The sequence below is a fragment of the Schistocerca piceifrons genome, chromosome 5 (assembly GCF_021461385.2).
Source record: "Schistocerca piceifrons isolate TAMUIC-IGC-003096 chromosome 5, iqSchPice1.1, whole genome shotgun sequence".
NCBI lineage: Eukaryota > Metazoa > Arthropoda > Insecta > Orthoptera > Acrididae > Schistocerca > Schistocerca piceifrons.
Window position 1 is genome coordinate 206,964,676 of NC_060142.1, and position 72,089 is coordinate 207,036,764.

Here is a 72,089-nt window from a genome sequence, read left to right on the forward strand (position 1 = left end):
CTCAGGGATCGAGACGTGGCTGCACGATCCGTTACAGCCATGCGGATAAGATGCCTGCCATCTCGACTGCTAGTAATACGAGAACGTTGGGATCCAGCACGGCGTTCCGTATTACCCTCCTAAACCCACCGATTCCATATTCTGCTAACAGTCATTGGATCTCGACCAAGGCGAGCAATCGCGATAGGCTACAATCCGACCTTTATCAAAGTCGGAAACGTGATGGTACGCGTGTCTCCTCCTTACACGAGGCATCACAACAACGTTTCACCAGGTAACGCCGGTCAACTGCTGTTTGTGTATGAGAAATCGGTTGGAAACTTTCCTCGTGTCAGCACGTTGTAAGTGTCGCCACCGGCGCCAACCATGAGTGAATACTCTGAAAAGCTAATAATTTGCATATCACAGCATCTTCTTCCTGTCAGTTAAATTCCGTCTACGTGGTGTAGCAATTTTAATGGCCAGCAGTGTATTATAACTGACCTTGAAAATCGTAAGTCATGAAGTTTAAATAAATGTTACGTGATGGGTGTGATTTTGAGGTATTTCTGGATAAAAAATGATTATTGTTGGCATTATTTAGGATTTGTGAGCCTATTTTTTAAAAGGTACAAATTTGTCAACTTAGACACTCATAGGCAAACTGTTCTTTTTATTTAAATACTGAATCCTGCAGTATATTACGGAAAGAAGAGGAATGTTGTTGCTTTTGAGACTGGTGGAGAGAGTGATGACTGCTTCATCAGTGCCTCCTCTAGTTATACTGCGAAGTAAGATGAACCGTTTGGATAAGAAAGCCAAAGAAAGGCTGAAAGTTGACTGTCTATCAGTTATTCTTCTCCACAGCGAGATTATGGGAGGAATGGACCTCTTAGTTTCACTAACTGCATTATGCAGAGTCAACATCAGATCAAGGAAGTACTGTCATCGGCTATTTTTTACCTTCTTGATATTATGGTAGTAAATGCATGGGACGAGAAACTCTGACTCTCTTGTCGTACACAAAAATAAGGCGAAGCCACTTTGTCGGTTCAAAGCTGAAGAGCTGATAATGCCCTGCGCGAAATGAACAAGAACGTAAGTGGGAGAAAAGGAGAAGACCTTCTTCTAGCGTAGATAATGAATACGCAAAGAAGAAGAAATTGGGGCACGCATCAAAGACAGTTCCCCAAAAGATTGTTCGTCAGCACACTGTTGGACAGTGACCAGTTGTTCCTGAGAAAAGAGATGGGTGCAAGACGCCAAACTGCAAAGAAAGTCCATTAGTTATCTGCCAGAAATGTAATGTTAATTTCTGCACTGAGAAGAAAACAAACTGTTTTCAGGACTTTGATAAAGAATAAAAACTATGAAGATCAAAAGTTTCATATTCCTAAATATCCTCATGTCAGAAAAGTGTACATGTACACTACTGGCCATTAAAATTGCTACACCACGAAGATGACGTACTACAGACGCGAAATTTAACCGACAGGAAGAATATACTGTGATATGCAAATGATTAGCTTTTTAGAGCATTCACACAAGGTTGGCGCCAGTGGCGACACCTACAACGTGCTGACATGAGGAAAGTTTCCAACCGATTTCTCATACACAAACAGCAGTTGACCGGCGTTGCCTGGTGAAACGTTGTTGTGATGCCTTGTGTAAGGAGGAGAAATGCGTACCATCACGTTTCCGACTTTGATAAAGGTCGGATTGTAGCCTATCGCGATTGTGGTTTATCATATCGCGACATTGCTGCTCGCGTTGGTCGAGATCCAATGACTGTTAGCAAAATATGGAACCGTTGGGTTCAGGAGAGTAATACGGAACGCCGTGCTGGATCCCAACGGCCTCGTATCACTTGCATTCGAGATTACAGGCATCTTATCCGCATGGCTGTAACGGATCGTGCAGCTACGTCTCGATCCATGAGTCAACAGATGGGGACGTTAGCAAGACAACAACCATCTGCACGAACAGTTCGACGACGTTTGCAGCAGCATGGACTATCAGCTCGGAGACCATGGCTGCGGTTACCCTTGACGCTGCATCACAGACAGGAGCGCCTGCGATGGCGTACTCAACGACGAACCTAGGTTCACGAATGGCAAAACGTCATTTTTTCGTATGAATCCACGTTCTGTTTACAGCATCATGATGGTGGCATCCGTGTTTGGCGACATCGCGGTGGAAGCGTGTATTCGTCATCGCCATAATGGCGTATTACCAGGCGTGATGGTATGGGGTGCCATTGGTTACACGTCTCGGTCACCTCTTGTTCGCATTGACGGCACTTTGAACAGTGGACGTTACATTTCAGATGTGTTACGACCTGTGGCTCTACCCTTCATTCGATCCCTGCCAAACCGTACATTTCAGCGGGATAATGCACGACCGCATGTTGCAGGTCCTGTACGGGCCTTTCTGAATACAGAAAATGTCCGACTGCGGCCCTAGCCGGCGCATTCTCCAGATCTGTCACCAATTGAAAACGTCTGGTTAATGGTGGCCGAGCAACTGGCTCGTCACAATACGCCTGTCACTACTCTTGATGAACTGTGGTATCGTGTTGAAGCTGCATGGCAGCTGTACCTGTGCACGCTTCCAAGCTCTGTTTGACTCAATGCCCAGGCGTATCAAGGCCGCCATTACGGCCAGAGGTGATTGTTCTGGGTACTGATTTCTCAGGATCTATGCACCCAAATTGCGTGAAAATGACGTCACATGTCAGTTGTAGTATAATATATTTGTCCAATGAATACCCGTTTATCATCTGCATTTCTTCTTGGTGTAGCAATTTTAATTGCCAGTAGTGTAATTATTCACAAGCCAAAATTTAATTTACCTATATCCTCAAATGGGTAACGTAATTAACATGTAACGGTACAAAATATATAAACATGAATTAATGGATTTTTATCAAAATGTGTTTATTATGAGGCGAAAGTAACACAAATATGGAATTTAGAATTTGTCTTTATTGCTTCATAATTCTGTCCATAGATGGTAATTATTCACCATTACATGGTCACTTATTTTTCTCGGTCTACCATCTCAACACATCTGAAATCTGTGACAGCAGCCTTATTTTTATCACTTGTTTAAAAAAATTTATAATGCAAACTCTTATATAGTCTAGGCATACTGTCCACGAGTAACACAACGATGTTCTTGCAACCCAATTCGTTTGCTGCATTCCTCGCCTCGACGCACACAAATATGTAGTTTCGTGGTCTGTTTCGGCTTCTTAGTAGGTGATAACCAGATGGGGGCTACAACCTTCAGTTGCAAGTCAGAGAGCACATCACAATTTAAATGCTTCTCTTGGCCTCTTCAGTTGTCGAATTTAAGTGCGTAAGAAAAATGAATTCGAATGCAGTATTATAGAAACAGAAGAAGATTTAAATGACAATAAGGTGGACCATATGACGATACCAGAAGAATTTGATAGAGCACTGAGAGACCGAAGTCCAAAAAGGCGCCCGGAGAAGATGACATTCCCTCAGCAGCACTGAATCCTTGGGAGAGCCAGCCATGACAAAGGCATATGAGAAAGGCGAAATACCACCAACATTCAAGAAACATGTAATAACTCCAATTCCAAAAAAGGTAGATAATGTCAGTTGTGAATATTACTGAACTATCAGTTACATAAATCATGTTTGCAGAATACTGATACGATTTATTTACAGAAGAGTGGAATAATCGGGTAGAGATCGACGTTGGGAAATATCGGTTTAGGGTCCGGAGAAATCTAGAAACACGCGAGACAGAACTGATCCTACGACTTATCTTAAAGGTTGGGGAACAGCTAACATACGTTTAGACTTAGTGTTTAAGAGAGAACTTTAATTATTTTAATACCTAGTTCCCCTATATTATTTCCATTGTTCTTGCACTTGAAAAGACTCATGTATTGTAGTGTAAATTGACCAATCAAGACTTTTAAAGTAAGTGTATAGTGAATACAAACAGCGTCGCAGGAAACAGTTTTATTTAAACGCATTACCTTCCTCGACCCAATAATTACACCTACACGATTCCATATTTTTAGAGATTCCATATTTTTAGATTTCCAGAAGGCTTTCGACACCGTTCCTCACAAGCGTCTTCTAACCGATCTGCGTGCCTACGGAGTGTCGCCTTAGTTGTGCGACTGGTTTCATGATTTCCTGTCAGAAAGGTCACAGTTCGTAGTAATAGATGAAAAGTCATCGAGTAAAACAGAAGTAATATCCGGCGTTCCCCAAGGAAGTGTTATAGGCGCTCTGTTGTTTCTGATCTATATTAACGACATAGGAGAAAATCTGAGTAGCCGCATTAGATTGCTTGCAGATGATGCTGTCATTTACCGTCTTGTAAAGTCATCAGATGTTCAAAACGGCTTGCCAAATGATTTAGATAAGATATCTGTATGGTGCGAAAAGTAGCAATTGACCCTGAATAAAGAAAAGTACGAAAAGAAATCCGCTAAATTTCAATTACGCAATAAGTTACACAAATCTGTTTTTAATTGTCGATAGTAACATCATTATTACTATCTGGTCAGTTTACAGTCTGATGAATTGTAAATAATATTGCATGTTTCGCCAACAGGACACGTTCCAAAGTTTTCTTACTTAAGACGCAGGTCATTAATTTAAAAGTACTTCTTTATCCATGGAAGTGCCACATTAGTACGTGATAAGCAGAAGAAACGAATGCACGGTTCGTAACAGACACATCTTTTAAGCGGTGATAGTTTTTTTCCATGTAGAGCAACAATACAGAGACAGTTTATTGAAGAATTTGGTTTGCTGCGTCTCCACTTACAATTATATTTCGTTCGTTACACTGAAAGTCGAGCCTACTTACCGAATTTAGTTTAAGTACTGTAAAGTTCTCCTGGGTGCCACTTTTGCTCGTCATTGGATAAAACCATTCTGGTCTTTCGCAGCTCTCTACAGACGCGAACGCCTCAGACTATTTTCGGAGTTCATCACATTACGGCCGCCAGGGAAGCGACTCCGGTGGCAGCGAGGCGCAGCGCAGCCGAGCGGCTAATTAATGAATCAGGTGTCCATTAGCAGACGAGTATAACGTAATGTCTCCGTGATCACAGGAGACGTAATTTTAAAGGGCGTAACCTAGGGAGCCATGCTTTCATTTCACGGACACTTCACCTCATCAGAAGGTGATCCACCACGGTGTTGCCTGTTAAAGAAGTATTACGAAGCTGCGAACATTGCCACCGTAGGATAACCAAGTAGAGCATCCCGACATCAAGACAGAACCGATTTCTTTTTCTTCTTTTATATTAACTGTTATAATACACAATTGAAAATTGTTAAGCACCATGTTTTCAAAATTATAATATTTATTTCTCCACAAGAGAGCTAAATTTTTTTTGGACAAGAACTTTGACATCATTTTTCCATAGTACCCTACAATATGCTTCAGGCGCATTTTTTTCAATTTTTATCACACGTAGGTCTACTTGAACCCATCTACAAATTTCAAACCTGCACTGGTTCTATTCGAATGCACTACACAATCAAATATGTCTACATGAGATGTATTCAGTCTATGTGCTCACTTTCGTCAGCTTTGTACTAAAGTTTGATTTTTATCTTCAGTCTGACAATGAAATTTTGAAAGTCGTAACGCTTAATAAAAAATTGTGCGATCAAGATTTTTCTGTATTTCAAAGTTGTGCTAAATCTGAATGGTCGCCTGCCTCTTCTATGGAAGTATTTATATAAGCTCGATGAGGTATTGAAGCGATGGTTCTTACGTTTTTGTTTTGTAGTTCCTTTTAATTTTACCTCTTTTTGAGGAAACTACCTTTTTAGTTATATACCGGGTGATCAAAAAGTCAGTATACATTTGAGAACTCAATAAAGCACGGAATAATGTAGATAATGAGTTAAAAATTGACACATATGCTTGGAATGACATGGGGTTTTATTAGAACAAAAAAAAACACCCCATATTGCTAGACGCGTGAATTGTGCGCGTCGTTTGGTGATGATCGTGTGCCCAGCCGCCACTTTCGTCATGCTTGGCCTCCCAGATCCCCAGACCTCAGTTCGTGCGATTATTGGCTTTGGGGTTACCTGAAGTCGCAAGTGTATCGTGATCGACCGACATCTCTAGGGATGCTGAAAGACAACATCCGACGCCAATGCCTCACCATAACTCCGGACATGCTTTAAAGTGCTGTTCACAACATTATTCCTCGACTACAGCTATTGTTGAGGAATGATGGTGGACATATTGAGCATTTCCTGTAAAGAACATCATCTTTGCTTTGTCTTACTTTGATATGCTAATTATTGCTATTCTGATCAGATGAAGCGCCATCTGTCGGACATTTTTAGAACATTTGTATTTTTTTTTTATTCTAATAAAACTCTATATCATTCCAAGCATGTGTGTCAATTTGTACCTCTCTATCTACATTATTCCGTGTTTTACTCAGTTTTCAAATTTATGCTGACTTTTTGATCACCCAGTACGATAAAATTACATTTTTCTTTTATTTTTTCTGCAACATCCCTCTTTTCCATGTTATGAAAAAACTTGAGTTATATACTGACAGTTTGAATTTTGACATAAATATTGTTTATTTTCATGTAACATACAGGAGGATAACTATGCAGAACAAAAATGTTCCGTAGGTTAGACAGCCGTTTATATGTCGTCACTCAGTTTCTTGATGGTTCACAACTTCCGGTTCCTAGAGGAACCTAGTAAGACAGTGATCATACACGCAAACAAAGCGATCGAAATGAGATACCGAGCGAGGTGCGGCAGTGGTTAGACACTGGACTCGCATTCGGGAGGACGACGGTTCAATCCCGCGTCCGGCCATCATGATTTAGGTTTTCCGTGATTTCCCTAAATCGCTCCAGGCAAATGCCGGGATGGTTCCTTCCAAAGGGCACGGCCGACTCCCTTCCCCGCCCTTCCCTAATCCGATGAGACCGATGACCTCGCTGTCTGGTCTCCTTACCCACAACAACCCAACCCAACTCGAAATGAGATAGCGCCCGATGGGTATGCAACACACCTAACGTGCAGGCAACGCGGTTATGATATTGTCTGATCAAAGTTATGTACTGGAAAAACTGGGCGAAGTGGCTCAGTGGCTAGCACACTACACTCGCATTTGTCAGGGCGGCGGTTCAAACCCTCCTCCGGCTACGAGATTTTTTCCATTGTTTCCCTAAATCGCTCCAGGCAAATGCCGGAATGGTTCCTTCGAAAGGACACGGCCGATTTCCTTCTCCCTCCTCGACACAATCCGAGCTTGTGCTCTGTTTCTAACGACCTCGGTGTCGATGGGACGTTAAACCCAATCTCCCTTCCTTCCTGCTAGAAAAACTATCGTACCTTACGCCTACTTGTGAAAGTCTACAGTAGCCTATGGTAGTTTTACAACTCAGAATTTTGGCCCAAACTTTAGAGCGGGATCGATTGCTGGGGATGTTGTCTTGCAAGTATGCTCTTTTCGCCCTAATAGAAGAGGTCAATTTCATGACGGTTCCTTCCAAGATAAATTCAATTTCTGTTTCTTTTCTATTAATATTTAGGTTACTGATTGATGTATTGTCGTGCTGCGTTGACCGGAGGCTGACCGAGAGCGGCGCCGCTGTTGCAGGTGTGGTTCCAGAACAGGCGCGCTAAGTGGAAGAAGCGCAAGAAGACGACGAACGTGTTCCGCACGCCGGGCGCTCTGCTGCCCTCCCACGGCCTGCCGCCATTCGGCGCCATGTCGGACGGGCTCTGTTCGCCAGGCATGTTCACCGGGGACTCGCGCTGGGGCGTCTCCAGCATGGCGCCAGGTAACTACCTGCTTGCCGCCGCCTCAGATGTACGTTTTGTTAGTGCACTAACTGTCGTATCGAGTCGAGTCACAGCTTGGACCTGAGACAAAACGCTGTCCTCACCATTTGTGTAGCTCAAAATCCTGGTCCAAGTCTTTCTGTTGGATGCCACTTCGGCGTCTTTTGTGTCCGTAACTACGGCAAGAAAGGAAGAATGAATTGATTGTTGGTGTTAATAACGATCATCCACCTTTACCTACTCTGCATTACTGCAGATGACGTGTCATTGAGCACATTTGTTCTGTGCATGCAGTACACGTGAGGCGCCTAGTTGTTTCCACTGCACTGTGTGGAATACGAAGGTTCTGTTATAGTTCACTAACCTGCTGTCTTCAAGTTGATGTCCGCAGCGCAGAAATCAGCACGCAGGTCGTAGGTTCTGTATCTTGAGGCTGAAACTGACTTTTAGCGAGGTTCTGTTCTGAAATAATGTATCACTTCTTTGGGATACCCCTCGCGTATTTTAATATAGCCACACGAGAAGACTACATGATCTTAATACAACACCTTCTGATACAGCAAAGTACATGATCAAACACAATGTTTACCAAAATGTATCTTTACACTATTTGTGGCACGTGTCTGTGCCTCAAGACTACCGGAGTGAATCTTTTAATACTGAATACTGGCAAACACATCCTACCACAGACAACAAGACTTTACATCTCGACTGCCTAATCCAGAGTGACGAACAGCCCGAAACACTTCACGCGCCATACCAGAAAATGCGTGACCCGAACGCTTCCGAAGTGCTTCGTCTGCAATTTCGTCAGTCTTTTGTTTTTGATTTAAATTGTTTTTAATAATTCTAAAATGACTGATTGATAGCTGTTGAGAGATATTTATATTAAAAAGTGAAGTCATTCCAATGAGTAGTGTAACTAATAATAATAGCTATACTTTAACGTTTCGGCGCCCTTGCTCCGAACACAGCAGCCAATCATAGAGCAGTAGTATTATGCAGGCGATTTTTCTCGCGGGAATGGTACCGAATCTAACATCTGTCACAGGTACCTCACACCACATTTCACATCTGCATACTTCTTGCATCTCCACTGCTCTAGGAACAGCTTCTTAGAGCCTAATATGATGGCTGACCAAGCCAGAAATATTGGTTAATTGGGGGTAAGTTATGTACTTACCCCCAATTAACCAACTGCGGAATGGAGGCCTACATTTTGACATCGAATCCGAACCACGTGTCGTTTCTGGCGTCTCCTCACATCATTGAGAAGTGCAGGCTAGAATTCGATACCTCGACCTCTTGGTTTCCACCCAAGCGATTTTCCGCTCCACCACCAAGTTCGACATTCCCACTGTGAAGGTAAATAATATAAAAAAAAATTTGCCAGGTGTCAGTAGCACTCGAGCTCAGAGGGTTCCGTACAAACTAGATAATGTACAAGGACTAGTCGGAAAGTAAGATCCGATCGGTCGCAAAATAGAAACCACTGCGAAAAATCCGATGAAATTTTGCACAGATGATGGCCAATGTCTCTATTATACCCGTCGATCGCAGCAATTGGCTCTTTTCAATTCTGAGCGCACAATGAGCACGTAAAGATTCCTAGAAAATAGCGTCTCCCGCCAAAAATGAGCGTCTGGTGAGAAATTTCGCCTGATGTCGTGCAGCCCACATATTATAACTGTGATGTTTCGTTCTTCTCTTCAGAGGCAATGGAGGTGCTCCTCCAGCGTTTTCGATGGGAAGTGTTTGATCACCCACAATACAGCCCTTAACTGGCTCGTCCTGAGTTTCGTCTTCGCTCACATGAACCACTGGCTATGAAGACAATATTTTGATACAGACAATGAGTGGTAGAGAGGTGTAGGTAATTGGTGGAAAGCGCAGGCAGCTGCCTCCTATGACAAGGGTAATGGAAAGTTCGTACAACGCTATGAGAAATGTCTAACTCGGAGCGGCGACTTTGTAGGAAACGTGCTGTAAGGTCTAGCTAGCTATTGCAAATAAAACATTTTTAATTTTCACCGCGGTTTCCTTTTCGCGACCGATCGGAACTTACTTTGCGAATAGCACTCGTATATATCCGCTTCATTCATTCCAGAAAGCGAGGATCTCTTCGATTTTTTCCTGTTACTGACAATGTTTTAGTTTCAAGTTTGAAATCTGGTAATAAATTACAAAACAAATTAAAAAATTTCTGAATTTTTTTCCTTTATTTGTAGCGTGAAAACTTACTTCTTGCCAAATTTCATGCTTCTAGACCAACGGGAAGTTCCCCGTAGGTTTTGAAGAGTGAGTTTGCGAGTATCAACTTTTGATTGCATTGACTTCGAAGCTAACGTTTATTATACCGCCAAGGAACCGTAGACCTCAGTATGTATCATCAACTTCAATTTAATACGTCTGCTCGTTAATTACAAATTAACCATTCTCGGATTTTTTTGTTGTTGTTGTAACGTGAAACTTTGCTTCTAACCAAATTTCATGATTGCAGGTTAACGGAAAGTACATTATACGTTTCGATGACTGAGTTTTTGAGTATCAAAATACGTATCATAAATGGGCGTTTCTTAGAAACTTACATTTTTCACACCGACAAGGGACCATAGATCTTAATAAGTGACATAAATTTGAACTTGGTACCTCTACCCGTCCCTGAAGAAAAAGTTTCTTAACAGTGTGATATTCAGATGGACAGATATACAGGCAGACGGATAACAAAGTTATCCTGTAAGGGTTCCATTTTTACCGAATGAGGTACGGAACTCTAAAAAAAAACTACAATAAAATATGTTTAGGATGTTTCAAAATGATTCAAACAATTTCACAAGACCATATCTTCCACATGAATGAAGGTAAAATAAGGGTACATTTTCCTTGCACATAGAAACTAAAACTTACCTCGCCCTCAACTGTAAGTTGTCGGTTCGTGTAGTTGGCGGTAGGGTTTCTCCTTAATAGAGCTAGATCGCTCGCTCGTTCATTAGCGTAAGCGCGTCGAGGACAGTTGGTGATGCCATAACAATAGAGCCGTTATGCGTTCTTCATTTAACAGTTCAAATTCTTACAACTTTGCAGCACGAGTACAGCAATAACTTTCCTGCAACGTAAATCATTCACTGGTGCTTCTTAAAGTTTCAAGACATTGTTTTTTTTCATAAAAGGTTCAATCCAATTATCGCCTCCGTATGCTCGTTCAAAACACCGAGCGCATTCGAAACAGTCCACACAACTCTACTGGACGTGAAAGAAAGCGTCGGTCATTCCTTGTGTGTATCTCTGACGTTTTCAGGAGACGTTCCAGTTTCAAACCATACAAGATTCAACTTCTGCAACCCCTTCGTGGGGGTGACAATCAAGGAAATGAATTCGTTTCTGACGTTTAGACGGAACAATATACTTATAGATAAGTTCAATTTTCAGTAATGAAGCTACGATCCATTTAAAAAAGAAGGTGGACCGCCACAAACATCAGTCACACCCCGTAGTCAGGAACGAGAGGGCCCTATGAAGCTTTGTGTGTGTATCGCTGTTTCCTGAAAAAAATATTTATGGTCTGTTCATTTTTGCGGAAGAGACAGTTACTGAAATTACGTACCTGGATGTGTTGGAGATCTGGCTTCTTCCACAATTGCCAGAACAAGCCGAAAATCACATTTTCACGGTTTCGTACCTCAGTCGATAAAAACGGAACCGTTATAGGGTCACTATATTGTCAGCCTATCTGTCTGTCCGGCTGCTAAGAATCCTATTTCTCAGGAACTGGTCGATATACCAAGTTGAAATGTATGTCACCTACTAAGGTCTATGGTACCTTCCCAACGTAAAAAATTCAATGAAATGATGCGGCCATTTATGTCACATATTTGATACTCGCTAACTCACTCGTCAAAACCTATAGGGTACTTCCCGTTGACCTAGAATCAAGAAGTAAGGTTTGACGGTAGAAGTAAAGGAAAACCTCCAACTATTGTTAATCTGTATTATATAACTCGAAAAAAATATGTTTTCTCATGTTATCCGACTGTTTGTCTGTCAGTCTGTCAAGACTCCTTTTTTTTTCAGGAACAGGTACACATGTTGTTGTTGTTGTTGTTGTGGTCTTCAGTCCTGAGACTGGTTTGATGCAGCTCTCAATGCTACTCTATCCTGTGCAAGCTTCTTCATCTCCCAGTACTTACTGCAATCTACAGCCTTCTGAATCTGCTTAGTTTATTCATCTCTTGGTCTCCCTCTACGATTTTTACCCTCCATGCTGCCCTCCAATGCTAAATTTGTGATCCCTTGATGCCTCAGAACATGTCCTACCAACCGGTCCCTTCTTCTTGTCAAGTTGTGCCACAAACTCCTCTTCTCCCCAATTCTATTCAATGCCTCCTCATTAGTTACGTGATCTACCCATCTAATCTTCAGCATTCTTCTGTAGCACCACATTTCGAAAGCTTCTATTCTCTTCTTGTCCAAACTATTTATCGTCCATGTTTCACTTCCATACATGGCTACACTCCATATAAATACATTCAGAAACGACTTCCTGACACTTAAATCTATACTCCATGTTAACAAATTTCTCTTCTTCAGAAACGCTTTCCTTGCCATTGCCAGTCTACATTTTATATCCTCTCTACTTCGACCATCATCAGTTACTTTGCTCCCCAAGTAGCAAAACTCCTTTACTACTTTAAGTGTCTCATTTCCTAATCTAATTCCTTCAGCATCACCCGACTTAATTCGACCACATTCCATTATCCTCGTTTTGCTTTTGTTGATGTTCATCTTATACCCTCCTTTCATGACACTGTCCATTCCGTTCAACTGCTCTTCCAAGTCCTTTGCTGTCTCTGACAGAATTACAATGTCATCGGCGAACCTCATAGTTTTTATTTCTTCCCCATGGATTTTAATACCAACCCCGAATTTTTCTTTTGTTTCCTTTACTGCTTGCTCAATATGCAGATTGAATAACATCGGGGAAAGGCTACAACCCTGTCTCACTCCCTTCCGAACCACTGCTTCCCTTTCATGCCCCTCGACTCTCATAACTGCCATCTGGTTTCTGTACAAATTGTAAATAGCCTTTCGCTCCCTGTATTTTACCCCTGCCGCCTTTAGAATTTGAAAGAGAGTATTCCAGTCCACATGTTAAAAGCTTTCTCTAAGTCTACAAATGCTAGAAACGTAGGTTTGCCTTTCCTTAATCTTTCTTCTAAGATAAGTCGTAAGGCAGAATTGCCTCACGTGTTCCAACATTTATACGGAATCCAAACTGATCTTCCCGGGGTCGACTTCTACCAGTTTTTCCATTCGTCTGTAAAGAATTCGCGTTAGTATTTTGCAGCTGTGACTTATTAAACTGATAGTTCGGTAATTTTCACATCTGTCAACACCTGCTTTCTTTGAGATTGGAATTATTATATTCTTCTTGAAGTCTGAGTGTATTTCGCCTGTCTCATACATCTTTCTCACCAGATGGTAGAGTATTGTCAGGACTGGCTCTCCCAAGGCCGTCAGTAGATCCAATGGAATGTTGTCTACTCCCGGGGCCTTGTTTCGACTCAGGTCTTTCAGTGCTCTGTCAAACTCTTCACGCAGTATCGTATCTCCCATTTCATCTTCATCTACATCCTCTTCCATTTCCATAATATTGTCCTCAAGAACATCGCCCTTGTATAGTCCCTCTATATACTCCTGCCACCTTTCTGCTTTCCCTTCTTTGCTTAGAACAGGGTTTCCATCTGAGCTCTTGATATTAATACATGTGGTATTTGTACACACAGCAAGTTGAAACTTATGTCACATACTAAAGTCCACAGTTCCTTGGGGGTAGAAAAAGTTTAAGCGTCTACGTCAACGCAATCAAAAGATAATGCCATATATGTCACGTATTTTGATATCTTACCAATATCGATAACAATAACACGCAAAAACCGTCGAAATTCTCGATTCTCGGGATCAATGAACTCTTTATATACATAATTAAGTTTCTACGGAACCCTCGATGCGCGAGTTCTGTACGCACTTATCCGGATTTTTCAGTAGGACGAAGTACCACGGCATGTATTGATGAAAGAGTATATATTAACACTGAACTGGCGTGATGAGCCTACTGATCTCTCATTAGATCGCTGACCTGCTATTTCACTTCACTTCACCACAATTTTTTTAAAGAAAAAAGGTGGATGGTTCCCCCACCCCCCATCCCCCGTTTTTGCATGCATGTAAAAAATATACCCGCGTAAAATCGTACGGTTCTTCCGAAGTTTGTAGTCTTCTCGTAACTGGAATTTTACTCGAAGTTTCTATCTTCATTCATGTAGGATACTTAGTCTTGTGTATTCGGATGAATCTTTGTGAAATACCCTGTATTATCTACACTCTGAACAACCTCCATCTGTGTTCGACAGTCTCCGTAAGACCATAGAGAAGTTCAGAATCTTCCGGACAGCGCACGGTGTACTGTGGTGACGTCTGTTCCTCTCGTCTCCGATCTTTGAGAAACACATAATCTACGCCTTTCGCTGTTTCTCACAGCCCAAGCGACTTGTGAGACACAATTATCATGTAGGAAAACGAAAAAAAGAAAGAATCATTATCTCAACACAATACCACCTCTTGTGCCCGACCGTGTCACGCAGATATGTATTATTTTCGTTTATTTATCAAAACTGCCCAGACCATAAAATCATTGCCCTAATATCTGGTCATTTTCCAGTATGTTCTGAGGAGTTCCTTGTTCCGTTCACACCATCTGGTCTCGGCAGTTTGTCGTCTCACAGAATCGTCATTCACAGATACCATCACACAGGGCAACTGAGTTTAGTTGGATACACAATGTGTAATCTACCACTGCAGTCTGATACTGAAGTGTATGGGATTAATTCCAACGCACCATACAGAATAAGATGAACTTCCGACCATACACTGTAACCTCTGCAGACAATAGGCCGACTCCACTTTCGTCCGTTGTACTGATTTTCTTTACTATAATAAGTGAAGGTATTGTTCGCCCATGGTACACAAAACGGGACAGATCGCTGTTGCAGATGCAGAGAAAAAGCATGTCAAATTTAAAACAATGCAAAATCACCGAGACTGGCAAAGTTATGCAGAAGTTCGAAATACAGCGCGAACTTCAATGCGAGATGCTTTCAATAATTTTCACAAGGGAACTCTGTCTCGAAATCTGGCAGAAAACCCAAAGAGCTTCTGGTCATAAATGAAGCACACCAGTGGCAAGACGCAGTCAATACCTTCACTGCGCGATAACAACGGTGAAGTCACTGATGACAGTGCCACTGAAACAGAGTTATTAAACACGGTTTTCCAAAACTCCTTCACCAAAGAAGACGAAGTAAATATTCATGAATTCCAATCAAGAACAACTGCCAAGATGAGAAACATAGAAATAGATATCATTGGTGTCGCAAAGCAGCTTAAATCACTTAATAAAGGCAAGGCCTCCGGCCCAGGTGGTATACCACTCAGGTTCCTCTCAGAGTATGCTGATAAAATAGCTAAATATTTAGCAATTATATACAACCGCTCGCTCACAGAAAGATACGTATCTAAGGACTGGAAAATTGCACAAGTCACACCAATAACCAAAAAAGGGAAGTAGGAGTAATCCGTTGAACTACAGGCCCATATAACTAAAGTCGATTTGCAGTAGTGTTTTGGAACATATACTGTATTCGAACATTATGAAGTAACTCGAAGGAAGCGATTTATTGACACATAGTCAGCAAGTATTCAGAAAATATCGTTCTTGCGAAACACAACTAGTGCTTTATATTCATGCAGTAATGAGTGCTATCGACAGGGGATGTCAAATTGATTCCATATTTTTAGATTTCCAGAAGGCTTTCGACACCGTTCCTCACAAGCGTCTTCTAACCAAACTTCGTGCCAATGGAATATCGCCTCAGTTGTGCGACTCGTGATTTCCTGTCAGAAAGGCCATAGTTCGTAGTAATAGACCGAAAGTGATCGAGTAAATCAGAAGTACTATCCAGGGTACCCCAAGGAAGTGTTATAGGCCCTCTATTGTTCCTGATCTATATTATCTTTATTAATGACATAGGAGAAGATCTCGGTAGCCGTCTCAGATTGTTTGCAGATGATGCTGTCATTTACCGTCTTGTAAAGTCATCAGATGACCAAAATGAATTCCAAAATGATTTAGATGTGATATCTGTATGGTGCGACAAATGGCAATTGACCCTGAATAAAGAAAAGTGTGAGGATTGACATGAGTACTAAAAGAAATCCGTTAAATTTCGATTACGTGATAAGTCACACAAGTCTGAAGGCTGTAAATTCAACTAAATACATGGGGGATTACAATTACAAATAACCTAAACTGGAACGATAACATGGATAATGTTGCGGGTAGAGCAAACCGAAAACTGCTATTCATTTGCAGAACACTCAGAAGGTGCCATAGGTCTACTAAAGAGACTGTTCACACCACGCTGGTCCGCCCTATTCTGGAGTATTGCTGCGCGGTGTGGGATCCGCATCAGGTGGGACTGACGGATGACATCGAAAAAGTACCAAGAAGCGCAGCTTGTTTTGTATTATCGCGAAATAGGGGAGATAGTGCCACAGACAGTATCGAGAATTGGAGTGGCAATCATTAAAACAAAGGCGTTTTCCGTTGCGTTGGGATCTTCTCATGGAATTTCAATCACCAGTTTTATCCTCCGATTGCGAAAACGTTCTGATGGCAGCCACCTACATAGGGAGAAATGATCATCACTATAAAATAAGAGAAATGAGGGCTCGCACAGAAAAATTTAAATGCTCGTTTTTCCCTCGCGCCGTTCGAGAGTGGTACGGTAGAGAGACAACTTGAAGGTGGCTCATTGGATCCTCTGCCAAGCAGTATATTGTGAAGAGCAGAGTTATCACGTAGATGTAGACGTACTTGTTGTACACCATCCGTGTCCCCAACTGTGACCATTCACAGCTATTCCTCTGCAAGAGTTGGGAAATCTCATTCAATGCTACTCTCTTTGCAATTACAAAGATGATGACGCTGATGCACAACAAGCTCCGTATGCGCTGTTCGACGATCATAATATCTCATGTGATGTGCTGTGGCCCATCTCGACAGTATTTTTGCAGCATTCTTAATTATTTCATTGCAAGTAAGTGAATCGCCCCTCTGTACTCTCTGGGATTGTAGTCCAAAGACTGATAGCAGCACATTTTCTCTGTTAATTCAGCGCTAATTCCTCTGAAGTGAATACCGTGAGAACAGAGCATTTAATATTTCATCTTCCGATATCTTTATGTAGCAGGATGTCGACATCACATTTAACGCGAGAAATTGCAAAGTGGTACGCTTACCTATTTCTCATGGAGACCTCTGAAGTCCAATCAGTCATGACTGCCGATCAGATTGGACCCTCATCGAACGCCATTGACACCTAACCTTTCCCCTTTGAGTTGCGATCAGTATTCCCTTGATTCAGAATTCATATTCAATAGGCAGGTTATGTATAAGATGCGCGTGTCATGACTGCTAAGCTCTTGTACGTTACTACTGTATCATAATGTACTCTTTAATGCCACACTTTCCTATGGGGACAGTACGTGGAACAGTGAAGTAAAGGAGAGGGACACCGATAGAAGACAGCGGAAAGGATTGTAGTCCCCCTAGCAAAATGTGTAGTCCATTACCAAATTTATAATTATCTATAGAACCACACAACATAAGATCTGTTCACAATCTCAGTGTCTTGACAATTCGATCTAATGATATGAATCACGAAACTGAGGAAGAAATTTCCGACAGTGTGATATAGAGATCATAGTCAGTGAACGAATTGGAAAATAAAAAATTGATAACCTCGTAAATGTGGTGGTAAAGAAAGAAGTAAAAAAATTAAGTGGCTAATAAAATAGAAAATAAACAGGTGATGAATGAAGTCACGGATAAATCGCATACTTGGTGCCACACATGTAGAGCAATCAAATCTATAATCAACTTGACACCGCACGGAGTATTAAAAGACAGAAATTGCACAGGCATAGCAAGATCAGAATTTGTTAAATACAGTGAGTATTCAAAGATGAAAGATTTAACACAATGTAGGAACAGAAAAAACTACAGTTAAAAAACCATGTGCAATCTCAGCAGAGGAAATATAAAATTGTTGCAGCGGAGGAAAAAAGTGGTTCAAATGGCTCTGAGCACTATGGGACTTGACATCTGAGGTCATCAGTCTCCTAGACTTAGAACTACTTAAAACTAACTAACCTAAGGACATCACACACATCCATGCCCGATGTAGGATTCGAACCTGCGACCATAGCAGTAGCGCTGTTCCAGGATGAAGAGCCTAGAACCGCTCGGCCACAGCGGCCTGCCGCAGTGGAGGAAATATGCAAATAATGGGAGGTAGATTGGAATATGTAGCGAGGTACCTGTCCATTTGCCAAATAACTTCAGACAACAAAAACAAACATCCAACGTTCTTACTGTAACACTGAGAGTGGCAGGTTTTAATAGTCAAACGACAAATCTCGTAACATTTCCGATGTCGACTGTGAAGTGGATCGTTTGTGTGCAGGTCTGGGCCAGCTGTCACAAGGCGGCGTGTCCATGGGCAGCTTCGGGCAGTCGATAGGCCAGCTCAACCAGGGCTCGCCACTCGCGTCGGGCCTCAACTCGGGGCTGCCCATCGCGTCCAGCATGGCGTCCAACGGCTCCACCGTCTACCAGGCCCACTACGGCCTCAACACGCTGGGTAAGTCACCACATATCACTGGTCTGCACTCCGCAGTTTCACTACGTACGTAACTGGGCTCTCTGGGAAACAGTTTCACAACCCTGAAGCGTAATAGGTTTGGAAATAACTGAACAGCAGAGTGCCGTAGTGTAATATTGCTGATATAGATAACTTCGAGGTTTGAAGACCAGTGTCAGGCTTAATATTATTTAAAGGAGGTCGCGATTTATAGCTCTTAAATACTTTTCAGATATCATGATTTTGCTCAGTAGCCAAACAACGACTTTCAGTCAAATAACAGGTACAAAAAACTACTTTAACTATGGGATATGCGTCCAGTCATGGCCATTTGTACCTAGATCAACAAAATAAATTAACTATATAAAAATTATAGAATGCGAGACACTGTCCGAATTATACACTACTTGATCAGAAGTAACCGGAGACCTATTGGTTGACATTAATATGGGGTGTGCCCATCCTTCACAAATATGATGGCTTGAACTCCGCTGGGGCACTTTCAGTGAGCTGTCTGAATGTCTTTGGAGGAATGGTAGTCAATTCTTGCGCGAGAACTGAAACCAGAGAATGTAGTAATGTTGGACGTTGGGATCTAGAGAGAAGTCGACGTCTAACTCATCCCGAAGGTCTTCCATTGGGTTTAGATCGGGACTCTGGTCAGGCCAGTCCATTTCAGGCATATTATTGTCCACAAACCATTGCCTCACGGATGCCACTCTATGACAGTGTGCATTGTTATGCTGTTATGCTGATACAAACAACCATCATCTTCGAACTGTTTCCATATTGAACGGAGTAATCATTGCTGTAAAATGTGTTCATATATTTCGCAGTCAGCATTTTCTTTAGCGCAGTAAGGGGACCAAACCCTAACCAAGAAAAACAACCGCACACCGTAACACAACCGTCTCAGTATTTCACTGCTTGCCTCATCACACGATGGTAGGTAACGTTATCCAGGCATTCGCCAAATCCAAATCCTTCCATCGGATCGCCAAAAGGGTATAGCGAGATTCATCACTCCAGATCACTAGTTTCCAGTCATCCATTGTCCAATGGCTTTGCTCTATACGCCACCTCTAGCTACTCTTAGCACAGACTGCAGAAATGTGTGGCTTATGAGGAACTGCTCTATCTTTGATCCCCATTCTTTTCAAATCCACATACACAGTCATTGTGCTGGCTGGACCGCTGGTAGCACTTTGTAACTCACGAACGATTCCTTCTGCTGACTTCACTCGATTGTTACAACTGTTTTCCGCCATGCTCAACGGTCCCTGTTCCTCAGTACATGAGGCCTGCCTAATCCTAGTTTCGCTGTGGTCCTTTGTGATGGATTTGTTACTCAGGTGATAACCAGTGTTTAGTCCACGTTCGAAGTCACTGAGCTCTCGTGACCGACCCATTCTGCTGTTCTGCTGCACTGCTGACAACGCAACATTCTCCGCTTCCATTTGTACTGCCGAACTCGCCAATCATGACATCTAATGGCCAATTGCGTATTACACAGGAGTGTCCGGATACTTTCCATCAGATATTGTGCCTTACGTAGTATGTTCACCAGCAGTGTGTTTCACCCGTTAACGTAATTGCTTAACATGTAAATCGGGTATTCCCTGCATTGTCCAGTTTCCCTACAGTTAATATACCGGGTGTTCCAAAAGTCTTTCCATGATTACAAACATGAAGTGCAGCTAACATATTTAAGTTTTTGTGTACACACAGTTAATAAATTTCGAAGTTTCCCGATGGATGTCCAAGTGCTATTCCAATTCCAACCACCTGTTGGTCACTAATTCGTGAGGGGTGGATGTTATGACGTCAGCAATTCTACGCTGTAATGCTGCGATGTCATTCACTTGTGTTTGGTAAACCTGATCCTTGACCTAACCCCCAAAGAAATAATCCAATGGTACTAACGTCAGACGATCGCAGAGGCCAGTTGATGGCTACACCTGATCCATCTTCTCAGGAAATGTATCTAAACAGAACCTCAGTGAGATGTTGCACCATCTTGCTGGAAGATTAAGTCCAGAATGTCCTGATTCTGTGGCACAAGAAATAACTACAGTATATTAAGATAAGTCCGGGCTTTTATTATGGTTTCCTTGAAGAAAAAAGGTCCTATGATCTTACTGTGCAGATGACCACATGACACGTTCAGCCTAGTGTGGTCTCTGTCTCAAATACAGTGTGGGGGGTTCTTGGACCCCCAGATCCTAACATTATGTCGGTTGACCACACTGTTGGTATTTAATGTAGCCTCGTCTGAGAGTAGGTCACGTTTCAGATAGTCATCATCTTCCTCATCTCAGCCAGAATGGCAACAGCAAAGTCATAGTGAGCAGTATAACCTTTCGGTTGGAGGGACTGAGCGGTCTAGACTTTACACGGACAGAAAAGAGGTTGTTTATGTAAGATGCAGTGCCCTGATGTCTTCGGAATCTGCAACTAAATTGAGTCTCTGCGAACTGACTTCTTGGGGCTTCTCGCAAAGGCGTCTCTCACTGTCTGAATTGTCTATGCACTACTTCCAGGTTCTAGGGAGATGACAGACGCTCCCTATTTCTTAATCTTCACAGACAACATCTTAATGCTTTTAACGTCTGATGGCAGTCCGTGGTACGCCGTCTGGAATTTTCTCTCGACTGTTGTAGACTGTGTCTCATGATACCAGAGGACACATCAGGCTTTCTACTGGTCTGAATACATTTTGATTGGAAATGGTATCCGATTCCGCTGTTATTATGTGACGGGACCCTATAACAATTAAAGTAACAGTAAGTATGCATGTACAGAAAAACTCGAATATGTCGCATGCAATTCAAGAGAAAAAGTATTTCTCCATGTAATGTTTTATGCCTTATGAATGTATAATAACGTACATATATAAATGTTCATGGTTTGATGCACGTCCTGTAAACAAGCTTTTTTGTACCTGAGGATGGTCTGTTGTCTGACTAAAGCTACTAGTTTTATTAAAGCATCATACAGCTATTGTGCCAAATCATGACATTTCAAAAAAATTCATATTTTTTGTGAATGGGCATGACATGTTAGTGCATATACACTATTTTATTTCAGTGCAACCAAAATTACCAAATTGGATGAAGTTGGAACTTGCGAAGTTGTACCTGGCTCCGAAGTCGTTCACACATGGAAGTATGGTGCCGCTCAATACAAATGTTGTCATTTGGAAACTTGGTTGAGTGAGATATTTTGTATCACAAGAATAGTGCCAAAATTCTAGAAGAAGTGGTAATGTGCATCAAGTGATCATCGACTGACGATATGCCGATTTGCTTAGTTAAATTACAAACCTTTCCAGACAAACGTAGCGAGTGAGGATATGAATGACTCTATTGATGAGCTATACATCAGAAAGGTTGTTTGCTGCAACCACCTACCCAGGGCAGAAACACAGAAACAACATAACTCTTCACAGGCCGTCGTTACTGGCTTCTACTTTCTGCTTTTCCCTACCACGAGAATCATTTACTGACTGAGCTAAGAATAGGTAATTACCCTTCAATCACATCTTGCCAAGAACACTGATACGCAACTTATGAGTTTCCGCCAACATCCAGCGATTAGTATTCGAATTCCTACACCATGTAACCGATGCTAATTGTGTAACGCAAAATTACATCGAAATCTTTGTACTCTCTCAAATGTAACACTTGCTTTACTAGTTTTCTGTGAAGTAATTTCTTGTAATATCGCAACAATCGAGTTCAGTGACACCACCAGCACATAAAACGCTAGATTAGCTTGCGAGACACTGCAGTAAAAAAGATCAAAAAAATTCGTGAGCTGGATTCACAATCCTATAGAACAGTTAAGTTGACAGGAGTGCCACGAGTGTTTTTTGTTCGAAGTCTTACATATTTTGATAAGTAATTTTGTTTTGATTCAGAGAACATATTTTCGTTTGGACCTCTAAATATACTTATGTATTACGATAAGCAACCTGTGTGTGTGTTTTCGCACTCAAAATCTTTGTTTGTTGTGATAAATAATTGTAGTTTTGTCCAAAGATCATATTTTCGTGGTGCAATAATAGCATTTTTGAGATATCGACCTTTCATCTCTTGTTCCACCATTGTCTTTGGCTATGTTGTTTATAAACATTTCGTTTTCTTGCAATATGTAGGTTTCCTTGCGTATTTCGAAAATGTGAAGTTTAAGTGTCACAAGACAGTAAAGATGTCGTCAAAACACCTTCTTCCTCTCCTAAAATGGTGACTGGTGAGTTCTTTTGTCGTTGCGTACGTTGCATGTTTTTACATTTCGTATTTTGGAGCATTATGATTAATCGATTATGAAAACACGGTCTATAAAGCACGGACGCTCAAATCGTTATAGGGACTGAAAGCTGGTTAAACCCAGTGATAAGTTCAGCCGAAATTTTTGCTAAGAACATAACGGTATTGGATCCTTTTACCGACCTCCCAACTCAGATGATATAATTGCTGAACGGTTCTAAGAGAACTTAAGTCTAATTTCAAACACGTACGCTGCTAAACACATTCTCTGAAAATTATTTCGGGCAGTTAATTCATGAGCCCATGCGAATAGTATACGGTTGTGAAAACACACTTGGCCTCTTAGCAAAAGATAATCCTGAGCTAATAACGTGCATTAAAACGGATGCAGGGATTATTGAACACAGGGTTGTCATAGCGAAATTAAATGTTGTAACCCCTACATCCTCCAAAAATAAACGAAAAATATGCCTGTTAAAAAAAGCAGATAAAAATTACTTTACGCCTTCCTGAGAGACAATTTCCACTCCTTTCAAATTAATAATGTAAGTGTAGACCAGATTTGGCTTGAATATAAAGAAATAGTATTGACAGCAATTGAGAAATTTGTACCAAATAAATTAACAAACGACGGAGCTGATCCCCTTTAGTGTACAAAACTGTTGCAGAAGCAACGAAGAAAGCATGCCAAAATTTAAACGAAAGCAAAATCTCCAAGATTGGTGATCTTTTAAAGAAGTTCGAAGTTTAGCGCGGACGTCAATGCGAGATGCTTATAATAGTTTCCACAACGAGACTTTGTCACGAAACCTAGCAGAAAATCCAGAGAGATTCTGTTCGTATATAAGATATGCTAGCGGCAAGACGCAGTCAATGCCTTCTCTGCGCGATAGCAATGGAAATACTATCGACGATAGTGCTGCGGCCGGCCACTGTGGCGAGCGGTTCTAGGCGCTTCAGTCCGGAACTGCGAAGTTTCTGCGGTCGCAGGTTCGAATCCTGCCTCGGGCGTGGATGTGTTTGATGTCCTTAGGTTAGTAAGGTTTAAGTAGTTCTAATTCCAGGGGACTGATGACCTCCGACGTTAAGTCCCATAGTGCTTAGAGCCATTTGAAGCATCTGAACAGCGCTGTGAAAGCAGAGTTACCAAACGCACCCTTTCGCAGTTCCTTCACGAAAGAAAACTAAATAAATATTCCAGAATTCGAATGAAGAACAGCTGCCAACATGAGTAACTTAGTATATATTCTCGGAGTAGTGAAGCAACTTAAATCATTTAATAACAGCAAGTCTTCTGGTAAAGACTGTGTACCAATTAGATCCTTTCAGAAGTATGCTGATGCAATATCTCCATACTTAACAAGCATATATAAACGCTCGCTGGACGAAAGATCCGTACCCTAAGACTAAAAAATTTGCACAGGTCACAGCAATATTGACAGAAGGTAGTAGGAGTAATCCACTAAATTACAGGCCCATATCGTTAACGTCGATGTGGCAGGATTTTGGAACATAGATTGTGTTTGAACATTATGAATTACCTCGAAGAGAACGGTCTATTAACGCACAGTCAACATGGATTTAGAAAACATTGTCCTTGTGAAACACAACTGGCTCTTTACACATTGTTGAGTTGTATTGACAAGGGATTTCATAATGATTCCGTATTTCTATATTTCCAGAAGGCTTTTGGCACTGTACCACACAAGCAGCTTATAGTGAAACTGAGCGCTTATGGAATATCGTCTCAGTTATGTGATTGGACTCATGATTTCCTGTCAGAGAGGTCACAGTTCGTAGGAGCTGAAGGGTAGTCATCGAGTAAAACAGAAGTGATTTCTAGCGTTTCGCTATGTCATGTTATAGGCCCAATGCTGTTCTTTATCTATATAAACGATTCAGGAGACAATCCGAGCAGGCGTCTTAGGTTGTTTGCAGATCATGCTGTCATTTATGGTCCAATAATCTCATCAGATCATCAAAACAAATTTCAAAACGCTTTAGAAAAGGTATATGAATGGTGCAAAAATTGGCAGTTGATCCTAAGTAAAAGAAGTGTGATGTCATCCATTTGAGTGTTAAAAGGAATCCGTAAACTTCGGTTACACGATAAATAAGCCTAATCTAAAGGCCGTTCAACTAAATACCTAGGAATTACAATTAGGAACAATTTAAATTGGGAGAACACACAGAAAATGTTGTGGCAGAACACTTAGAAAATGTAATAGATCTACTGAAGAGACTGCCTGCATTACGCTTGTCCCTCCCCTTTTGGAGCACTGCTGCGCGGTCTGGGTTCCTTACCAGGCCACGAGAAAGTTCAAAGAAGAGTGGCACGTTTTGTATTATCGCGAAGTAGCGGAGAGAGTGTCACGGACACGATAGAGGGTATGGGATGGACACCATTAAAAGAAAGGCGTTTTTCGCTGCGGCGGAATCTTCTCACGAAATTTCAATCACCAAATTTCTCTTCCGAATGCGAAAATATTTTATTGACGCCGACCTACGTAGGGAGAAACGATCATTATAATAAAATAAGGGAAATCAGCTATGCTGAATACCTTGGTACACAGAGCAAGGACTATTTCGGACAAGGATCATCTCGGCCCGGAGATTAACCATCTGACGACGGTATTCAGTAAAAATGGATAATCCAATCGTGATATCAGATCTACTCTGCCGAAGAAACCTAGGAAGGACGCTGTTCGAACAGATGAAGAGGACCAACACATCGCGCGGCTACCATTCTGCGGTGCAACGACCAGCAATATCGGCAGAGTCCTGAGCCGGCAGGGAATCAGACCAGTCTTCCGGCCACCTAGGAAGATTAAGGAGATGTTGCGGCCCGTGAAAGATAATCTCGGCCTCAGAGTACCGGGAATTTGCAGCATTCCTTGCGAGTGTGGCAAAAATTGTGTGGGCCAGTCTATAAGAACTGTTGCCGATCGCTGTGTGGAACATCAGCGTCACCTGAAAAACAGGTACCTAGAAAAATCAGCGGTGGATGAGCACAGTTTGTTAAATAAACATAAGATTTTATTCGATGAAACAAGACCACTTGCTCACGCTTCAAACTATTGGGACTCTGCCATCAGGGAAGCAGTTGAAATTAGGCTCTGTGAAAATTATTTCACCAGAGACACCGGTTATGCACTCAGCAATGAATGGAACCGCACAATTGATAAAGAAAGAGTGCAGAGGGAGACTTCTTACATTCCTCGCAGTTCTCCGCCTGTTGCGATGGATGGCGCTGCAAGCAACGCTGGATAAAGCGTGCAAAGAAAATCTACGGATATAGAGGCCGCCACCTCGGTACGCGCCGTTTTCACCGTGAGGTCATCCAGCCAATGAGAAGCTGTCCACTGCTTATAAAAGCGGAAGCCTCATCGGTCCACGATCCTCCTGAGCGGCTTCCCCCTCCTACTCCCCCGCCATCTCTTGTGCCTGCTTTCAGTGTCTCTGCGCTCCCTCCTGCCCTGTCTTCCCTCTTCCTCTCCCGCCCCACGTGTCTCCTGCCTCTTCGTGTACCCGCTGATGCCCCTCCTCTCTTCATCCCGCCGCTTCCCCTGCTGCCCCATGCTCTCCCCTCCTTTTCCATTCTCTCTGACCTTTTCCCTCGGCAGGTCCCACCTGGCAGTTTTATTCTTCGTCGTGTGTGCTCCAAGTGGGTTTTAAGTGTGTTGTTCCAGAGTGTTTTTACTACTGTGGCCGACTTTTAACCTGTGCCTGCGCATTCAGTGTCTTCTCTGTGTTTTAAGAACCGCCAACTGTGTTTTTAACTTTCTGGTGACTTTTTTGACTGTCCCCCATGAACGTCTCCATGTCAGTGTATATTTTACCTCCATTTTCTCCCCTTACTCTGTTTTATGTTCCCCTTTTTTTATCTCCTTATGTATGTATCATTTTATTCTTGTTTTCGTTGTAGTGTCACTTGGCTGAAGAGCGGCGGATTCTGCCGCTGACAGCCCTCCCCTGCCCATACGGGGCAGGGGAATGAAATCACAATAAAGAAAAAAAAAAACGGTCCACGACAGTCAGTTTTACCCCTGACGAAGATGACGGAGGTAGTCATCAAAAGCTTGGGGTGTTATCCAAATTTGACGCGGCAAGTAAAGCGAGAACTTTTTATGCAAGAGAAATCAGAGTTCGCACGAAAAGTTTGTTTTTTTCCGCGCGCTGTCCGAGAGTGGCTTAACAACTTTGGAAATTTTGTAGGTAGAGTTTAGCTTCAGTGACTTTAGGTTTGTGTCCAGAGTGTTGTGTCCAATCGCTGTTTCTGCGTCTATTACCTCGCCCTATCATCTAAATCGCTCGTGTTTTATCCGCATATCAGGAACGGACGTTCAGTCACATTTCACAGATTCTGTTTTCAATTCGTACTGCCACTAGAGTCTAGTCCTCCCATGCTCACGCGACTGGCTTCCCAGAGCACGTCAGCAGCTCCGGAGCTGCCTCCTCCGGCAGCCACCCGCCAGATCAGCCCGCAAGACTCGGCGGACGCATTCCTGGTGGGACCGCGGGCTGGCGTGGCGCCCGGGGGCAGCCGACGCCACTTAGCACTGTTAGCGCCGCGCGTGACGTCACGGCAGCGGCCGTGTTTGCGTTCCCAGCGCCGCCCGCGCCGGGCCTGGCGCTGCGATCGCCAGGCCGACTCGGCCACTGCGGGGAGGAGCAACTGCATAAGCGAGGGCCGGTGGTAACACTTTATGATCTAGCGTTATTCATGACTTCGAGTCCCATTCAAAAACCAGCATATAACATGTCGTTTGAGGCCTGACGGAACAGCGGCGCCCCCTTTATTCTCAGTTTGTTGCATTGTTAATTTATCGCAGAACTTTCGTGGATTTATTATCTGTGATTCCAGCCATAGAATATGTATCTATGGAACGAGCATAGTCTACTGCACATGTTCTCAACATCAAAACGTGTTAGTCACTTGACATTTGGACGACGCTGCTACTGTACAACTTGCAGTAAGAGCGTAACTTGAATATTACAAGTATTCGCCTCATTTTATATACGTTGCTGCACGTTCGAGTTTTAGTGACAGCTATAGTGCTGTAGTGTTGTTGCCACAAATGTAAAGAGAAGTAGGCCCATGTGAAAAGAAGACCAGTTACTCTTCATAGATATATACAACAAATGTTTAATTGTAAATGTCATATTGATGTGAGGCACTTCATATGTTGAAAAATATCGAGACACGGTACTATAAAGTCTTATATTGCAGACATAATTTCTGCAAGTTTATGGCCATTTGTTTACAAGTCGCGTGTTACATAAATTTGTATTTAGTGTATACATATTGGTGCTACGTTCACAAGCAGACAAAATTTATACACGATAGTATGATTAATTTCCTCCATTTTATGCAGATTCTCAAACTCTTCTGTGTACCTATTTGGTTCACATAGCTCTGAGCACTATGGGACTTAACATCTAAAGTCATCAGTCCCCTAGACTTAGAACTACTTAAACCTAACTAACCTAAGGACAGCACACACATCCATGCTCGAGGCAGAATTCGAACCTGCGACCGTAGCAGCAGCGCGGTCCCGGACTGTAGCGCCTAGAACCGCTCGGTCACAACGGCCGGCTCTATCTAACTATTTATCAGTGAGACAGTGTCTTATACACTTTCATTGTATCGTAACTAATTGAAACAGATTCGACAATATGAGTCAGCGCAACAGGAAACTAAAAACATATTGTTGGCTGTTGCCTGTTTTATTATTACAAAATTCGAACATTTGCGACTGATTGCTGTGCGCTAATACTGCTTAAAATGAATACAGTCGCTCGGCACAACGGTTTCCCTATGGAATGAAACCTGATAAAATTTCGTGTTGCTTCATTACTAAAAGTCAGTTATTGTTAATTTGTGGGGCTGCGTTTTCATCTGTAAAAACGGAACCCTTATTCACTGAAGAGCCAAAGAAACTGGTATAGGCATACGTATTCAAATATAGAGATATGTAAACAATCAGAATACTGCGCTGCGGTCGGCAACGCCTATATAGGACAACAAATGTTTGGCCCAGTTGTTAGATTGGTTACTGCTGCTACAATGACAGGTTTTCAAGATTTAAGTGAGTTCTGAACGTGGTGTTACAGTCGGCGCAAGAGCGATGGTACGCGGCATCCTCGAGGTAGCGATGAATTGGGGGATTTTCCCGTAAGATCTGTTCACGAGTGAGCCGCGAATAACAGGAATCCGGTAAAACATCAAAAGTCTGACATCACTGCGACCGAAAAAAGATCCTGCAAGAACGGGACCAACGACGACTGAAGAGACTCGTTCAACGTGATAGAAGTGCAACTATTTCACAAATTGCTACAAATTTCAATATTGGGCAATCAAAAAGCGTCAGCGTGCGAACCATTCAACGGAACATCATCGATATGGGCATTTGGAGCCGAAGGCCCAATCGAGTACCATTGATGACTGCATGTCACAAAGATTTACGCCTCGCCTGGGCCCATCAACACCGACATTGGACCGTTGTTGACTGGCAACTTGTTGTCTGGTCGGATCACTCTCGTTTCAAATTGTATCGAGTGGATGGATGGGTACGGGTATAGAGAAATCTCATGAATACATCCACCGTGCATGTCAGCAGGGGACTGTTCAAGCTGATGGAGGTTCTGCAGGGGTGTGAGGCGTGTCCAGTTGGTGTGATATGGGACCCCTGATACGTCTAGATACGATTCTGACAGGTGTTAGGTGCGTAAGCATCCGGTCTGATCACCTGCATCCATTCATGTCCACTGTGCATTCCGACGGACGTGGGAAATCCCAGCAGGACAGTGCGACACCCTACATGTCCACAATTGCTACAGAGTGTCTGCCGGCACACTCTTCTGGGTTTAAACTCTTCCGCTGGCCAGAGATGAACACTCTTCTGGTTTTAAACTCTTCCGCTGGCCAGACATGAACATTATTGAGCATATCTGGGATTCCTTGCAACGTACTGTTTAGAAGAGATCTTCACCCCATCCCTACTCTAACGGATTTACGGACAGCCCTGCAGGATTCATGGTGTCAGTTCTCTCCAGCAATACTTCAGACATTAGTCGAATCCATGCCACGTCGTGTTGTGGCACTTCTGCGTGCTCGCGGGGGTTACACGAAATTAGGCAGGTGTAGCAGTTTCTTTGGCTCTTCAGTGTAGGATCGCTTTGTTCACGTCCGTCCGTTTATCTGTCTGTCCGACTGTTAAGAAACCTTTTTCTCAGGAACGGATTGACGTATCAAGTTCAATTTTATGTCTCACATTAAGGCCTGTGGTTTCTTTCAGGTGTAAACATTTTAAGCTTTCAAGTCACTTCAACCAAATGATATGGCCATTTACGTCACGTATTTTGATACTCGAAAACTCTCTCATCAGAACCTATAGTGCATTGCCCGTCGACCTAGAATCATGAAATTTCGGAAGAAGCAGTATTTCACAGTGCAAATCAAGTGAAAAATCTGAAGCCTGTTGAACGGTAATTATATCACGTAAAAATAGAGTTTTTCGTTGGTCATATATCCGTCAGAAACATGATAGAAGAACATTACTGCATGCAGACACATAATGTGAGCTATAGTAATGCTTTCGTAAGTAAATAAAAACGTTTTATTGAATCTTCTCTTTCCACATACATAAACTGAAGTCCCTTGTCTGCTTCTTTTTGTATATTCAGGCTAGTCTGAGGAATTACTCTACAGACTTCGTCACGTTCTTGAAATTCCTGAGACAAATATCTTGCCAGTATCGGTGTCAATAACAGGCAAAAATCGTTGAGATTCTCCATTCGCAGGATGGATGAACTCTATATATACATAATTAAGCTAGAAAGGAACCCTCAGTGCGCAGGTCCTACTCACTCATAGTCAACTTTTTTCTTCTTCAGCTTACAGAAGTTTAACTGTGTTTACAAGCCAGATACGTTTCGCTTCTATTTATAGAGCATCTTCAGAGATCATTCTGGAACTACAGTATACATAATATTTCTATACAGTATGTTATTTGTAGATTAAAATCAGTACTTTTTTTTAAAATTTGGCGTACAATTTATTTACAGTGCATTTGCTTCTTGTTTACGTGTTATGAGGTCCTCTGCTTTTTCTTTCGTTGTTAGCGAAGGCTGAAGTCAAGAAACCTAGTTGCACACTCACTTTTCGAACTTCTTCGGCTTTTGTGAACTAGCTTTTCCTTACAAAAGCGTTTGCGCCTTTTCCCATTCAGTGCTCAGCGCAGTGTTTTTGTTTATTCATTTCTTTTCTGTGTAAGTTGTGAGTATTGCCAGACTTACGAATACAGCTTTTCCCTTTTTAAAGTGTACAAAAACTAAATCTGAAAAAACGCAAATGCAGTGTAAGAAAACGAGTGTTCATAAAAGTTGAAAAAAATCTAAAAGTGAATGTGCAGCCAGCCTTATTTAGACTTCAGCCTCCGGAAACAACGAAGAAAAAAAACAAAACATTAGACTTCTTAACAGGTAATTAAGGGGCATAAATACTGTAAGTAAATTGCACTCCAAATTTCTCGTGAAATACCGTTTTTAATCCGCAGATACTAAAATGTAGAGATGTACTGTATTATGTGTACCATATTTCCTGAATGACCAATCAAAATTCTTACAATTAAAAGTGAAAAGTGTCTCGTGGAAAATAATCTTAAACTGCAATAATCTTAAGACGGAAAACCAATAGTAATTTATATATAACAGCGGATGTGAAGGATAGCCATAATAGCTTCTTAAACGCGGCGTCACCTCCCGCCGTGTCATTTTCCTCTGTCGCCAGCAGCCGTTGTATTCAACAAACGCTCTCGTATGTGTCTGGCAAGATTCCAGCGAAGGATGACTTTACAGACGATCTCTTCCCGGTTGGCTTCCGCCTGTTCACCTTCTGGAAATTTCCTTGTTGCTCTTTGTTATTATGCAGGTACACCACGAACATGCTGACACTCAAGTATTTCCCACGTAACACACTGAAGCGCCGAAGAATCTGTTGTCGCATGCGTATTCAAATACAGACATGTGTAGACAGGCAGAATATGGCACTGCGGTCAGCAACGCCTATATTAGACAAGTGTCTGGCGCAGTTCTTAAATCGGTTACTGTTGCTACAGTGGCAGTTTATCAAGATTTAAGTGAATTTGAACGTGATGTTATAGTCTGTGCACGAGCGACGGGACACAGCATCTCCGAGGTAGCGATGAAGAATGGATTTTCCCCTTCGACCACTTCACGAGTGTACCATGAATATCGGGAATCCGGTAAAACATCAAATCTCCGACATCGCTGCGGCCGGAAAAAGATCCTGCAAGAACGGGTCCAACGACGACTGAAAAGAATCCTTCAACGTGACAGAAGTACATCCCTTCCGCAAATTGCTGCAGATTTCAATGCCGGCCACCAACAAGTGTCAGCGTGTGAGCCATTCAACGAAACATCATCGATCTGAGGTTTTGGAGCAGAAGGCCCACTCGTGTATCCTTGATGACTGCACAACACAAAGCTTTACGCCCTGCCTGGGCTCGTCAACACCGACATTGGACTGTTGATTACTGGAAACATGCTGCCTGGTCGGACCAGTCTAGTTTAAAATTGTATCGAGCGGATGGACGGGTACGGGTATGGAGACAACCTCATGAATCCAAGCACCCTGCATGTCAGCAGGGGACTGTTCAAGCTGATGGAGGCTCTGTTATGGTGTGGGGCGTGTGCGGTTGGAGTGATATCGGACCTCTGATAGTCTAGATACGAATCTGACACGTGAAAGGTAGGTAAGCATCCTGTCAGATCACCTGCATCCATTCATGTCCATTGTGCATTCCGACGGACTTGGGCAATTTCAGCAGGACACTGCAACACCCCACACGCCCCCAAGTGCTACAGAGTAGCTCCAGGAACACTCTTCTGGGTTTCAACACTTCTACTGGCCACGAAACTCCCTAGACATGAACAGTATTAAACATGTCTGGTATGCCGTGCAACGTGTTGTTCAGAAGAGATCTCAACCCTATTGTACTCTTACGGATTTGTGAACAGCCCTGCAGTATTCATGGAGTCCATTCCCTCCAGCACTACTTCAGACATTGATCGAGTCCATGCCACGTCGTGTTCGGCACTTCTGGGTGCTCGCGTGGGCCCTACACGATATGAGACAGGTGTACGAGTTTCTTTGGCTGTTCAGTATATATGCACCGGGTTGCCGGTCATAGATAGACTGAATACTTCCGTACCTACCTTGTGTAGCTGAATAACGAGAAAAACGTCTCGAATACTAAGAAATAAGAGCAAAGTTTTAACTAAAACCTCCTGAAAGATTTTACTTCGAATAAAAAGGACTCTGTTTTAAATGAACTTACATCGTTTACTGAACGCGGTAGTTCCAAAAACAAAGCTTGAATTCCGGAAATAAAGATAGCTCAAAAGGTATGAGATGAAATTGTTACATTTATTTAGCACAACACACATTATAAGTGCTTGAGTTTTTCAAAGTATAACACAAAATAAAGTTATATGGATAAAAGGTTCGGATAATACTATAAAATTTCCAACTTTCATTTCGTTGTTCCATCCTATCACTACCGGTCATACATCAATGTGCCTTCTGTTCTTTAGCAGTTATCTCTCAACATAGCTGATTTCTGGCACACTGGTTTGTTCAGCGGACGTTAAGTGCTCGACGATGGGTGAATTTAACGAATCTTTTCAGCACGTTGTGTTGAAGCATGAGATGAAATGTAGTTGAAATGAGGAATACAAGGCTCAGCATGAACCATACACGACAATAGGACCAGGAAAAAGTTTAAGTTCGTATTTGGAAAATATTTGAAACGTGCAGAACGGATGAGTCACTCGGTTGTTACAACTGACAAAATGAGTGTGCTTGCGCTGACCATCAATACATCTTCATCGGAAGTGTATGCAACTTTCCTCGCCGTGAAAAGTGTCTGGGTAGCAATATTCCTCCCCAGAGCTTTCCGAACACACCTAGTGTCGTACAGGCCGCTTAATTACTCTTCAAAATAATTATCCACGAGCCGATACAATTGTGTTAGATTTGTGTTGTCTTGCAGGACGATATCGTTAGCTATTGCACTAGAATAAAGATAACTTTCTTTTGTGAATATACATTCCGAAGCACAGTTTAGTATCACAACTATCATTTTAGGTTACGTATTTTCACTTTTCGTGAAGAAGCAGCATTATCAACCATAAAATGGGACATAAATTCCTACTTTTCCTATGAATAGTTCACGATGTAAATTTGCTGTCGTAATTATTTCTTATGTGACGAAAAAACCTTTAAAATAGAGTGCTTATTTTTCACAGCCAGAATTTCTGAAAAGTCTCGCAAAGTAACAGATTTCAACACTCAATGGTCATTTCCAGGAAACAAACGCAAGCCTCTTACATGTACAATACCTTAACGAAGTACGTCTGTATATCTATTGTTTGCTGATGACGGCTGAATGATTGAAAAGAACTTGGCGTCAACGACGAGGTTATTAGAGACGGAACACAATTTTGGTTTGAAGATGAAATCCGGCTGTGCCCTTTCAAACGAACAATACGGACAACAAATAAATAATAATTAAAAAACAGACAAATGCGAATATAATTCGCGCTCTGTGGGTTCCATACAAACTTAATAATGTGTATAGATAGTAATATTGATTTCGTGGGGCTCGGTGGCCTGCTACAAGTCTTATACATCTACATCTACATATATACTCCGCAATCCACCATACGGTGCGTGGCGGAGGATACCTCGTACCACAACTAGCATCTTCTCTCCCTGTTCCACTCCCAAACAGAACGAGGGAAAAATGACTCCTTATATGCCTCTGTACGAGCCCTAATCTCTCTTATCTGATCTTTTTGGTCTTTCCGCGAAATATAAGTTGGCGGCAGTAAAATTGTACTGCAGTCAGCCTCAAACGCTGGTTCTCTAAATTCCCTCAGTAGCGATTCACGAAAAGAACGTCTCCATTCCTCCAGGGACTCCCACCCGAGTTCCTGGAGCATTTCCGTAACACTCGCGTGATGATCAAACCTACCAGTAACAAATCTAGCAGCCCGCCTCTGAATTGCTTCTATGTCCTCCCTCGATCCGACCTGATAGGGATCCCAAACGCTCGAGCAGTACTCAAGAATAGGTCGTATTAGTGCTTTATAAGCGGTCTCCTTTACAGATGAACCCCATCTTACCAAAATTTCTACCAACGAACCGAAGACGACTATCCGCCTTCCCCACAACTGCCATTACATGCTTGTCCCACTTCATATCGCTCTGCAATGTTACGCCCAAATATTTAATCGACGTGACTGTGTCAAGTGCTACACTACTAATGGAGTATTGAAACATAACGGGATTCTTTTTCCTATTCATCTGCATTAATTTACATTTATCTATATTTAGAGTTAGCTGCCATTCTTTACACCAATCACAAATCCTGTCCAAGTCATCTTGTATCCTCCTACAGTCACTCAACGACGACACCTTCCCGTACACCACAGCATCATCAGCAAACAGCCGCACATTGCTATCCACCCTATCCAAAAGATCATTTATGTAGATAGAAAACAACAGCGGACCTACCACACTTCCCTGGGGCACTCCAGATGATACCCTCACCTCCGATGAACACTCACCATCGAGGACAACGTACTGGGTTCTATTACTTAAGAGTCTTCTAGCCACTCACATATTTTGGAACCACTCCCATATGCTTCAGTGGGGCACCGAGTCAAACGCTTTCCGGAAGTCAAGGAGTATGGCATCCGTCTGATACCTCTCATCCATAGTTCGCAAGATATCATGTGAAAAAAGAGCGAGTTGCGTTTCGCAGGAGCGATGCTTTCTAAAGCCGTGCTGATGCATGGACAGCAACTTCTCTGTCTCAAGGAAATTCATTATATTCGAACTGAGAATATGTTTGAGAATCCTGCAACAATCCGATGTTAAGGATATTGGTCTATAATTTTGAGGATCCATCCTTCTGCCCCTCTTATATACAGGCGTCACCTGCGATTTTTTCCAGTCGCCCGGGACTTTACGTTGGGCAAGAGATACGCGATAAATGCAAGCTGTTGGACGCAAATTCTCCGACCTGCGTGTCCCTAATCTACCCCAGTTATCCAAGCGTGGAAACGGGGTCCCGAAGTTTAACGTGGAATACAAACCACGTATTGCTTCTGGCAACTCCTCACGTCGTTGAGAGTTCAAGGCTAGGTTAAAATAAAGACTGAAAAAGTCGTGGGTCGACTGAGAATCGATCCCGCGATCTTTCAGTTTCCCAGGTCCCCGCTTTACTCCTGTGCCACCACGCCCATCTCCAGGTTTTCATGAGAGAGTTTGCGAGTATCAAAAATGTGACTTAGAAGCTTCAATTATTTACAGCGCTAAGGCTCCGTGGACTTTAGTACCTGACACAAATTTCATCTTGATCCTATATGCGTTCTGACAAAATGGGATCTTAACCGACGGACGGACAGGTAGACGGACAACAAATGGTAAAAAATGTCTTTTATATTATATAATTACAAATTAACAATTTTCGGGTATTTTCTTTGTACTGTGAAAACTTGCTTCATGATTGTAGTTCAACGGAAAATATTCTATAGGTTTTGATGGGAGTTTGAGAGTATCGAAATGTGTGACATAAATAGCCGTATCTCTTGATTGCATTGACATAGACGCTTAAACTTTTCACATCGCCAGGGACCGCAGACCTTAGTATGTTACGTAAATTTCAACTTGATATTCTACCAGTTCCCGAGAAAAACAGAGCTTAACGGTCGGACTGACAGACACACGGATAACAAAGCGATCCAAAGAATTCCGTTTTCACTGCTTGAGGTATGTTATCCTAATAAAATGATTGTTCGTAGCCGTAACTGGAAACGAAAGTGTTTAATATGACGATTTAGGGAAGTCAAGGAAAATCTAAATCCGAATTGCTGGCTGGAGATTTGAACTGCCGTACATCCGCGAATACCAGCGAAATGTCTTGCCGCTGCACCATATCGCTCGGATCTTATGTTGTGAATCGGTTCATTGATTGTGCCTGTAAAACATACTTTGCAGCGACCAGTACAAGATATCTAACAACTCGTAATCAATTTTTTGTTCAAGGAAGCCGCTTCATGTCTCTGTTTAGGCTAACAAAATTATTCTTCATACGGGAACAATTCAGTGTTAGATTGATATTTCCAAAGATATGACACATAACTTGCGTTGCATTTCCAGAGGCATGCGGTCGGTGAATTTCTTGGAGAATTTGTAATTTAATTTCTTTTCTTGTGTTTTGTTTAAGGTCTTGCCTCCCTCAGCAGTCACCTAAAAATAGAAGTGATACTTGTTGCCGAAAGTTTCTGCAGAAATAACGACTTGTTTCGCCATAACATCTGAGCTGAATTGAAATTAACGCATACGAGTTGTCCGTGAAAAGTAAGCGCTCATTTAGAACTATACTGTCTGTGGTCTAATACGCGGTTAGAAGTCGAGAAGAAGCAATTTTGATGTTCGCTATTCCTCGAGAGATAAGAGGATTAAGGCACTGCTCTGTGAGTGGGCACAGAAGGCTGATGGAAGCTCCAAACAGCGTCTGTATCGATTAAAACCGCCGCCATATTAATGCAGGACTCAACGGGCAGTTTGGAACGCGCACGCAGCAAGGCCTGTAACTTATCGATTTCACAAAACCCGTAAAAGAAATTACCGTTGCGTGGGAATTTCAATGTCTTTTATTTACTTGTAGCTCGGCCAGTGTTCTTTTCACTCATTTGACTGGCAATTATCCGTACGTCACTAGCTAAATAGATTGTAACACTAAAGAGCGTTCAGTATTTTCATTCATTTGGCTGAGAGTTATCCATATGTTACTAGTTAGGTACTGGGATGGTGCAGAAGCTCATAGCGTTTTTTCATAAGTTTAATAAACACAACAGATACACATAACAGATGTAAGTCATCACTAGTACATTCTCATTCACTATTTACAACAGTCTGCCAACGCGGAGGTAGCTTTCCGATTCCGCGACTGCAGAAACCACATGGATTTTGAGGCGAAGAACTCGTCGAGCCAGTTCGGAACACATCTTCATCCGCAAAAGGAAGTTCCTTTAAGGTTCTTCGATAGAGAGCAGGAAAAGTGAAAGTCTGAGGGCGTAAGATCAGGTGAATAAAGTGGATGCGGAATTACTTCCCAACCCAACTCCTGTTCAGTGTTTCCTGTCAGTCTAGAAAAATGCGTTCGAGCGTTATCGTGGAGTAACATCACTTCACGTCGTCTTCCTGGTCGTTGTTCTTGGACTACGTCTCCACTATTCCACTCTCATCAAACTGATCAAAGTATCCGTACACTTGCAACAGCATGCACTAGCAATGTGTTCCAAAACGCTGCGCAAAAAATAGGAGAGAGGTTTCGATCCACGGACCTCTGGGTTATGAGCCCAGCACGCTTCCACCAGTTGAGACCTGGTAGTCAAGTGAAGGCAGGATTCGGTTACGATTGTGGACGGGGCCGTTATCAGTTACTATTGGTTGCCTTTTACAATTACACACAATTTATTTTAAACCAGTAATTCCAGACTCAACAAAAAATTAAAAAATACCACATGTTATTAATGAAGGAATAAACAACAGTGTAAATAATAGTGTTTTCAGTGGGTTGCAATTTAGCAAATCTCTATTAAATACAGATACAACAGATAATGTTTTAAAAGCAAGCCACTGTTATCTGCGCAGAGGGCCTTACACGCCAGGAATAGCAATAAATTAAGAATTGTTTAAAACTTGCTGCAACTTACAAATTACAGGTATTGAAATATTAAATGCAAGTCGCCACAAACACATATGACGGCGTCAGACGCCAGGAATGGCAGTAAATAAGGTTTTAAAGGCTTACTGCGTAAATACCAATACCAAATTAGAATTTTGAGGCAAGCGACCACAATCACGGCTGAAGGCCTCACAGGCAAAAATTTCAATAAATTGAGAATTGTTTAAGAACTCGCTGCAATTTACAACTTACAGGTGTTGAAATATTAGGGTAAGTTCCCACAAACACAGCAGAAGGCATCAGACGTCAGGAATGGCAGTAAATAAGGTTTTATGGCTAAAATACAAATACCCAATTAGAATTTTAAGGCAAATGACCACAATCACAGCTGAAGGCCTTACACGTCAGGAAAGGCAATAATATTTTTAAAAAAGTTTCTGAAACCTGCGGTAAAACAGCAAATACAATAGCAAAAGTTAGTTAAAAAAACAAGCAACTGATCCAGACGGTGCTCCAGGAACTACTAGGAAGACAATGGCATATTCCTTTATACAGGGGGTGAGTGGACTGTTTTGGGTAAGCATACTTTATGCCAAATTACGCTTCACATTTTTTGTCCAGCCACTCATCATCTAGATGTATTTCAGTGAATTTCAGTGATTATCAACAACACTGCGGGTTTTGTGTGGTGAAAATGAGAATTACCTGGCTATCATAAAGGATCATAAGGATTGTATAGTAGAAAGCTGATAGTGAGACACAAGTTTTCTTACTGGGATCATTAGCCCAGTCAACGAAGACCAAAAAAGATCAAATAGGGTGGAAAAATAGTGGTTGAAAATTTTTATACAGTGGTAGGAAGGAGTATCATGAACAGAATACTAAAAATCCAGGCTGGCGGGGTGTCAACAAATACTTTCGCGAGCGATGACATAGGCAGCCAAGAGTTGCATTCACTTCACAAGATGGTAACTCAGACTAGTGGCAGTCTAACGAATGACTAATGATAATCTTGCTGAAACTACCTAATGTCCAATAAATCAAATGCAATGATGGAACAATACGCCAAAGCCGGAACCGGCGGTCTGCACTACGTACCCAGGAAACTGTGTTTAGAGTGCCCAGAACGAGAAAGGAACCACTACCACCAGACTAGAAAGCACTCCACACGCTGCTCTTCACCTCAGCGACACTACGAGCAGGAACACGAACCCAAGTCACTGGAAAATCGCGAGACATCGCAATGGTGGAGGTTTCTCTACTCTGATTGAAATGCAATCTTACAGCTTGCTGGATCCGGTTTACGATGAGGTCGTGCACCCTCGTGACCACAGCCCTTCCATCCGGCAATCCATGCATGCCACCAGCGGTCCTGGCATGTTGGCACACTGCACGGACCTAGCTCCTCCTGAGTCCCCAACCGAACTAGCCCACTCACACGGCCCGGAAAAACAACGACGTCGCCCAAAAGATAGGGCAACAGTTACTACATATCGATAACCACCGCTGCTGTCACTAGTGGACAGGCAACGCTTACGAAACCGAGTGGTGCCAGTGAACACGAGAAGAAGACAAACAACCGCAACCATGCCAACTAAACGAAACCGTCTGGCCTCCAACAGAGAGCGGAAACCTACAAACAGCATCAAGGCGAGCCGCAGCACGCTCAACTGACACATAAACTTCTTTTCTTGTGAGTGACATACGGTGCTGTAGCAGAGATAAGAAGGGTACCAGCAGAAAAATGCCACTATCGGAGAACAAAAATGGCGAATATGCTGCTGTTTAGAAGACTCTGGCCGGCCGCGGTGGTCTAGCGGTTCTGGCGCTGCAGTCCGGAACCGCGGGACTGCTACGGTCGCAGGTTCGAATCCTGCCTCGGGCATGGTTGTGTGTGATGTCCTTAGGTTAGTTAGGTTTAAGTAGTTCTAAGTTCTAGGGGACTTATGACCTAAGATGTTGAGTCCCATAGTGCTCAGAGCCATTTGAACCATTTTTAGAAGACTCTGAAAAATATGGTACCAGCTGCCTTCTTCAACACCTTCAAAAATTTTCCCAAAAATTTTAGCTTGCGAATATGTTGGAACTTTCTTGTGCTGAGAGAGAAGGAGATAGTCGCAGTGGGAAAGAAACGGAAAAGTAATAAATATTGGAAGATAGTAGAGAGTGTTTGTGGCGTAGAAAGACCAAAGGAGTGTGTGAGGGAGAGGGACATAGTGGCCGTGGAACATAGTTGACAGTGATAGAATAGTGCTAGAAAAAGAGTGAAGGAGACAGTACCAGTGAAAAAGGAATAAAGAAAAGGACAAAGTGGAAGTGGCTAAGAGTCAATGACAATGATAATAGGAAGAGAGAGATAGTGGCAGTGAGAAGAGTCGGCAGTAGTGGGAAGGAATGAACCAGACAGTAGCAGAAAGAGAGAGCAAGAGGGATACAGTGACAGTGAAAAGAGACAGTAGTAGTAGCACGGAACAAAGGAGACTGGCTATAAGACAGTTACAGTTAGAGGCACAAAGACAGATAATGACAATGTGTCGAGTTTGAATAAGTGGGTGCATGGGTATGAGCGACTTACAGCGATGGACTGGTGGGTGTGAGACAGTTACAATTAAAGGAGCTTGTCGGAATGAGATGATGAGTCCATGTTAAAACGAGCGCGAATATGTTGGCATGCCAAAAGTTTGGGGAAATTTTTGAAGGTACTGAGAATGGTAGAATGAAGCAGCTGGTACCCCTCTTTTCAGTCAGAATCTTTTATTTAAGCTGGAGGATATTCGGGTTTTTGTGCTGCAATAGGAGCATTTTTACACTGGTTGGTTCTTGCACGTTCCAGAAACTGTATGCGCTTAACAAACCTTCATGGCAGCTGCTTCAGAGTTGCTCCAGTCTCAACACATCCTACAAAAACCATCTATTTTATTTCAGTCATCAAAAGAACCTTTACCAATGAGTAAACCGTTCTTCAAAAACTCCGATATTCATTTCATCTCTGGCGTACAAGCGACGTTAGCGGAGTAACTACAGTGCCTGCTTGTACTAAAAGCTGTGAACAACACCCGAGCATTCCATCTGTCAATTGTGGGCAGCCAGTATTAAGTAGTGACCGTACGGCCGTGCTGTGTAAACGCTGTTTTGTCGTAAATCGCATATCTAAATCAGGTGTTCAAGGCGATATCCAAAAATTTTTGAAAAAGAGAGAAGTGTACGCAAAGTTTGTCCCAAACACGGGACTCAACAACGACGCGTGGGCGCCGGCCACAACTTGAATACAATATTCGAACAATTCTTTTCCGGAAAAAATCAACACGGGAGACAAGACTTAGTGTTACGTTTATGAACCTACCACAAAAATACACAGTGCGCAAAGTCACGTGAAAGGTCAACGCTTTGACGACGTAATCGACGTTCAAGCCAATGTACCGTGCTAGTTGAAGAACATCCCAAATGACTTTTCTGGCAGTACCACTTCTCAATTTTTTTTTTTAAACTGACAGTGCGTGTTCCCTGGGAGTGACAGTGGTATCATGTACATCTACATCTATGATCTATGGTCTGAGAAGCGCTATGAAGTGAGTGAATGGCAGAGGGTACTTCTTATTACGGCTTCTTCCCGTTCCTTTCGTATATCGAGTACGGGAAGAATGATTGCTCAGAAATCCTGTGCGCTTTGAAATTAATCTAATGTTGTCTCCCGGTATCTACAGGAGCGATTCGTGGGGGACTATCTACAGCTACATGACTACTCTGCAATTCATAATTAAGTGCCTGGCAGAGACTTCTTCGAGCCATCTTCAAGTATTTCTCTACTGTTCCACTCGAAAAGCGCACAGGAAAAACGAACACTTAAATCTTCCCGTGCGAGCTCTTATTTCTCTTACTTTACTGTGATGATCATTTCTCCCTATCTAGATGGGCGCTAACAAAATATTTTTTACACTCTGAGGAGAAAGATGGTGATTGAAATTTCATGACAACATCCTGTGGCAACAAAAAACGCCTTTGTTTTAATAATTGCCACCCTAGTTCGCGTATCATACCTGCGACACTTTCTCCTCTGTTTCGCTATAATACAAAACGAACTGCTTTTTTTTGTACTTTTTTGAGGTCCTCCGTCAGTCCTATCTAATGTGGATCCCTCACCGCATCGCAGTACTCCAGAAGAGATCGTACAAGCCCGCAATGTAAGCAGTCTCTTTAGTAGACATGTTGCATTTTCCAAGTGTTGTGCGAATAAATCGCAGTCTTTGGTTTGTTTTAAACCACAATATTATCTATATGATCGTTCCAATTTCCGTTATTCGTAACTGTAATCCTTAAGTATTTATTTGAATGTTCAGCCTTTAAATTTTTGTGATTTATCGCGTAACCGAAATTTAGCGGACTCATTTTAGTACTCAAGTCGATGACTTCATACCACTCATTATTCAGAGCCAGTTACCACTATCCGCATCATACAGATATCTTTTATAAATCAAGTCTAAATTACAGCAACATCTGCAAACAATGTAACAGGGCTGCTCAAATGGTCTCCTAAATCTTTTATATAATCAGCATAGAGCATATAACATTTCCTCCACCTCCTCCTCCTCTTCATCCCACTCTCTGTCCATTTCCTTCCCCCTTCTTCCTGCCCATCTCCTCCTTCCCCCTCTTTGTCTAACTCCTCCTCCTCCCTTTTTCGCCACGATATCGCCCCCACACCAATAGGAGGCCGGTGGTTCTAACCTCTACAGCTTTTTGTTTTCAAATCATTCTAGGGATTTAGGATGAGCTTTTTATCCGTGGCTTGTCCACGTACTCACCTGTATTATATATTCACATATACTCGTATTTAACAAGTTTCACACGTATTTCTACACATATTTCACCTGTGTGTCTAGCGAATTTGACCCTGAAGTTTTATTTTCACGCAACTCCATGTTTATGACGTATATCCTGAAATATGTGTCGTACAATGATATAATTTTGCAGGGACGTTTAGTGGAATATGTGACTAGTGCCTGCAAAATGTGTAGTGAACAGAGATCTGCATCTACGTGATTACTCTGGTATTCACAATATAGTGCCTGGCAGAGGGTTCAATGAACCACCTTCAAGCTGTCTCTCTACCGTTCCACTCTCGAACGGCACACGGGAAAAACGAGCACTTAAAGTTTTCTGTGCGAGCCCTCATTTCTCTTATTATATAGTGATGGTCATTTTTCGCTATCAGAACGTTTTCGCAATCGGAGGAGAAAACTGGTGATTGAAATTCCATGAGAAGATCCCATCACAACGGAAAACGCCTTTGTTTTAATTATTGCCACTCCAATTCTAGATACTGTCTGTGGCACCATCTCCCCTATTTCGCGATAATACAAAACGAGCTGCCATTCTTTGTACTTCAGCGATGTCGTCCGTCAGTCCCACCTGATGCGGATCCCACACCGCACAGCAATACTTCAGAATAGGGCGGACCAGCATGGTGTAAGCAATCTCTTTAGTAGACCTGTTCTGAGTGTTCTGCCAATGAACCGCAGTCTTTTGTTTGCTCTACCCACAACATTATCTGTGTGATCGTTCCAGTTTAGGTTATTTGTAATTGTAGTCCCCCATGCATTTAGTTGACTTTACAGCCTTCAGACTTGTGTGACTTATCGCGTAATCGAAATTTAGCTGATTTCTTTTAGTACTCAACTGGGTAACTTCACACTTTTCTTTATTTAGGGTCAACTGCCACTTTGCGCACCATACAGGTATCTTATCTAAATCATTTTGCAAGTCGTTTTGATCATCTGATAACTTTACAAGACGGTAAATGACAGCATCATCTGCAAACAATCTGAGACGGCTACTGAGATATTCTCCTATGTCGTTAATATAGATCAGGAACAGTATAGGGCCTGTAACATTTCGTTGGGGAACGCAGGCTATTACTTCTGCTTACTCGATGCCTTTCCGTCTATTACTACGAACTGCAGTCTTTCTGACAGGAAATCACGAGTCGCACAACTGGGGCGATATTCCATAGGCACGAAGTTTGGTTAGAAGACGCTTGTGAGGAACGGTGTCGAAAGCCTTCTAGAAATCTAAAAATATGGAATCAATTTGACATCCCCTGTCGATAGCACTCATTACTGCATGAATATAAAGCACTAGTTGTGTTTCGCAAGAACGATATTTTCTGAATCCTTGCTGACTATGTGTCAATAAATCGCTTCCTTCGAGTTACTTCATAATGTTCGAATACAGTATATGTTCCAAAACACTACTGCAAATCGACGTTAGTTATATGGGCCTGTAGTTCAACGGATTACTCCTACTTCCCTTTTTTGGTTATTGGTGTGACTTGTGCAATTTTCCAGTCCTTAGGTACGGATCTTTCTGTGAGCGAGCGGTTGTATATAATTGCTAAATATTCAGCTATTTTATTAGCATACTCTGAGAGGAACCTGACTGGTATACAATCTGGGCCGGAGGCCTTGCCTTTATTAAGTGATTTAAGCTGCTTTGCTCCGAGGATATCTACTTCTATGTTTCTCATCTTGGCAGTTGTTCTTGATTGGAATTCAGGAATATTTACTTTGTCTTCTTTGGTGAAGGAGTTTTGGAAAACCGTGTTTAACAACCCTGCTTTAGTGGCACCGTTATCAGTTACTTCACCGTTGTTATCTCGCAGTGAAGGTATTGATCGCGTCTTGCCACTAGTGGGGCTTTATGTATGACCAGAATCTCTTTGTGTCTTCTGACAGATTGTGGAAAATGATTAAAAGCACCTCGCATTGAAGTACGCGCTTTATTTCGAACTTCTGCAAAACTTTGCCAGTCGTGGGGATTTTGCGTCCTTTTAAATTATTGCATGCTTTTTCGCTGCTTGTGCAGCAGCGATCTGACCAATTTTGTCCACCATGGAGGATCAGTACCATCACTTATTAATTTATGTGGAATATATCTCTCAATTGCTGTCGATACTATCTCTTTGAAATCATCCCACAACTTTTCTACGCTTGCATGATCAGATCGGAAGGAGCGAGACTGTCCCTTAAAAAGACGTTAAGAGCATTTTTATCAGCTTTTTTTAAATAGATATCCTTTGCGTTTCATTTTGATGGTTGTAGGTGTTACGGTATTCAGCCTAGCAGCAACTGCCTTGTGGTCGCTAATCCCTGTATTCGTCACGATACTCACCCTTGTCCAGGAGGTCAAGTACATTTTCGCAACCATTTACGCTTCGAGTGGGCTCATGAACTAATTGTCCAAAATAATTTTCTGAGATAGTAGTAAAGAGGTAATAACTTCAAAGATCGTGCATGATGCAGCAGGTTCTTACTTATCTCAGTGTATTTGACATCATACCTCCTGAACTATGAAACGAACAAGGATATAATTTTTGCGAGACATTCAATGATGTATGTGAATACTGTCTGCAACATGTGTCACGAAGGATTAGTAGTAGAGAAGAGATAAATTAAAACGTCATGATTCATGCGGCAGTTTTACTGCACGAACAGCAAAAATGTAGTAAGCGATAAACTTATTTCCATTTCATCATTTTGTGGAGGTTGTCAGCGAGAAAAAGTTTCATAAAAGATTGAAATTATGTGTAAAGCTTGTTGTAAGTCACCATGTACTCTCATCCACAAGTACAGGATTAATAAAGAGTAGATATTCGGACGTCGTGGGCTACATTGCTTTTTCACCCCCACCCTTGTAGATAGGTTGTTCTGATCCCCACAGCGATTTTTTCCAGACAGTGAGTAATGTGTGTACGAAGTTTGCTTTAATTCGGTCCAGTGGTTTAGTAGGAGATGTGGGAAATACATCCGTCTTTATAATATCTATGGATTTATCCGAGTCCAGCACTGAAACACGTTATAATCCTAAAAATACAATCTAATATTAATGACTGAATGCACACTTCGTGAGTCCCGTGTTCAGCAGCTGCAAACAAGTATTTCAATCACAGGTTCGCTATTCCGAGTCCTGCCTTGCCCCACACAAACTTCATCATCACTGATACCCCATTTCTTCAGATTAGTCTTGCATCTTCTCACCCAACAGCCAGTCTGTTGACGGTCTTCCAAGTCCCATATTGGAGATGCGGGCCTGATAGTAGCTTCTCTTTTATTCTCCATAATCGTCTGGAGGACTTCGTTCCCCACATCTCAGGTAGGTGGGCGTCCGCTGACGTTGAAATTGGTGGAATTTTTTTTCTGGATTTCAGTCGTAATGGATAAAAACGAATTCCAAACAAAAGAGGCCTCGAATCGGTTTCTTAATTCTTCTGCTCAGTCTCTGCCGCTACGTGTCTTCTGACACCTGTGGGTGTACTCCCAAGAATGGAAAGACCTTATATACTCGAGTTAGTATCAAAAACAGTACTCCATCCCACAAAACTGACAACCGGCATCTGTAAAACACAACGCATGCACGTTTGCATGCTTGCATTCAACATTCTGGCGGTTACACCGGTTACCAATGTACCAGCATTCCACATTTACAATGTGTTATCTGCAATGTTATTCACTTAAATATGTCGCCTAGACAAACATATTTCAGAAATTTCATTACTTTAACTAATTATTTTTTGATGTTGCGATTTTTTTCCTTATACTGCGCTACACATGTGACGTCTTTCCGTTGTTCTGTCGACAGATCCAGTCTTCTACGGGCACGAAGGCAATGACGCCCTCAACTGAGAGCCAGCGCCGTGGCTAGTGCGCCGGTTCGACTAGCGCCCTCCTCGCCGCTGCTGCAAGAGGAACCACGGCAACAATGACCAGCGTTTCATCGGAGGGAACGTGTGCCCAGGCCGGCCGGCGTTGTGACGTCAGTGAAGTGCGCGTGACGTCGGCGTCCGGCGACGGGGACCTGTCTAAGTGTTAGCGGCGTGTTGCGATGCCTCTCCCCCCGGGAACCGCCGGGCTTAACGACAATTTAGAGGACATACTAGCAACACGTTTCAGTTAGGTTCTGAGAATTTGTCGATTTATTAGCTGGATGTTCTTTATAAAACCATCGGTGGGACTGCCACAATAAAATAAAAGTACGTGTACGCCGTACATATTTATATTCAACCCTCGAGAAATTGAGTCAGAAGGCCTTCGACTAAAATAGCCTGTAATTTGTAAGGCGTCACACGGAGAGCACTGCATTCTTTCATGTTTTGTAGGAGAGTAAGTGACCTGTCTCATATTTGAATTAATTCTTACATCTTACCAAAGAGTCTTGATTCCTGTAAACGTTTTAGACATGTGTGTTAGTTGCAGTACTTACTATTATTTTCGTGTCCAAGGCAGTACTGCACAGTTATTTACAAATTTAAAATAACACATTACAATCAGTACTATACAATACAACATTGACAATACATACACTGGACTTTGTACCTGTCATATTGATTTTTAAGCTTAAAATTCGCCAGTCTTGATTGCTGGGGCATTCTCTGAAATCAGGTCCTCGAGCGTGCTGGCTTCGCACAACTTCGGGCAGACCAAGAGGTGTTCACCGTGTTGAAGCTCTCGACATTCGCAGGTTGCATCTCCAGTGATGTGGACCCATCCCTTCAAGTTCTGCTTGCGCCACTTCACTCCAGTTCGCAGTCTGTTCAGTCTTCCACGTCTGGTAGGATAGTTGGAAACAGCAGCGATTTCTTCCTTTAGGGTTTGCTCGTTACTACCAGTGGCCTTGTTTCTCCACGTTTCTATTCGACGAGCGGAAGGTGATACTGTAATGGCTTCAGTTTTCCGAAGAAAGCTCCGCTGATAATATGCCATCACAGACTACCGGGTGTACCCTGGGCCACGTTAGGAGTTATCTTAGCGGCAGAACCTTCCACCACCAGGACGGCAACAAAAATGAGTTGCAATAATTTCTTACTCTCTTAAGACAATGCAAGATTGAAACTTAAGAGCGAATCTTTGTAAATTAAAACATCTGTACAAATCGTCGTCACTCTTATCTCATGATAGCAAGGTTTCCGGATCAACTTATTTACGATTAGATGTAAAAGTGGCAAGGCCTCTCACACAATATAAAAGAGTATAGGTGCACATTTTTCGAATTGTCTATTGGAGAAGCTTTTTTCTTTTTAACAAAAGATAACAGTACACTAAGAGTGGAGTACGTTTCCCCGTGAACTCCACAGGTAAAGCATAGTGAACTGGAGTAGTGGTTAGGCACTCGACACATATTTGGAAGGATGACGTTTCAACCTGTCTGTATGTTCAGATTTATGTTTTCAGTGATTTCCTTGACTCGCCGAAGACGAGTACCGGGATGGTTTCTTTAAAAGGACTTGGCTGATTTCCTTCTTCATCACTAACCAATCCGAGCTTGTGCTCCGTTCCTAATGATTTCGCCGTCGACGTGTCGTTAACCCCCCCCCCCCCCCATCTTCCTTCCTTCGTTTTTCCTCCCGCATAGAAACGAAACTATCGACTTGCTCATATGCCATGAATGTTGTGGAAAGTCTTTCAAGTTCTAGTGTTTTCACCAGTTCACTACCCACATACTTAATTTAATGAAATACGTGAAAATATTTCATTCTGCTATTCCTGCAATGCTAATTTTTTCTATTTGTACTTTCGTGACCCTTCTCTATAGTGTAATCTAATAGAAACAGCCTATGTAAGAAGGTAACGCTAGTAGTAAATTACTAAGAATGACAAGTCTGTTAAATTGTGGTTCAGTAAACGGCAAAGCTCATATATCAGATTTGCAATACACGAGTTTATAAAGAAGTGTTCGTAAGTGTAGCGTACAATTTACTAAACACATAGCTTCCACATACACGCTAATTTTTTTAAATCTATATATTGCGTGTTAATTTCCATTTTGATTTCTTAAAGAGTGGTTAAAATACAAATGAATTACTGCAAAGTCTTTGTATTTTTGTATTTTCAAGATATGAGTCGGTGTGTAAATCATCTACAGCAGGTACAGCGAAAAAACGTTGTCAGCTTCTTCATAAAGGCTTCCGCAATTTGAAACTCGTGCACGACGAACATTCTACGCTGAAATAAGAGTTTGACTGATACAACTAATTATGAAGTTTTGGACTCCGGAATGAATAAAGGAAGTAAATCAAATAGTGTGTGTTTAGTAATTTATTTGTGTTTTAACAGCCAAATATTTTTATCGTCAATCCGATTGCTGTAGTCCCTAGGCTGTTCTTGCCGAAATTAGGATACAGCTCAACAAAAAATCATTATAACAAGCTAGTTCTCTAGCGTAATTGGTTAGCATAATTTTTATAACTCTGGAAAAGCTTCAGATTATGAATCAGAACAGGCGATGTAACATTTCTAAGGTACTTTTCTAAAGTACTTATACTGAAAAGATTTATCATGAAAATGTAAGTTACATCCGAAACAATGAGCTGCTGGTTCGTGGAAACTACGTTTTTGGGCAAAATGTTTACTGGGCCATGTCAAAAACAGCAAAATAAAAGTTCAACACTGCCCTTTTTTTCACGGAAAGCAGGAGTTTTAGAAACACTTAGTAATTACTAACAACTGCATCAAGCAGTGATATCACACGCAGGTGACCTAGTGAACTTACGTGTTTTTAGAATAATTACGTCAGAAATATAGAAGTATAACTACTCTCTTGTAATTTTAAGAGCAGTTTATTGCATTTCAGGAGATTCTGGTTAGACAGAAACTAAACTGGTAAACTACAGTGTCATTCGCAGTCCTCTACTTGTTGTCCGTGAGAAGCAAACTGGCCAAATTTCTCATCTCGTCGTGGTCAATTTGCGTGTCCGCAGAACTGTTATTAAAGATTTAAACCCGTGATTGCGTTATTTTTTCGAATTAATGACACTGTCCTCAATTACGCCGCGTCACGCCGTGGAATAATTATGTCTTGTAATAGGCACTGCAGCAGAGCCACGATGAACCCAATTCGAAATAGGAGCCAGGTTGTTTAGCCCAGCGGTGCGGTGTAATGGAATATATAATTTCTAATCTGTTTCGAATGGCGTGCAAACATCTGCGGCAACGCGAGTAACACGGAATGAAAGACTGTTCACTGTGAATTCTGTTCCAATGACAAACCTAAATTTCACATCTTAATTTCTCCGTTTCGATTCACAATTTGAAAATACTTTCCGTCTTTGCATGACATGTAAAATTTATGTGAGTATTTCTGAAACACTTTCTGAAATATCAAATATATCACTTTATGACACAAAGCCGAACACTTCTTCTTCTTCTTTTACACTCTGCTTCATAAATGATTGTTTTGTTAAGAGAATCACATACTCCCGTTAAATTTTCAGCTCTGTTAATACTGCTGGAAGAAACTGTACCACAAAAAAGTTTTTAGGGGTGAGGATTGGATATAATATGCACTTGGATTTGGAAGTCACATACGAAACAAATCGTTGAATGCATTTCATTGGGACAGAATGTGTCATTTACAGCCTTTGTATTGATCACTTGTCGCATGATTCACTTACAACGAAATTATATACTTAACAACTAAATAAATCATACCTGAGCAGTTATTTCGTTATAATCTGCGTTATATGAAAATTTTCTTGAATATAACTAGCGCTCCAATCAAACAGCAGGCAGTCTAATCTCTGTCTGATAAAACTGAAATTGTTGTACCATGAGTAACGTTCAGCTGAAGACAGAAATGTATGATGAAATATCTCGTAACATTTTAACATTTCTTTTTATATTTCTCTAATTCCAACTTCGGTTCATCCACAGTATTACGCTTTTACAGTTTGTCATGTAATACTTTCATCAGTGTATTCTACTCAGGTTTCTTCTCTTATTTCTGTTTTATCATTTAATTATTTTACTGCCGCATAACAATAAGAACTTTCTCGGAGTTTCTGACCAAAATGAGGTTACCTTGTGTATCTGCGTAACTGCTTCTTATTGAGATAATGGCGTATAAACTTTTTATTACTTTATTAGTGCTCACAATGAATATTACATTTAGATTCATTTCAGCAGCCTTTCCGCATTTGCCGCACATTTTTGACATTTATTATGATGGCTGCGTAAGAATCATGCCAAAGTAGATATCTTCGAAGATTCTGAAATTCTCCAAGTCATCCACGTCAAGGTAAGACAGGTATACTTCGCAATTTACCATATCTGAAGTGTCACTCTGCTGCACGTTTCTTCAGCTATTTCTGCGGAACGGTGATATGGATATTTACGAAAAAAATCGAACAGTTTGTAATATTCTTCCTTTCTCTCTTAATCATTTCATAGTTAATTTATATATCGAGAGAAGTGTTTTTGTCAAGGTTTCAAAATATTCTCTCTCTGTGTACATTAGCCTGCAAAGCTCTTCAACAGTATTGCATTGCTCCTGTTGTGACGCCTTGCATGTTGTAAACCTAAGTTTTGCCTATATGTCGCCATTGCTCGCTCTCTGTAAAACAAATTGTCTACCAAATCCTTCATAAAATTCATTAGCGAGTAGAAGATTTTTACTGTGTCTCCTTCTCCTCGAAGGTGCTAAGTCATTGTTTTACATTTCACAAGTCAAGGCAGCCCATCTTTGCAGTATACGACGTAAGCGTACAAATCTGCTAAAATGTTACCTCTGCAATAAGTATACTCAAGTCAGTCACCATGCGGGTAGCTGAATATAAATTGACATCATGTTTTCATTCATTGCGGTATTACAGTCATTTGAGAGAGAGAGAGAATGTAAATTCACCTCTGTGAAAGAGCTAATTTAAGAAATTATGAAGAAATTCGTAATTTTTGTAGGTTCACAGATGGGTGTATACAAAATGAACTGTAAAGAGACTGACTCTGCCTGCGGCATTGTTCTGAATGGACAACGCTTTCAAGCGGTCGCACAGTGCGTGTGGGGAAACGTAGTCAGCGTAGCATGCTGATGTGCGCAAGGTGGCGCAGAATGCAATCTTGTAGGATGTAAAATTATTGTACAAAGTGTGTTTTGGACGAACTTAAAATTTTACTAACAAATTTGTCGTTTATGAATATATCGAGAGAAGTATTAGTTTTATCCATGTATTAATATTTACAGTTAAGTATATGAGTGTACAGATTTTTTCGAGAGAAACGTAATTTAATATTCGTGTAAAGAAGGCACAGCATTCTCATTCTGAATAAAAATGTGTTGTAAAATGTATGATGTATGTAGATTACGATGTGTTTCTCGTGACATAGCACGATGTTTGACAAAGTGGGTTGTGCAATAAAGCGTGTACATACAGTATGTTACGTGAATGGAGTTTCCTAACAACACCTAACACATTTTTTCTGGCAGTCGCTGCCTTCTTTACAGTTGGTGGCTTCAAGCTCCATGTAAGTATTCTCACCAATTCTACAATTTCGCTATACATGATGACAGCTGCTTTTCTTTCCTGTTGCAACGAAATGAGACAGATGATAGTTGAATGAGAGTACCCTTTGTACTTCGAGATAGGACACCAAAGTCTCAAAACCGTGTAGCTCTAGCACAACGTGATCGAGTATGAGGGCCGTATTTTGTATCAACCGCTTGAGTGGACATCGTTATCCCGTGTCTCAGTGTAATGTGAGATTCAAATTTTTGGAAAATATTCTTTTGGTTGTCTTTGTGTGCACAACATGACAGGCAGTGTGCCTAAGGTACTAGCTGCCTGAGTTTTTGACCAGCAAACACCAAGTGTCTTTGAATAAGAGTTTAATAATTTGACGCACCGTTATACTGGATCTACGGAGGTCTATGTTGTCGATAATCACTTTAAACTGGTACTCTGAATAATACGTTGTTTGAGAGTATGAACATGTGCGGCAGCAGATTCGTTGATGAAATGTTCCCTCTGGCGTGAAAGTGAACTATGATTTTTCTAGTTATATAACGAAAATTATTGGCTTTCCTACAAAAAATAACAGTTTTTACACCTACTCTGCCGTACGTATTCTTACGTACAGATATCGCTGCCACCTGCCTAACCATTGTCTGGACGATTGGGTCAGAAAAATACATTAGCGATAATGAGTATCCAGAAGCATGGTCTCTTTGATAAACGTAGTTTTATTCCCCTACTAGCTGAGAAACCCGGCGTTGCTCTGGTCTTTATTTGTAGTTGTGCCTGAAACTTCGTATGGGTGGATTTATTTTTGACTTATAAAGCTTCCTTGTATACAATATTTTTAGTTGTATGATTCGGGACGTAAACGGAGAGCTTCTTTGTTTCATTAACATGGGAGAGAGCCACATAGAGCTGACCATGCAAAAAGTGACTGTCACTTAGGTCCACGCCTGTAACACACTGCGTCTGTCCTTGTGCTTTGCTTATGATCATGGAGTAACATAGCTCACTGGAATTTGCATATGTTTAAAGAGCAATGGAAAATAGAAATAAGCAGATTTCAGGGCATAAAACACGTCCTTCTGGGCCAGTTCTCGTAAAAATTTCCACTTCTTGGTGTTACGTTGGAGAGAAGTAAATTTAAACCTCGGTGAGCGAAGATTTCTGAGGAGCGAGACAATGCATGACGTTCTTGATCACAGTTACGTCGCGCCTCGCTTTTAGAAGGAGTCTCCAGATGTTCTTGAGCTGCAACAAGTCTCTCCTGACGATCTTCATTGGATTCTTGAGGCCGCATAGTCCACATTTTCTAGCCGTTCTGGTTTATTCGAAAGACTCGACCGTTTTCTAGGCATTTTTATTTCTATCAAAACGTAATGAGTAGGCGCCCAAATCAAAAAGCAAACTCTATAAATTCGTTTTTCCTAGCAAAGAATGTAAATGAAACCTATTGAAAGAAGCAAAGCATTGTCGTTAAGACTTTGATACAAAAGACGAAATCAGTAAATCCGTATATCCTAACTAAGCAAATTCACTGTTAATTTCTATTTGTAAAGGTAAGACTGGAGTGCTTAATCCTGTCACTGAAGTCAACTTCCGAAAATAAATGTCATTGTGTTAAAAAAAAACTTACAGTGCCATCTGTTAGTTCTTTGGCGTACTACTAAGCTACCAGCGCCATCTATTGGTTCTTTGGTGTAGTACCTTGTCATGATTTAACATCCGAGCTACTAAACTGAGTAGATGATTTTAGGTAAAACTTTAAATTACGGTGTCTTTTTTTCGTGTTCCTGTTCTGATGAAATAAAGCCTACTTGTTGCTCAAGCTACGGTCAAGTTAGCCGTGAAAAACCATGAAAATTCGTCTAGTGACAGCGGAGATTAGTACATTTAAACAGAAAGCCACGAAGGTCTTAACAGTTTCCTTATTAGTACAAAGACACCGTTTATTCAATCATATATTGTTACAGAGACTGCTGCCTAATACGCGTTGTATCATGCCGTCACAGTTACAGTATGTGTTGAAAATGGTTTCCATGTGCTTCAACGCACGCGTGAATGTTCTGTCTCACACATTCGCGTCTGCCAGACTGCATCCGAACAGTGTCAAAGGCAGCTCCAGTACGCTGCTCCAGTGTCTCCAGATCTGGAATGGGCTCTGCATACACGATGCTTTTGAGATCACCCCATAACCAGAAATCGCACAGGTTAAGATCCGGTGAACAAGCAGGCCATGCAACTGCACCCGATCGCCCTATCCATCGACCAGACAAGACACAATTGAGATGCGTCCGGACGTTAACGGCGAAATGGTCTGGAGCACCATCATGTAGCAGCCACATAACTCCTCGAATCATAAATGGCACTTCTTCCAGTAGGGGAGGCAAAGTCACAAGCAAGAAAGGCCGATAGTTCCGGCCTATTAGGCGACGTTAAAGGAAGACTGGTCCCAAAATACGGTCGCCAATTATCCAGATCTACAACTTCAGGCTGCACCGATGCTGATGATTCGCTGTCACCATACCAAGGGCGTTCTGCATGCTACCCCACAGATGACCGTTATGAAAGCTGAAGATACCACTCAGTGTAATGGTTACCTGATCTGTTAATAGGCTGGATGACGCAAATCCCGGAATAGTGGTTACCTGGTGAAGAAACCAGTGATAAACCTGCTCCCGATGTGGAAACTCTGTCGCTAGTAAGCCCTGCACACGCTGTAAGTGATAAGGGTAGTAAGAATTGCCATGAAGAATGTTTCACATGGTCGGCTGGCTTACCTTGTACTGGCGGGCCAACTGCCTGGCATTGACGCGACAGTCGCCTTCCACAGTGTTAATCACATTTTCTCCCAAGTCTGGTGTCCGAACATTTCGGGCAAGTCCGTCACGATTTCCTGCTTCCTGAAACGACCCTCTGTCAGACAAACGGCGAAACACTGTAGCAAACAGTGAATGCTGTGGTTATTGTCGGCGGTGATAGGTCTCCTGATACAACCTTGCTGCCCGCTTCCAGTTGCCATTTGCCTTTCCATAAGTAAACACCATGTTGGCAAGCTCTCGATCCGAGTACGGAACCACTGTGTACAACGCTGTATCACATCCACTACAAGCTGAGTCAGCAAGAGAAGTGAATCGGACAAAACATTACCAATTACTATGGCAGCAGAGGGTGCTAGAACATGACGTATGAGGAACAGCACCACCCTCTAGGAGGCAACCATGCATTAATAAATGGTCTGCCGGCCGCTGTGGCCGAGAGGTTCCAGGCGCTTCAGTCCGGAACCGCGCTGCTGCTACGGTCGCAGGTTCGAATCGTGCCCCGGGCATGGATGTGTGTGATGTCCTTAGGTTAGTTAGGTTTAAGTAGTTCTAAGTCTAGGGGACTGATGACCTCAGATGTTAAGTCCTATCGTGCTTAGAGCCATTTGAACCAATAAATGGTCTCTAGCATGTAAACCATGCATTTCCGGACATAAGTTCATTAGACCTTTCTTGTTCCATATCCTCTCATCGATTAGTCCCTATAGTTTGAAAACGGTGGAAAAAAATCGCTCTACATACCTATGGAAAGACACTCAGATAAAATATTCAGTACATCGTACAGCTGCTTCTAGCTGCAATGTAGCACAATTATCGTACATTTAGTCAATAGTAGAGGTGCCAAATACCATCCTGAGGGAGAGTAATCCATACTAATTTCAGTTTCTGCACTTTCCATCTCAGAGCTGGTGCACCCCAACGCATAGCGCTCTCCCTACTCTTAAGTATCCTGTATACCGCTGATGAACAGAAATATCCCCTTCTGTGCATCACCTGCAATAATACAATGACAGCGTCTTTCTAGCCCTCTACCCGCCCACTACAAATCGCAAACAGTCCCTTCAGAATCACCTCAAATAATCCACCAGGTTCAATCAGTCGCTCCTCAGAATAAATCCTTCCAAATCCCAGGTCATAATCATAAAACGCACCATCCATAGATTCCTTCCCCATGACGAGTACTTACCATTTTCGCCCATGTATTCAATCAAGTAAAATATTAATACATCTTGGACATACTCTTGATCGTCAAAAGTAGAACGTATTATGCATCCAACAGGAATCCCCCGACAGAGTAAAGTTAGTAAAACAAATGCATGGGTACTGTATCGTTCCACTGTTCATGATACCAAACCCTCCATCCGACCAATCATGTAGCAGCTTCGTCTGGATCTCCGTACCTCTACATCTACATTCCAACGGCCACCTGACGGTGTGTAGTGGAGGGTACTTTGTGTACCACTGTCATTTCCTCTTTCCTGTTCCAGTTACGAATGGTTTGCAGGATGAACGATTGTTGGTAAGCCTGCGTGTGGACTCTGGTATCTCTAATTTTAGATTTGCGTTATTTCTCCAGATAAAAGTAGGACGAAGAAATTGGCTCTGAATTTGAAAGAATAATTAAATAAATAATTTTCTGAACCATTAAGATCAGAACACAAGTTCAGAATATAATTTCCACCAAATATTGTAATCAGAAAGCCCCTTGCTATTACGTATACCACAATACAGGTTGTTTCAATAATACTTTTACAAGTTTTGGGGACGGGTTCCTTACTCCGAAATTAGAACAAAATGTCTAGTAAACATGGGCTATATCATGTGTACCGTAAGAGCTACGAGCACTTGTTCATCTTCTATAACGTGGTGCACGTATCTTCTCCTGTAAGCTCTTTGCTTTCCATATTTTCAAAGGAGATAGTATGGTCCAAAACAAGAACAAATGTCCAGCAAATAATGACTCTAAAATGCATGCTTTAAGAACTATGAACGCTTGTTCGACAGAAGAGATGTGATTCACTGTAGTGAAGATGAACGAGTGCTCATAGCTCTTAAGGAACGTATTTTGGAAGCAATGTTTACTGAACATTTCTTTTTTTTGTGTTCATCCATAGATCCATACTATCTCCTACCAAAATATGGAAAGCAAAGAGCTTGCAGCAGAAGGGATGTATCACAGCATCGAACATGAAGTGCTCATAGTTCTTAAGGTATGCATTTTAGAGCCCATGTTTGCCAGACACTGTGTTCTTGTGTTGGTATAAGAGACCTCTCCCCAAAATAGGTAGAAATATTATTGAAACACCCTGTATATCTTGGTAATAAGCCAGGTCATCCTGCAGTGTATTCATAAAATAGTGATGATCCAAAGCAGCAGCGATAACCTACCTTTCTTCATTTGAAACCTAATTTCAGGCAAAGAAATAGTATTCATTGCTAGTGGTTTATGATTCCAGAATGTAATTAACTCAGTTAACTGTTGATACCATCTTAGAAAATTCACATGCCACCTTTGTCTTCAGCAAGGGTGCTCAATATGGTAAGGTGTAAGTATGCAGCTGCTTTAAGTAAACATAATAAATCTACCGGGTTGCATGAAATCAAATAACTGAAAGAAAAGGTTATGGATATATATATATATATATATATATATATATATATATATATACAGGGTGAGTCACCTAACGTTACCGCTGGATATATTTCGTAAACCACATCAAATACTGACGAACCGATTTCACAGACCGAACGTGAGGAGAGGGGCTAGTGTAATTGTTTAATACAAACCATACAAAAATGCACGGAAGTATGTTTTTTAACACAAACCTACGTTTTTTTAAATGGAACCACGTTAGTTTTGTTAGCACATATGAACATATAAACAAATACGTAATCAGTGCCGTTTGTTGCATTGTAAAATGTTAATTACATCCGGAGATATTGTAACCTAAAGTTGACACTTGAAACCTCCGACGTTCAGTTGCGTGTTGTAACAAACACTGGCCACAGTCGGCGAGCAGCATCTGCAGGGACATGTTTACGATGACGACCGTGTTTACGAGTGTGGCTGTAGTGCACTGTTGTGGTTTGGTCTAGTTGTCGCAGTGTCCGCATGTAGCGCTTGCTGCTATTGTTATTCTGCATTCGTCTCCGCACGCAGACCAACTGTAGTACACCGTGTTACAATACGTCTGTGATAGTGTAGTGTTGTAGGAACTGTGACCATAGTGTATTCGAACTCTGAAAAGGCGGAGATGATACTCATCTATGGCGAGTGTCGACGAAATGCAGCTGAAGCCTGCAGGGTGTATGCAGAACGGTACCCGGACAGAGAACATCCAACGTGCCGCACATTGCAAAACATCTACCGCCAACTGTATGCAACAGGTATGGTCGTAGCACGCAAACGGGTCCATAAGAGGCCCGTCACAGGAGAAGCGGGTACAGTTGGTGTGTTAGCTGTATCATCTCCGCCTTTTCAGAGTTCGAATACACCATCGTCACAGTTCCTACAACACTACACTATCACAGACGTCTGGTAACACGGTGTACTACAGTTGGTCTGCGTGCGGAGACGAATGCAGAATAAAACATGCGGACACTGCGACAGCTAGACCAAACCACAACAGTGCACTACAGCCACACTCGTAAACACGGTCGTCATCGTAAACATGTCCCTGCAGATGCTGCTCGCCGACCGTGGCCCGTGTTTGTTACAACACGCAACTGAACGTCGGAGGTTTCAAGCGTCAACTTTATGTTACAATATCTCCGGAAGTAATTAACATATTACAATTTAACAAACGGCACTGATTACGTATTTGTTAATATGTTCAGATGTGCTAACAAAACTAACGTTGTTCCATTTTAAAAAACGTAGGTTTGTGTAAAAAAACGTACTTCCGTGCATTTTTGTATGGTTTGTATTAAACAATTACACTAGCCCCTCTCCTCACGTTCGATCTGTGGAATCGGTTCGTCAGTATTTGATGTGGTTTACGCAATATATCCAGCGGTAACGTTACGTGACTCACATTATATATATATATATATATATATATATATATATATATATATATTGTCCTCAAATAATTAAATCGGTTTAAAAAGCCCACATGGATTATCAAGAGGTAAATATAAGATAAGCTTCTCGAAATGAGTAGACTTGCTCGCAATACAGTACTTCCAGCAAGACAACTTATTTACTGTCCAGGAGAAGATGAAAAGTTTGAATTTACAATACAGCTGATTGAAAAGATAATGTCCGCTCCTATTACCAGTTTACATTTCACAAAGAATAAGCAACCTGTCAGGTTCCATTTTGGCACGTGTAAAGGTATCCCAGCAAGTATCAAAACGGAGTAATCACAAGTTAACTATGCAGAACTTTACAACACATTTCTGAAATAACTTATACGTTCGCCTAATTGTGACCAAGGCAAGTAATTGAGAAGATCTCACCCGATATATTCCCTGTTGTAGAAACTACGAACTAACTCAAAGCAACATCAAGGCCATCACTTCCACCCAAAGAACTCGACGAAAAAGAGCACTTGCATCGCGAATGCACATTCAAAAACTAGAGCACCTCGTGGTTCCCAAACTACGAAGGCTTCTCATTGGCTGATGACCAAAATCGATTTCCAGTGATAAGATATGCCTCAGCGATCACACAGAGAGGTTGCTCAAGGAGCTTATTTCGGCCATTCGACGCTGACTGTAGCAAAAACACGCAAAACGTTGTGAAGATAATGTAACAGTTTGAGAAAAGCAGAACTATTGTGAACAGAAAATGAAGTCTCAAATGAAGAGCCAGTTTTGATTATCCCCTCGTTGTTAAATGTAACAGTTTCGTGATGTGCTCTGGAGGAAAACACCAGCGGACAGTGCAAACTGGTATGCTACTTGGTAAAAAATTTTAAAAAATTAAGTTATTTAATAATGAAACCCCTAACTAAAGGCTTGTGATTTAAGTGAACTAAGTCAAGGTAAACTATGGCAGATCCTATCGGATTTATATCACACTTCACGGCCCTAATATGCTTCGTAATTAACATCATGGTGAGACCTTCAGGTTTGTTATCACAAAGATTAAGCCATTCGTCTGTTTTATACACAAAACTCCAACGCCTATGAAAAGTGCAAGGTGATTCTGCGAAAACTAAAGCAAGAGGTTTATTGGGAAACATGGACGACTTCTGAAGTCATGAAATGCCTTATAACGTAGGCCTGTGCTGGCATTAACTCCACGTGAAATTCAGCGTGCAGTAGTGTTTGTCCAGAATCACTTTATAGCGTATAGCGGTGCTTAGTGACCACTTGGTGTGGCAGCCATGAGTTGTGTGCTTGGTTGCATGTGGTGTAATAGGGCACACGTTCCTGGAATCTCCTGACAGCGGAACGATGGTTTGCGGCGCTGTTACCTTGATACTACCTGATCAGGTCCCATGCACGTTATGTCGTTGAAATTCTCTTTCATTTCCATTTCGTAAATGGACTTACTTTTCAGTAAGACAGTGCAATGAGCGCACGTCATACAAAATTGCTTAATAACACAAAATTCACGTAACAATAATAAAATATTATGTTATTATCAGTAGACATTTGTTACTAAGTGCATCCTTTAAACCGCTCTGTCACTTTCATTGCTGGAAGTTTGTGATGAGACAGTACGTGGAAGGTCCCGAGTTCGAGTCTCGGTCGGGCACACAGTTTTAATCTGCCAGGAAGTTTCATATCAGCGCACACTCCGCTGCAGAGTGAAAATCTCATTCTGGAAACATCCCCCAGGCTGTGGCTAAGCCATGTCTCCGCAATATCCTTTCTTTCAGGAGTGCTAGTTCTGCAAGTTTCGCAGGAGAGCTTCTGTAAAGTTTGGAAGGTAGGAGACGAGGTACTGGCAGAAGTAAAGCTGTGAGTACCGGACGTGAGTCGTGCTTCGGTAGCTCAGTTGGTAGAGCACTTGCCCGCGATAGGCAAAGGTCCCGAGTTCGAGTCTCGGTCGGGCACACAGTTTTAATCTGCCAGGAAGTTTCATATCAGCGCACACTCCGCTGCAGAGTGAAAATCTCATTCTGGAAACATCCCCCAGGCTGTGGCTAAGCCATGTCTCCGCAATATCCTTTCTTTCAGGAGTGCTAGTTCTGCAAGTTTCGCAGGAGAGCTTCTGTAAAGTTTGGAAGGTAGGAGACGAGGTACTGGCAGAAGTAAAGCTGTGAGTACCGGACGTGAGTCGTGCTTCGGTAGCTCAGTTGGTAGAGCACTTGCCCGCGAAAGGCAAAGGTCCCGAGTTCGAGTCTCGGTCGGGCACACAGTTTTAATCTGCCAGGAAGTTTCACGTGGAAGGTGGGTTTGAATGTATGTCTCCCTAAGTACTTCAGATTCACTTTGTGAATGTCAGACTTAGTTTACAATTCATACCTGAGTTTTCTCTAAAAGAAATACACAACTTTTAATATGCATAACTTCCCGTTCTGAGGACTGAAATGCCTAAAGAAATTATTCCACATTGACGCCAAACTCTACTATGCACCATGGAAACACACACAGACACACACACACACACACACACAACTGTTTTGTCACAAAACGAGTAATACTTTAGCTATGGTGGTACACAGTGGAACATGGAATCTTTTGGACGTTTGTCGCTGATGTACATTACTGGTTGCCCGTTCTGCTGATTTCTGGACAGTCTGTGACATGCTCCAGGTACTGCTGTCTCGCTGAAGTTACTGGAGGGATCGAGCACCTTATCCTGCTTTGTTTTTGCCAATCATGCGGCTATTTAGCACCTCACTTGGACAGTCAAGTGCTCTCAGCACTAATATGGGATGAGTGTAATTCTGCTCTAGACACCATAAAGTCCATCATCTGTGCCCCCATCCAACAGATAATCAGTGAGCCCATGCCTTGCGCAGTAGTGTCTCTGCTTCAGCCATGTCATCCACTCCAGTGATGGATACACGAAAATATACAGGAAAAATTAGTTTATCAGCCTTACACAGCATATCTAAACATACATATAAGTACATAATGAACACATACCTTCTCCTAAAGTTTCACTTCCTCTTATTAAGAGAATTAATCTGTCTAGTCTTTCTCAGATTTGTCAAATTCTTTGGCTCATAACAGTAAACGTAGGGTTTGTAATACGTAGTCTTAACTACAAAACTGATCACATAACATCATAAAAAACTCATTTTAAAGTCAAAACATGATAAACAGTATTCATTACTGGTTGGTACAAAGCCAGCACATTACATAGAAGCATTACATTATTTTCATTCTACGAGTGGTTGCATGAATTTGTTAGACATTCTCCAACTTACTACACAAGACACATTTTTGGAAAAACAATTTTAAAACAACCAAAACTACTATTTCCATTCCACATAAATACCAAATCCGATTCCAGCACCATCTAAAACCCTTCTAATCTAATTCAGTAAGCGCCTCTTCTTCATATGGCATACTCCTTACCTGTAAAATAACTTTAAAAAATCAAGCAAACAGTGCATCATCACAAACATAGACAAGGCTTGATCAGGTTTGTACGGATTCTCCTTTTAACCTTAAGTCAACAATTTCATCTCAAGAGTACACCATCTGAAAGAGAAAACGTGTTGTAAATTTTTTTATTTATGATTAGCAATCCTGCAACTTCTCTTCGTTTCTGGAAATCAAATTCAGTACATGACTTTCTCGTCTGTACCAAGAAAAACAATAAGTCATAGGACAATATTCATTTACAGAACGAACACAAGCTTAACATACAAAACAATAAAAAATAGAGGTCACATATACATATACAAGAAAATTAGTGAAATTAATGGCTTAATAATAACCAATCTGTTCCTCCATCAGTCACTTTTTTGTTCTACTTCACCACTTAGCTTCCTCATTATTATCATCTTCAAGTTCCTCTTCATACCAATTTACATGATTTCAATCCTCTCCTCTCTTGTTTTTATGTCTTTCCGTCTTATTTTCGCCGGCCTGGGTAGCCGAGCGGTTCTAGGCGCTACAGTCTGAAATTGCGCGACCGCTACGGTCGCAGGTTCGAATCCTGCCTCGGGTATGGATGTGTGTGATGTCCTTAGGTTAGTTAGGTTTAAGTAGTTCTAAGTCCTAGGGGACTGATGACCTCAGAAGTTAAGTCCCATAGTGCTCAGAGCCATTTGAACCAACCGTCTTATTTTCATACTTCACATTTCCACAAGTCTCTCCAGAAGTCCTAATTTGAGCGTAAAGATATGGCACCTACATTTTCAACTTTTATAGTCCTGTCTTCCTCAGTTGCGTGTAATATTACGGTATATTAATAATTTTTACTTATGGACCGTCTGACAGCAACTGAATAAAACACAATTTTAGTGCCATGCGCGTTTCGCCTTTATTTTCTGCAAGGCATCATCAGTGGCCTGGAATATGAACATATGTTAGCTATTTTATTTACATTTTTGTCATTGTGCCTATAGGTTATAAACAGTTCTGGTGGTTGGTATTTCCTATTAAGTAGTAATGTTTTGAACTGTACTTACAGGTTGTGTGGACAATTTCCTACATATTACGCTCCTGTTGCATTTTTTTTTTTTTTTTTTTTTGTTGTTCTTCTTCTTATGAACGCCAACTTGCGGTTTTTTCCCCATTCCCCTGTCAGACGGTCCATAAGTAAAAATTATTAATATACCGTAATGGCACCTACATTATTTACACAGTTTCATCGTTCTGCAAATATCAAAACACATCAAAGAAAATTCATAACGCTATAAATATTATCTAACGTTCTAATGTAATGCAAGCATTGTTCTCTATAGTTTTACTACCTAAATCTCTTTATTTTTCAGACTTGATGAATTCTACGAAACCTCTTGCTCCTAAGTGTCTCGATTTCAACTGTGTTTGGATACACTACACGTATCACTTTAAACGGTCCTAAGTGCAAGTGGGCATTGTTTGCTGGATCTTTTATGTGACTTAACTAGCATTTTCTTCGGCAATCTCATTTACTTCATTGATGTCTGTGACTTTCTGTTTCTCTTCCATCTCTCAGTAACCTTCCTGATGTTTTCCAAAGCAAATGTTACTACATCACAGTGTCTCAACCTAGTGGAAACTGGCAGCTATACATTTTTCCATATCTTATATGGTGGAAGGTGATTCTTTAGAACTAAAACTGATGGTAAGGATGTCGAATTGTTTGGAAGTGCATTTTAGAATTCTTCAAACAGATACATGTACGAATCCTATGATTTGTGGCACCACTGGTAATAGACTCTATACAATTTGCTATGCTCTTTCATGACTCGTTGAGTTGTATTAGATGCCAAATGGTATGATGAAATGTAAATTGTCTTTATTCTGCTACTATGCAAAGCATAGACCTTGTGGGTACGTTTCTCTGTGTTCAAACAATAGCACATCTCAAGATGTTTATGGAAACATTGTTTTGCTCCAAATTGTGCATAACAATAATGAGTATGTCACATGAATTTGTTTACTAATTCTACAGAAATACAAACAACCAACGTTAATCATTTCCATTTCTTTTCATGAACAAAATTTTATCTTTCACCAAGTAAAACTGTCTGATTGCAACATTATTTTGATCTATCCACTTCATGTTCACCTCTGTCCATAAAGGATCTTTACCCTGCTGCTTTTCAATATTCTCTGGCAAGCATTTATTGAACTGATCAAATGCTGCATTTTGCAAATACATGACTCTACCATTATTTTCGTCATGATCAGTCCCATGATTCAACCCTAAAGGAGATCTTGAAAGAGTATCAGCAGTGACATTATCTTTAACTAAAATGTACATAATAGTGAAGTTGAATTCTTGTAAATACAATGCCTATCTGGCTAATTAACCATGAATCAACTTTGCACTCATCAAAAATTCTAATGCTTGGTATCTGTATGCTTAAATAATATTGCAACTGCAAAAATCCCACACAACAGCGAGAGTGTCAAGTTCATTGATTTAAAAGTTGTGTTCATTCTTACTGAGCAACCAGTTCGCCAAAGTGACGGTATTGCTAACCATAACTCCATTTGCTTCAAGTTCTTCGGAGAGCTCAGCAGCAACACTCAATTTAGAACTGGCTGAGCTTAGGCACAAATCTTTATTAAAATGAGTATGTGACAGGAGAGGAGCCTCTAAAAGTGCCTATTTCATATTCTCACTTCTGCCTGTGCTCAGGCACCGCAATCCTAAAGAATATTTTTACTCATCAATGCACACAGTTTGCTATAGCCAAAATGTTTAAATTCATAAATCTTTTATGAAAGTTAATTAATGCCAAGAATGCAAGAACATGTTCCCTCATTTTGGGAACAGGAAAATCACGAATCACCTAATTTCATCTGAATCATGTAGAATGCATGATACAGTCCTAATATGTCCAAGAAATTTCACCTTACTTGTGTCAAACTTTCACTTCTCTAGGTTCACAGTGACACCATACTCTCTGAAGGCAACAAACCGTCCAAAGTCTCACTGTGTTTTGCTCACTACCTTCAGTGATTAATATATCGTCAACATAGGAAGGTCTCCTGCCCACTGGAAGGATACCGTGAAAACCTCTGATGAAGGTAACCAAACTGTCATTCAGCCACAAGGCCAACTTGCAAAATTAATAAAAAGAGCTATAACACAAAAACGCTGCTAATTTTCGACCTGAAGGATGCAACTCATTTTGCCAATTGCTTGTTCTCAGATCACTGAAAGACAAGACTGGTATATTATGAAATCTTTGCAAAAGTTCATCTCAAGTCAATGGACTTGAGCTTCTGCCGGGATAATTGTATTTATCTGTGTAGAATTTGACACCAATCTAATGACACCTCCCTTTGTAGGAACCACCTACAGTGGATTATTATACGAGCTGACAGCAGCCTCAGTCACACTTCGCTATGAGATGATTTTGCTTTCAGCCCTCACTCTCTCTCTCTCTCTCTTTCTCCCTGTCTCTCTCTCTATATATATCTATCTATCTATCTATCTACCTATCTCTCTTCATAAATCAGTGCAAGAGGATACAGTCTGAAAAAAATATCTTTGTGCTGCTGCATTTGAACTGATATGAAAAGGCCTTAATTGTACCAGGATGTTAAGAAAACGTCAAAGAATAATGCTGCAGTACACTACACCAATTTTCTTTCACTACCACGACTGTGTCCTCAACACAGTCATCCCAGTTCCACATTTCTTAATAGTACAATCACTTTGTTTTTAATCTATTAATACAATTACACGAGCAGTACCATCATTTGCAATAGGCTATGACCCAACCAGTAACACAGATGTGGTGAGAAATTTAGGGCAATAGTTTGAAGTCTTATCCCTAACCATACATTCATAAAAACTCAGCATCACTGTAGCATCAACTGGCTGATTGGCCTTTCTGACAAATCGCTCTTCTTCTTCTCACATTCCTTCCTCAAACACTGAAAATCACTTTTTACTGCTTGTTCTCTTCACTCACAAACTCCTCCAATTTACTCTGACCTTCCTCAGTAGAAACAAATTTATTTCTGGCAGTAGAATCCCTCTCATCAAAGACTGAATGAAACTGTTCCTTTAATTGTGTACTAAGCAGAACAAATTTCCGTGCAACATCTGCACTAATGGATTCAAATTTTTGCTCTCAACTATGGACCTATCCATCTAAAGTAACAACGCTAGCTTGTTGTTTCCTTGCATTTTTTTCTATTCTCTCACTTAACTTCCTGTTACTGGCCTCCATTCTTTCTTCCAACTTCTCACCCATTTTTCTATTACTATTTTCTAATCTCTCATGCAGTCCCTTCACATCAGCCCCTAATTTTCTGGCATTTGTTTCTATTTTCTGTTCTAATCTATCACCTAATCCTCTTGTATTAGCTTTATTTTCCACTTTCATATACCGTAGAAATTCCATGTCACTACTATCAAAAACCTGTTTTGTAACTGGATTGACAATCTGATGTTCAACATGAACATGACAAGCTGCAGAAGCACCTACTTAGCATCATAGCTACTAGTAGTCTCAAGTGACTGAACTGCTCGAGAATCAACTTCACCACTGATTTCTTTGGTTACAGCATTGAGATCAATTTCTCCAACACTTCCCACGAATTCAATCACTATTAGATATACTTTCATCTCCTTGAGTACCTGTAGTGTACCAACACCAGAATCAATTTGTTTCATCACCCTAGACCTGTAACGTCTCTCATGACTCCTTCCAAAACGACCACTTCTTGTTTCTCTTTTGACTACCTGTAAGCTTCTCCATCAAGCACTGAATAACGTCAGCATCAAAGACAAATAACAATTATGTAAATTGAAGGTAGATTGGAGTGGGGCGGGAGGAAAGGAACTGGAAGGAACTATTGACGTCAGCTTCATTGGAACTTTATGCGGATTCAGTGGCGATGGGCGAAAATGTATGCTGCACCGGAATCCGAACCTGGGGTCTTCTTCTTTCTAGGCACAGTTTTTATCGAAATTTCGTGGTCTATCCCGGCATACTTCTCGGCTGACCCATATTCCCACATAGCGCCACCTATCTTCAGTTTCCGTCCATGTCCTCCATGTTCGCACATCCCACAGGAAGTCGAACACATTTATGCATTTGCACTGTAGGTGGTAGATTCAGTGTACGTCGAGATACACAGGGACTAGATATAGGTAGCGCTAGATGTTTACGTGAGTCAGCTGAGAGGCATGTCAAGATAGTCCGCGCAGTTGTGATAAACTGCCAGTAAGCAGGAGAGCCTGGTGTCAGACCCCAGTGCAGCACACATTTACACTCGTCGCCACAGTTTCTGCATAAAGCCCTGACGCAGCTGACATCAATAGTTCCTTCCATTTCCTCTCCTTTCTCCTCATCCCCTCTGCCTTCAGCTTACATAGCATGTATCACAGCTGTGGACATGTCTGAAAGAACAGGCACCAAGCATTAGCACAACAAAACAACAATGTCAAAGTGAAATCTCAGTACAAAAATTTAACAGAAGAGTTCACAAGTCCACATTATCTTCTAAAAATGAAACATCTTCCACTAAATATCCAACAACTCACTACAAAAACTACCCGGTAGATTGAAACTGTGAGCCAGACCGGGACTCGAACTCGGGACCTTTGCCTTTCGTGGTCAAGTGCTCTGCCGACAGATCTATCCAAGCACGACTCACAACTCGTCCTCACAGCTTTAATTCTGCCAGTACCACGTCTCCTATCTTCCAAACTTCATACAAGCTCTCCTGCGAACCTTGCAGAACCAGCACTCCTGGAAGAAAGGATATTGCGGAGACATGGCTTAACCACAGTCTGGGGGATGTTTCCAGAATGAAACTTTCACTCTGTAGCGGAGTGTGCGCTGCTATGCAGCTTCCTGGCAGATTAAAACTGTGTGTGGGACCGAGGCTCGAACTCGGAACCTTTGCCTTTCGCTTTGAGGACGGGTTGTGAATAGTCCTTGGGTAGCTCAGTCGGCAGAACACTTGTCCCCAAGTCCCAAGTATGCAAATTTATGAAATAAATAAATGAATGAGCAAAATTGTAGGTTTTTCAATACGTTAAGCACCCTTTAATCATCTGAAAATGCTTATGCTCTTAACCTTGTGACACAACTTCTCTGCCAGAATGTAAATGAAAGGAAGGAGGGAGGGGAGTTTTTGACCGGGAGAGTGATGGGGGGAGGGTATGGGAGCGAATTCGAACGAATTCGAACTCTGTGCCTTAAGGTACCAAAAATTAAATCGCTAAGCAAAATTACACTACTGGCTGTCTTACAACACAATAAGTTGTTGAAAAAGGCACAAGAATCCCTTACAATCCGTCCAGTATTATCACGTGAATCGCCAAGTTGAACAAAATAAACGGCAAATTCACCATTATACTGAATCAACAAAATACAGGTCCAATGAACAAGCATCCACACTTGAAAATACAGTTCTCAAACAGTAAATTACATCAATGAAAGATAACTGTCAACTCTACAATAAAATCCTCATCTCAAAATACTCCTTCATCTCAAAATTACCCGGACACGTACAGCACTCCGCAAAATGCCTCTCACATTAAGGGGCTCCGGAAAGTTTCAAAATCATTATGTGTTCAATTTTTACTTTTTTGTATTTTAAACATTTACAGACTTTCCCCGTTCAATTGATATATAATTTGTTCAGTTCAGAAGACTACAATTATTTTTACAACATTTTTAAGTATGTTGTGCATTCGTGTGACCCACTGTGGTGCTGTTAAACTTATGTCAAATGTTGTGCTCATGAATCTAAATGCTCATCATGTACAGTTTAGTGATGTGAGAGAAAATAAGTGTTACAAAATAAGTGTTGTGGCTGACCTGTGATAGTTCGGTATACTCGTAAATCACTCGTTCGATTGTCGTGTGTGTTATGTTTATTTACTCTTTTGCAATCCTGAAAGCATTCGTAGTGAATTCTTTCCATTGAAGTCTCTTTTTTACTGGAGGATAATCATAGGTAAAGTAAAGTGACTAGAAATTCTTTGGAGACATTTAAGAAAATGAGAAATGTTGAAAATCCGAAGGTAGGTGTTATTAACGTAAACAATAAAGACGATAACCAAGCCTGTGAAATTAACCTTGCTGGTACACCTGTTCATTGCAATGAAAGTGAGAAAGAAACTACCGGTATTTGCAGAGGAAGCTCGGTTCAGTTAGTGAAAAGTATGAATGTTTAATGAGCGAATTGGATGTGAATGAAATATTTGATCTGTCGCGTCTCAACAGAATTTTTGCAAACTGTGTAAGATGTATTCAGGGTAGTGAAGTCGTTCTGGAACTCTCTATAAAAACTCACCTAGGATTTGCTAGTGAAATGGAACTGAAATGTGCTAAATGTTCATACAAGATCCCTTTTGGAACAGTGTTGCAGTAACTCCAAATTAAGAAAATGGTAGAAAAATGTATGAACACATTAGATTTGTTTATGCCTTGCGTATAATTGGTAAGAGTGCTACTGCAGGTGCAGTTTTCTGTGGCATGATGAATCTTCCCAATCCATCAACCAAGTTTACGAACTATAATAGATTTATAGGGTCTAAAGTAGAAGATGTCTGTATGGAATCTATGATGAAAGCTGTGAATGAGACAATAATAGGAAACAGTGGTAATAGAGGCCTGACTGCAGCATTCGATGGTACTTGGCACAAATAGGGGCACACATCTCTTCGTGGTGTAGTATCTGCCACCAGTCTGTATACAGGGAAAGTTTTATATGTAGCAGTAATAGCTAAATATTGTAGATGTCCACAAAAAAATTAAGGTACACTGTGGACGAATGGAAGTGACTGGTGTTGCTAGTATATTTCAACGTTCTGTTGCGTGTGATAAAGTGTGATATGTGAATTGCCTTATTGACGGTGATTCTAAAAGTTTCAAACATATTCAAGAACTGAAGCCTTATGGCGATGATGTTGTAGTGCGGAAATTTGAGTGTACAAAAAACGAATGGGATCAAGACTTTGGCGACTGACAGCTTGATACAAAAGACAAAAACCGAGTGATGGTAAACGGTTGGATGGGAAGGGAACGTTAACTGGCAGTGTAGTTGACAAAATACAGAAGTATTATGGAATGGCTATTAGGCAAAACACACACAGTGTCGGTGAAATGAAGAAGACTAATTGGGCTCTTTTTTTCATACTTTTTTCAACCGATGAAAGTCCCCATCATTACTTGTATCCCCAAGGAGAAAACAGTTGGTGTTAGTACAACAAGGGATTGCTAACTGGTGAAGTGTACACTCATAAACATAGTCTGCCTGGTCCGGTAGTGGGGCTATAAAACCTATTTTCAGAGACTTAGCAGCACCTGAACTGTTGAAAAAGTGTGTTTATGGAAAAACTCAAAACTCCAATGAGAGTGTAATTATTTTTATGTGGTCAAGAATACCCTACACAGTTTTTATTGGAATATAAGCACTTCACTTTGGTGTGTATGATGCTGTTGCTACTTTCACTGATGGCAACGTTGTAAGGAGCAAAGTAATTCGAAATATGGGAATGAAGATAAGTTTCAACATGGTACAAACAATGCTTGCTTTCTGTAAATAGCCTAGAAACGCAAAGCAGCAAAACAGGAGGAGTACAAAGAGAAAGCTGGAGGAGGAGTTTGCACAAGATTAAGATAGTCCATCCTACGGACCTGGAATGAACTAAGAAAGCAATCCAAACTTCTTCACTTGATTCCCAAAAGTTTTATTTCCTTCAAATTTTCGGGAAATGTTATACAGTCCCTTTCAAACAGACTTTTTCCAAAAACCTGTATTTTGCTGAGTTTTGTGAGCAAAAATGGCACAAAAAGTAGTGAATTTTCATAACAATAGAA

The 72,089-nt window shown here is 41.4% G+C and overlaps 1 protein-coding gene across 1 annotated transcript; it reads left to right on the forward strand.

Annotated features, from left to right (window-relative positions):
- The first annotated feature begins 1,065 nt into the window (after nt 1-1,065).
- Nucleotides 1,066-47,303, forward strand: LOC124798895 (homeobox protein orthopedia-like). Its single transcript, XM_047262426.1, has 4 exons — nt 1,066-1,077; nt 7,628-7,811; nt 18,396-18,572; nt 47,260-47,303. The coding sequence occupies exons 1-4, from the start codon at nt 1,066-1,068 to the stop codon at nt 47,301-47,303; spliced, it is 417 nt and encodes a 138-aa protein (XP_047118382.1).
- The last annotated feature ends 24,786 nt before the right edge of the window (nt 47,304-72,089 follow it).

Bases quoted from the DNA above. Each gene is read 5' to 3' on its own strand.
- LOC124798895 (XM_047262426.1), top strand. The intron at 7,812-18,395 runs GTAACTACCTGC...GTTTGTGTGCAG, and splicing joins CGTCTCCAGCATGGCGCCAG to GTCTGGGCCAGCTGTCACAA. The intron at 18,573-47,259 runs GTAAGTCACCAC...TTCTGTCGACAG, and splicing joins CTACGGCCTCAACACGCTGG to ATCCAGTCTTCTACGGGCAC.